Raw genomic sequence first — 72089 nt, forward strand, 5'->3', positions numbered from 1 at the left:
TGCTCCCCAAGACTCCTGTGTGTGTTTCCCAGTTAACACAATCTGTCCTTCCTCTCCACGTTCCTCCTGCAGGAAAACAATAGAAGCAGCCGTTAAACACTGACCCCCGCGGGCACACACGATCTGCAGCCAGTCCCCTAGCCACCAGGCCTGAAGGCGCCTGTAAACAGGTGTTCGCAGAAACGCCTGCATCCATACACACACACCCACACACACACATATCTGCAAATAGGGAGAAGAGGGACAGCACTACCAAAAATACATAAAATAAAAGATAAGTCCATAACTGCTCAGGGACCCTGGGTCGCTCAGACCCAGGACCCTGACATGTACAACTGTAACTACTACAGAAAAATTCTCATATAGATATTTATTCCATTAGCTTGAAAACTCCGCAATATGTCAAACATTGAGACAACACAGTACTGTGACTTAATCGATATCCTAGTGGACTGTGTTGCATCATGAACCCCTGTTGAACAAGACTTCTACACCTGATTCGTGGCCTTTTCCACTGGACATCTCAGTGTAAAGGACAGGCAAAACCTGCTGCTTTAACAGGGACCTTTAATTGCCAAATTCTGAATAGTTCAATCTTGAATAATTTCCAAATTTCAAGAAATTTCCCTCAGGACCTCAGGACATATCGCACTGTAATGGCGATCTGAAGTCATTCCTCTTCAGATAAGTGGTTCGTTGACTCATGAGGCAGCTCTCTGGGGACGATCTCTCAGTTCAACAAGCAGTGAGTACAGTGACGGTAAATTATGTTATGTTTGCAAGGATTTTTAAGCACACTGACTTCAAAGGTCCTTTGCAGTGCAAAGGTTTGATCTAACCTGACAGCACTAAATCTGAAGTCTGTCATTGAATTACAAACCAAGAAGCACCAATTTTTTATACAGCTTCACAACGCATGTGGACCTGCTCCCACTCCACCTGTCTTAGCTGAGCCTGGTCCTGGCAAGGGCTTAAATGTTTGATTTATGAGTCAGGGTGCGAGCTAATCAATATCTATGTAGTACAGCACAATCTCTTTATCACTTCCCTTCCCCTTAGTTTCTTTCAGAGCAAGCCTGCTCTTTAGCAATCAATAATTCTTTGAATCTGCCTTCTCATTAATATGGAATACAAAGTTTGTGCTTGCGGTTTGTTTTCCTTCCACTGAGGTCTAATAGGTGTCATCATTGAATCAGCAGAGTGTGTTTAGCACCCTTTCCATTTAGAGTGACCCAATAACTGTGCACAGCTTCCATTAAAAAATCATCTAATTTCAAAAGGCTATATATTTTAAAGCAATAGACATCGAAACTTGAGGTTTATTTTAAAATACATTGTTAAATATAAAGCTTTGCAAACAAAACTTACAATGTTAACAAGATATGATAGTCAGTGGATGGACGTCTGGAGCCACTCTACCCACTGCTGTTGTTATGCTACCTTCTGGAAACGTAAAAAATCCCAAATCCACTGTTTCTAACAGTACGTGTTTCGATTGTTAACGGTGAACAGCTGTGGAATTAAAGCATGCTGAAAACTGGACTATTCTTTTTGATACACCCTGTATACTGCTGCTTGTTTACATGTGTGGTTAAAGTTTGTCCACTTCTGATCTGGTCGCCTTAGACACATGTTAGAACAAGATATGTGTTGCGCTAGCATTTTTTGCATGTTACATGTACTATGTGCACCAGCTCGTGCCCATTCTTTGTTTTTATTGGCCGCACAAATGTATGGCACAGTCCGCTTCCCACACACCATGCTTCTTCAACATATTGGCAAACTGTTCGTGCACAGCTCAAGCCATTGAAAATAATGGGTTTCAGATCCCAGCTGTGTCGCTGCCACTCAGGAGTCTGTGAGAGTTTTATTCCAGGATATCACTGGTCGTAAGACCATTACAGCAGTCAGCTTTGTATCTCTCTTTCACAACGGTCATTTTTCATGTGGGACAGCCTGCAATTCCACAGAGTACCGTACATGCAGCTTTAATAAGGTCCAAGTCATTCAAGAATCATAAAATCAAATCTTAATATAATAATAAAAGAAATAGTTGAGTACATCCTGCACTCTCATTAAATACTGTATCATAATTCATACTGTAAGATTTATCCATCAGACAGAAGCCACAAAACTGCTACTGCATATTTCCTTCAGCAGAATCATTTAAACACTTTTTAAAAATAATTCTAAGAAAAGCACCAACATAGGCTTCAAGCTACTGAGTTGAAAGTCATTCACTCAGTAGTTTTTCCCTTTTACTGTCCACTTTGGTCAGCCTTTTACCATCTTGAACTTTCACCTCACGTCAACATAATCTTACTGCACCGCCATTGTCTCCTGTCATTTCAGTGGAATTGTCTCACTTGATATGCACTGCCTGTCCAGAAACCATTCCACAGTTAACTTTCTGGCCACTAACTATTGGTCTGTGAAATGAATGGCTCGAGGAGCCTGAGTTGAGCCTGCCCGCCCGCACTCAGACGTGCCATCAGCCCAAACATGAGTGACCCACTTCGCTGGGTATAGAGAAGGCCTGAAGCAGACCTCAGCATATTTATAGCTTACATTAACAGTAGGCATACAGCATCAGCATGTATGCAATGTGCTGTGTCACTGAAGTATTTCTTTCGGTATCCCTGAACTCTGCCAATGCTTTAATATGTCGGTCACATCTCCTAAAAATATCCCCCCTCTACTCTTTCTCACTGTCTGTGTTTCTCAGTAGACTCCTTTTACACAGAACAAGTCCTTGTCTTTAGGGAACACGGCAGTAAAGGGGTGTTACCAAAGAATTCTATTAGAAGCGGGTGTAACCCACAGCGATATGAACCGTGTTCTCAGTTCTCTCTGGTTTAAGCAGGAGGAAAAACAGCCGTCTCTGCTGCTTCATCTTGCAGTAACCTGCCTTTTTTTTTTTTTTTTGGCAATTTGGCTCTTAGAAGGTAACTTACAAAGGGTGGACAAGGGGTAAGTACTGACTTAAAAAATGAGAAACTTACTTGAAAGCAAATCCTCTCATGGTAATATGTTTCTGAAGTCAGTACAGACAGTTCAATGCTTTCAGAAACATTCAGTGTTAGAAAATAATTAGAAGAAGTATGTGGTCAAAGTTTGTATGAATCCTGAACAATGTGAAGGAGTGTGAAACTGTACAAGCTTTCTTTATCTTACTGTATCCACACATGGACATCCAGAGTTTGGCCACTAAACATGTTTTAAATGTACTATTATCCTCCCTTTGATGACAACTTCAAATGCTTTTATTTCAAACTTTTTTCCTGTCACTGACCTGAGTTCTCCTTGAGTCACCAGGAGAGGTATCCATACTGTAAAAAGAGGAGAAACTCAGGAGTGAGACTGGGGGGAAAAAAAGGTTTGCATCTTTCTTGTGCTGATAGCTGATTGTCTCAAAGTCAACCCAAAAGTGTAATTTAAATAATATCTGAAGTGTCTGAAATGTTTGCAGATGAGTCGGAACACAAGTCAGCACAAGCTACTGGCGATGGCAGGAGTATGCTAGTGGCCAAAGTTAACACAAGGAGTTTTTTTGTGCAGCGCTGTGCTAGCAACTGCCCACAAACACTTTCTGCCCGGTCGCGGAATACACAATTTCCACCGAGATTGGTGGTTACCAAGAAGTCACTGAGTGGTCTGTAGGCCTGCCTGAATCCAGTTTTTTTTTATAGGATTGTTACGGCCCTAGCAGGGCCTCTCTCTCTCCTGAGGGTGCCTGTGTGGGCGTGTCCCACTACCTCCTGCCTGAGGTGCCACCTTTCCCTCCTGTACAGCTGACTCCCATCAGCAATTAAGGGTATTTAAGCCCAGAGCAGGGTGAGCTCTGGGCCAGAGTGCCATTTTGTGTGGGCCCAGCTAGTGAGCTGAGTGTCTTGTGGGGTTCCCAGCTAGTGAGCTGAGTGTCTTGTGGGGTTCCCAGCTAGTGAGCTGAGTGTCTTGTGGGGTTCCCAGCTAGTGAGCTGAGTGTCTTGTGGGGTTCCCAGCTAGTGAGCTGAGTGTCTTGTGGGGTTCCCAGCTAGTGAGCTGAGTGTCTTGTGGGGTTCCCAGCTAGTGAGCTGAGTGTCTTGTGGTTCCCAGCTAGTGAGCTGTGTATTGTGGTTCCCAGCTAGTGAGCTGCGCTTTCCTTTTGACTTTTTGCCTTACTGACCGACGCCTGAGTTTTGTTTGTTGGTGTTTTATGGTGATAACGGCTTGTCCGTCTCCTTTAGTTGAATTACTTCAATAAAACTGTTTTATTTAACTGTTTTGCCTCCCTGACTCCTTTTTCTGACCCGGTCACTTTTGTTACTTCCCCCTCCCCGCCTAGACCCCTCAGGGGAACGTAACAAGGATCTTCACACTTCACCTTTAGCATTTTCAAAATACATTTTCTGTCCTGTTGTGTTCATATTACCCTGAAAATACCTAGCTACTAGCTATTGTTAGTAACCAGCAACAGCTGCTAGGTCCAAAGTCTTCCTGGTATTCAGAATTTAGTCTTTAAGTGCTGTTTATTTGTTACTTTTTAAGAACTACCTCACCATACTATCTTTACATGCCAACAGGCTAGCTAACTAGTCCTAAATACTTGTTTCATGGAAGCATGTACAGTGTTTGGGTAACCACAGAGGAGACATTAGTATCTCAGAAGGTGGAGCAGATCCACTGCTCATTGAAAGATTGGTGGTTTGATCCCAGGCTGCTACAGTCTACATGTCAAAAAACGTCTTGGGTGAGATACTGAACCCTGAGTTTCTTTGAGTGCTCAAATACAGTAGAAAAGTGCTAAATAACAGCCAGTCTGTATATGCTTCGCTGTTAACATCTGGGAGAACGGCTACACTGAAAAAAATGTAGTGTTTTTTACAGTGAATTGTGCCTTTTTTCCTTTATGGAAAATGGGACGCTGAAATGGAAAATTACGTCATACTCAAGAGATTTTCACAACACACGCCCAATTTGCTCTCCCCAGTTTCCTTTTTGCTGCTTCATTTCTCTTTATTTATTATTTGCACCTATGACTTCATAAAGCTTTCAGTGGCCTCATGCTTGCCATTCAGACACAGGACGGTCTCACTGGACCTTCAGCTAAACTGTGACTGCAGTGTAAACTGAGGCAGGGATCTGGAGTTGTTGCTCTCTTTTTAGCTGTGTTAAAAACTGGCCGCTGGTAGGCCCCACCCTTATATCAGGCCATATCTTGTGGCTGCCAGAGTGAGATATTTCCCCAGTTGACGTGTAGTCAGATGTTTTGGGTTGGGTCACTTGGACTTTATTATGTCTGATTTGCTCCAATCCACACATGTGCAAGCTGTTTTCAGTTACATGTTGTGTTTCAATGGCAGAAATCTTACAGACACCTCTCACCACAACCAAGTGGTGCACAGAAGAAAATGCATTTACATAAAACTCTGGCTGTTTTTGTGTTGAAAACTGAGAGAAAATGCAAGCGTCTCCTCCTGTAATGATGACGTCAGAAAAGGACCTTTATTTGATATTGGATGGGCACTGTTTGCTGCAAGCCACTATGCATACCATTGACTGCTAAACTGTTCCCTGAAGGAAGGATATAAGCTTTTTAAAGTAAACAAGACATAACAGCCTAAATTGTCTATGCAGCCAGTAGCCGTGTGCTGCATCATGCACACTGCAAAAGCCTCCCACACACTGTGCAGCACATTTCTGCGTTCTCCAAACACCCGCAGCCTCAGGCATGTGCACTGCTAACGGCAGGAGCAGACCATCCGCACTGCAGTCGAGCCTAAAGATACAACAATACCTCCTTTCTTCTTTGTGGCAGTAAATGTGAAGTAGTATTTGTTTTCCATGGAAGAAATACATGATGATATTCTCCAGTATATTTGTAGTGTTCCTCCATCATGGATACTGTGTTCTGATAAACAAGGAAAAACTGGAAAATTCTCATTTAATGTGTATATAAGCAACCACTTTTGACCAATAACATTATGTCTTTCAATGATGTTTCACATCAAACTCAATGTAAATAAAAAAAATCATGTATTTCGAAAGACGCTCTACTACCAAAGCAGGTAACTTACAGCAGGTAGGACTGCTAGTTTTTGGCCTAAAGTGTTAAGACACCCAATTGTCAGGTTTCAGGATGTCACTCCCGACAATGAGTGACAGATCGCATTGAGCAAGATGTCTGGGTCTCTGGGCTGTGGTGCTGAGCTGTGACATCTTTTCTCTGTCACTCTCAGACAACAGCAGGCTGCTGGCCTGACTCATACTCAGTAAGATCCAAAATGGCAGCAATACAATCCTCAGTCTTTCTGCCAGGACTGCAGAACGAGTAAGAGGACCACTGCCAGGCAGCTGGCCGTTTGTCTTGATCCCTTGAATGGGCCCTTCTGGTCTGTTAACACTGGCAGATGGTTTTGGTCATATATAGGCTACACATTATGTTCAGACTGCCACACATTAACATTGCGCAGGTGCCCATCAGCTCACCAAATCAGCTCTGACCTGTTAGGCCATGGACATGGCATCTCTGGGGCTGCCCCGTGGTGTCTAGCAATAAGAGGTTCTGTGGGTTGCAGACTGGGGACTTTGTCTCTATATGTGGAGATTGTATGTAAATGTAAAACATAGCAAGGCAGATTCAGTTGATTAAAGGGAATCATATAATGATATTAATTTAATTTGTGAATGGGGAACTGATCTACAAATCTCAACAGTCAACTTTACCATCACTGATCAGGACAACTCTAATCTAGACAAAACATTTAAGTGGTTTAAAGGTGTTATTTTAATATTTAAGGATTTATTTCAAATATATCTAATAGATGAAGCAGGTTCAGTATTCTCTCTAAGGATACATTAAAACTGAAGACTGGAATATCCAGGGATCAAACTACTGACCTTCCAATTGATAGAAAACCTGCTTGACCAGGACTTTTTTTATTCACTGACCTCTGATTTTTCTCATAGTGCTCCTTTAATTATTTTGAGCTGCTTATATATAAGCTGTGTCTAAGCAGACTTTCCTCTCTTGGCATCTCTGACACACCCCTAGCTTGGTGCCAATCATATCTCCATGACCGCTCCCAGTTTATTCAACTTAAATTATTTTGCTCTTGTCTATTCTCAGTCACTTCTGGTGTACCCCAAGATTCAGTCTTAGGCCCTCTTCTCTTCATAATTTACATCCTCCCTCTTGGTACCATTTTCCACAAATTGGATCTTCACTTTCACTGTTTTGCTGATGACACCCGGTTATATCTCTCCTGCAGGCCTGATTTTTCCCTCCCAACTTCTTCCCTTACAGAATGCCTATCTGAATTAAAATCCTAGTTCAGCTCTAATTTTCTTAAGCTCAATGAGGATAAAACTGAAATCTCCTTATTGGAACTAAATACAAACTTTTGAAGGCAAATCTTTTCTCACTCACTATTGATAACTCCACAGTTTTCCCTTCACTTCAGGTTAAGAGCCTAGGTATCATCTTACCTAGACAGTTCACTATCCTATAAATTGCACATCAATAATCTCACTGCCTATTTCCATCTACGCAGCATTAACAGATTACGTCCTCCTCTTTCCACCCAGTCTACATCTATTCTTGCTTTCAGTTGCTCTGCTCCCAGACTGTGGAACTCTCTACCCCCAGATATAAGAAACATTGGTTCTCTCCTCCAGCTTAAATGTAACTCAAAACTCATCTGTTCAAATCTGCATATTCACTGTGAAAACACTGTTTGTTAATTTTATCTTGCACTTTGTTTCTATTGTTCTTCATTTTGTCATCTCTATTATTATTTTATTGTTAAGTGTCCTTGGGTGTCACCAAAGGTGCCTTTTAATTAAAATTAAAATTTATTATTATTATTATTATTATTATTATTTAAAAAAAATTATCTGCTGAAACATCCGTTCATGATTATTGCAGATACAATCTCCCAACATTTACTCTAGTCTCCTATCTGACCCATCCTCGCCGCCTCTCCTCCAGCTCTGTCCTTCTGCTTCGTTTTCTTGATTTTCTGAGTTTGAACTTTCCTTGACTCTTATTTCGACATCCTTCTTCAGAGGAAGTTCACAAGAGGCCAGCGGCTCAGTGAAACAACTCCACCTCCTGTCCTTCATGCAATTTACAGCTTTCAGCTCAGTCCTGTGCTAAGCTGCTGAACACACAGCCACATTTAAACAGTTTCATTCAGATGCAGTTGATCGAATCACTGATTTGACTGTGTCAAAGTTAACGAGTCAACATAATCTACATTTTACTGGCTCACACTCATCGTTTTCTAAAGATGTGAATGTTTGCCATGAAGCATACAGTATTCTGTCACAGACCCACTGCTCTGCTAGCCATGATGAGTTCAAAAAGAAGGCAGCCATGTGACAGTTGACGTGATGGATTAAAGCCTAGGGCGTACGACATAAACACAGACACAGTGTCCACTGCTCTGAATCATTTATATTATGAGCTCTAATGTGTGTCGTTTTGTGTTGACACACATGATGTCTACGACAATGTGTGCGTGTGTGCATGTGTGTCAGGGAACAAACTAAAAGTCAAAAGAAGCCTGAGGATGAGACAGAGGGGGCAGCGGTTGCCAGAAAAGAGGTCTCTTAAGAAAAAAACACAGACTCTAGTGACTGCACGGCTTCAGCCAGATGACCAAGCTGCTCTCAAGTATAATAGGAAGATGTGCCCTAGGTTGAGTAAGCATTTACATATATACAACAACAACAGTAACTTCATATTTTAATTTGTGCTGTCAGCGTTAATCTCGTTAAAATGACGTTAACGACATAACCACATTAACGTGGCAAATCTCCATGAGATTAACGCTGACACCACTAATTTTAATTTGACATTTTTCTTTTCCTGATACAAAATATTAAATTGTCTGTACATCTATATCTATATCTCTTACCTAACTCCTCCTAGACACATTAATTAATCTGGAGGAAGTACATTATATTAACTGCCTGGGGTACCAGGATAATACACATCGTTAAAGCTTATGGGAATTATTTTTAGAACACTCATATCCTAATTAGCTGATCTCAAAACATACATGTACACTGTTCACAATACGTGTACGTTACATGTATGTGTATATTGTTCACATTATGTATATGCTGTTTTTTGTAAATAAAACAGTTTTTAGTGCAGTGGCACTTTGGGATTTAATGAACATAAAAATAATAACATGATAACATTAACATACATGTCTGAGTTTCCATACATGAGCAAAGTGGACAAGCACTGTAGGCCTAGCAATAAAATATCCATAGGATAGGTTTTTGCGAGTAATTAAATATATTTACAGGAGCAACAAGACCTTTACCTGAAATTAGGTAAATACTGACAACATCCTGCTTGTTTTTCAATGCAAGCTGTACTAATGTAATGCCTTAGCATCATGTATACATTTTAGCATGTATTTTCTTCTTCTATCAAAAAATGTGTCGTATTTATTGACCTCTGGCCTCCACCAAATGTTCCACTGTGCGGTCCAGCCCACATTTAGCTCTGTCTCATGCTGACAGCCAGTATCAGGCATGAAATGGTTGTTGGGCAAGACAGTCTCAGCTTCTTTTAACTTGATGGAACTAAACTTGATTCAACACTTCTCTGACGATGGCTGTGAAATATTTACAGCAGGGCACAAACTGGGGAGGGCTCGGGAAAGCGAGGGGCAGAGGCATGAGTTTAAAGTTGCAGACTCAGTATCTGCTTTGAGTGTCTGACCATGGGGAGTACTTAAATTAGTCTCTTCCCTTTACCCACAGGCTGGCACTGACAAGGACGTGCAAGGTAAGAAGTCAGCTGCACGTAGCCGCCATTAGCTTACCATCAGCTGCTATCATATTTTGTCACTTTTCATCACTATGCCTGCCTAGAAACCATTCTTTCTTGGCAGATGATAATTTGCCATAACTAAGTCTTTGCCTGAAGAATAATAATCTAAGTCTGTGTGACAGAATGGAGCCGTGGCTGAGAAAGAGCTCTACTTTGAGCGTAACAACATTACTTAAATTCCTTCTGACTCTGTGTGCTACAAGAAGACCATTATCACAGCACTTTTTGGCCAATCTCCACATTGTGAACAAAGCTTCTATGGAGTTGGGAGGGACACAGAAGTAAAAAGAGTGTATACATTATAAAAGCACATCCAGCCCTGATATGAAGCAGTGAACATCTGACACTAAGTGAAATATATGAGTGATGTTAGTGTTTGAGATATAAATAAACAGACAGATGCATACAAAAAATCAACCCTAATTATGTTAAAGGAGAAAATTGGAACTTCCTGTTATTTACTCACATGTTGTTTCCAGGGAAATAAATAAATCATAAAGAGAAAAGAGAAAAGAAATCAACGATTTTAAAGGCTTTTTTTAATCTCTGTTTTTGTTTCTTGTATATTTTCTAGATAAGATATGGCCTATATTTATACTCAGCACTATGCAGAGGTCTTGCACCATCACTGGGAGGAGACACAATACCCTTAGAGTATTACAAGCTAATGTATGCCTAGACCAGTGGTGTCAAACATAAGGGCCAGGGGCCAGAATCTTTGGCTCCAATCAGGCCCATTGGACGGCTTTTCTTAAGTTTTACAGCTTTTCCCACTGATAAACTCCTCTTCTATGGTATTCATAGGACACTAAATAGGTATAAATAAGCAAGTACACTAAAACAATAAAATAACAGAAAGTTCCTGTTTTTTCACTATCTAAAATCTACACTATCTACTGAAGAAATGTATGATTTATCTGTGGATTATGGGATTATAATTACAGGGTAGAGAAATATTCCTATAATTTTAAACATTTATTTCCTATAATTTAAGCCCATCTTTATCGTGTGCAGAAACTGAGCTGTATTGTTGAAATGTTGTTCTTTTTTATTAAAAAAAAACAAAAATAATAAATGTGTAGTTGTTCTTTACACTGACTAAAAGTGGACTTTCACTGGCCTGAACCAGTGGCCCACAGTGTAAAATAATTTGACGTCCCTGGCTTAGATGAACGGGAAGTTCTGTTCCAGAGTAGGAGGAAGGAAAATCTGTGCAGATCCATCTGCTGTGATGACCCCTTGGGAAGGCCGCAGTCAAAGTACCTCAATTCTCTATTTAACTGAGCTCATCCCTTAGTAAACGTATTTAAGAACTACAAGATACTATGTTTGAGCTAAGTTGTTTTTCATGTAACAATACTTTATTTATCCCAACCATTGGAATAAATAAAGTATTTCTTCTCCTTGTTCTTCTTCTTCTTATTATTATTATATTATGAAAAGGGGTGTTGCTATCGCTCCTTCAGTTGTTGTGAGAGCAAATTTGTGAACTGTCAAAACTCGTCTGCGCACGTCATCCTGAAACCTCCACACTCTTTTTATGCGCGTCTAATCTTGTGAGTGAGCAGTGTAATGATAAATGGAAAACTGTTAGCAGTGTTGGGCACATGTTCATTATATCACTTTGTCTCAGTAATAACTGTGTCTATTAATATAGATAGTGCACAAATGACATCCTTAATGAAGACATTGTCAGTCAGGTGATTTGTGTTCATTAACATCAAATAGAAAAGCAAGTAAAAACACTCTGTGCGTACACTGCACTGAAAATACAGTTATTTCCATGTCTATGTTTTCTTTCTCAGGGAACAAACTGCCTGTGGGTCCCTTTTCTGTACTAATGGCGCAAAGGATGTTGAATGAAGGTGGGCAAGATGGCCGATCAGGTGAGACACAGGAATGGACTATCGATGATGGAATTTTGTGAATGCTAATGAAGTGTGCATGACAAAAATGTTTACCAGTGAAAATGCCAACTGTACAAGTTGATAAACCTAAATTTTGGCAAAAGGCTATCCTCAGTTATTTGTATTTCCCTCTTCGTCCTTCCCTTGGAAATGATGACCTCTTTATTTAATGTTGCTCCGTCCAAGTTCAGCCCCCAGGATACGACTTAATGAAGGGACTGCAGTGAAAGGCCTGGGAACAATGTTATATTTAGCCTTCTTGTTATTTCTGTTGGTTAATTTTTAATGCCCACTGGAGGGCTGTGTGTAGAGAATAAGCGTGCTACATTTTGCTCATTGTGCCCCTATAATTTCTGTTGTGCCGGCTCACATTAGTAACACAAAAGCTCTGTTTCATGACCTGGCATTGACCTTAGTACTTTCTCACTTTTTGTTAACACCCAGGCCTATGAAACATTTAAAAGCAGTTTTGTTAGGAAAAATAAAGGTCTCACATAGTCTGTGAATGACTTGAAATTAGATCAATATGAATCATTAATTATAACTGGGCCTTTTGATTTGCCTCACTGTAAGCATTTTACTTTGTCTTTTGTGACTGCAGTCCTGGGAATGTTGGAGGTGCAGGTAGAGCGGGACCCCAAGACAGGTGCCACCATCGTTAGGTCAGTGGCTCCTGTGTCCACACCAGCTGGTGCTCCAAAGGCTACCACTGTCTTTGACGACGGCAGGAGGAGCATCCACACTATCAGTGGGTCAGCAGATCAACCCTCGTCAAAAGAGCTCGGGCAGATCTTGAGTGTCATCGATGGGGTCGGGATGAAAGTGCTGCTGAATGAAGTCACAGTCACACCAACCAAGACAGAGACAGTAGAAGCTAGCAAAGGCTCAGAGAAAAAAGGCCTGTCGCTTCATACCCATCCCAGCACATCAAAGGAAGACTACAGGCCATTCGGCGGCTCTAGAAGCGATGATTTAGAAGTTGAGCTGAGCAGTGAGAAGTGTGTTGTAAATGTGGGAAACACAGATGATAAAAACACGATGGCAGTGAGAGACACTTTGGAAAAAGTAGATATTGTGGAGAATCAGATGTTGGAGGAAAGTCCTGTCACACTTGTGTTCTTGGGATACGCTGATGCTACAACAGACCAGAGTCAGAGCCAAGAGGAGCAGGAAGGCATGATCACTGTGGAACGAGTGATAATCACGGAGGATGGAGAAGAGCATGTCTTAGGACCTGAAATGCCTCCTCCACTTTATTCACCATTAGACCAGGTAGCAGAGCAAGGCACCGGGAAAGAGTCCAAAGATGAAGCAGTTCAGGTTATTCCCTCGGGTGGAAACGGAGCTGGAATCGATGTGCAGGCAGAGGAAGGTGATAAAGAGTCACATAATACATCTCCACCAGGCATAACAGAGGGAAAAGGCAGTTCTACGCACAGGAGCTGCCGGTGTTGCTCTGTCATGTAAGAAATGGTTGAAGAAAGACTCCCTGTATACCATGTATACACTGCTTCCTTTATATGTTGCTTTATATGAGTGGGTTTAATAGCATACTAAACCATCACCCACCATTTCACCTCCCCTTGATAATAAAAGTGGCACTTATATATTTGTGCAGCTTCTACAAAGCTGAGAACTAAAGTCCACTTCCACCCCCTACTGGACAGAAATAAGAACTTCAAGCAAGCAAGCTTATCCAAGAGAAAAACTCCACACTAAATGTTTAGCCATGGTTCCTGTAGAAATGGGGTGGGGAAATTACTCCATCCTTTAGCATGCACATCTTAATGCTTATGGTGTCCCTCACTGTTTCTGGTATGAAAAATACCCTGCAACTGAGGCCTGAGATTTTGAGTGTTTCTGTGTTTTGATGCATCACCTTTACACGTTGAGTTTCTTAAGACGGATTCAGATTCACCATTTCTGTGTAAAAATCCAAACATTAACATTTTGAGAAATTATCTCATTCTTGCTCAGAGTTACATGAGAAACATTACACTTTTTTAATGTCTGTGCAGTCACTGTGAAACTAAAACCAGCATCTGGTTACTGCTGCGCTCGGGCTGCAGATAACCTCGCTGACATGGCAACAAGACATTTTTATCTCTCAGTTTCAAACACTGATTAGGTGTTAATTAGAAGTTCTGGCTGGCAGATTTTTTTTTTTAAACTTCCTGGCAGTTTGGCTTGTTGGTTTCACGTTCATGCCAAGTTAAGAAAATTGGTTTGTAGAATTTGTCTAATATTTTTCTGAGGCACTGATCGTCTCATCTAATTCTTGGGGAAAGAAAGTAAATAGTATACCGCCCACCATCTTGAACTATGCCTTCACTATTTTAGAACTGATATATACATTAAAAATACTTCTAGAATTGTTTGAAACACTTTAAAACCACATTGGCAATACAAGAAGAACAACATGTTCTTCTTGTATATTCACTGTAGAAAATCTGGAAATCACTGTCTTTATCTGACCTTTGTTTGATTTTTTTTTCTCACTGAATTTAGCTATAACACTGATTTATGGCAGTGGATGTTAAACAGGATATGTTGTAATATGACAGATTCCAGTTGGTGTAGTGATCGAGTTTTACAATTAGATTTGAGATGTACTCACAATTTCACACTAAAGCAGTAAACATGCAGACCTCCCATATTTGCTTCTGTATCATACACCGAAATGCATTTTTTTAAAATGGAGATTTTCCAGCGCAGTTTTGTGACTTTTAAAATCACGACTTTAAATTGTGAATTTTAATTCACGTGACATCTTTGTATTTCTAAAATTTCCTTTATTTAAGGTGTTTACGTGTGTAAAAACAGTAATTACACCAACAACAAATACTGACCACTGCTGTAGTACAATTAACCAGGTGTAAAGTTGCAGAAAAATACTTTAATTAGTTCGATTATTGTGTAATTTAATGTAAAAATCTTGTACATTTGATGCATATTTAACAGGATAAAATATGGCAGCATACTTTCATTTATATGTTCAAAAAATGTCAAAATCAAGTTTATAAACTAGCAAATGGGTTTATCATTATGAAAATATCCAGTTAATTTGAGACTATTATGTTACATAAGCTGTTAAATGTAACTTTACATCAAAATGTTGAATAAACAACAGATCTTCACATTTAAAGAAGGTAAGCCCACATATGAAATGATTGGATTTATCTTTATTTAACACCATAAAATATAATTCCCCATTGTAATATACTGTTAATTTATGATCATAGTAAGTTTAATATGATTCTTTATAAATAACTTCACATTCAAATATGAAATATTTCACAGAAGTTTACTGTAAAAAAAAAGTGTGCACTAATTACATTGCTGGATTTAACTTAGAAAAATCCATTTTAAAATGGTTAACCTTGATTATGATATTATTATTATAGTTAAAACAAGCTGCTGTCATATGTAATATGTTTCTTACCACATGAAATTAATGGATGGACATTTTTAAAATATGCTGTTAATTAAAGATCACATTTAAAAAAACGCATTAAACCTTTATTTTAATAAGGTTATCAGAGTAACAGTATTTTGCCTGCAGCATTGTGGTCAAATGACGAATCATGAAATGATGAGTTTGCTTTATAATGCCATCATCAAACCATTAGGAACCTGGTGCAAAAATCACACACATACAAAAAAGACCTACTTGTACACTCCTAAACTATCGTGATGAATCAGATGAATGTTTCAGTCCCATGAATCAGATCTCGTTCAAATACAGACGAGGTTGGAAGGAACTGATGAACAGTTGAAGAACAGTAGAAATTTGCAAAGAGTGTGTTTATGATAATACATTTGCATTTGGAGCCTGTTGCTACATATTGATATGAGGGTGAATTGAAAAAAAAAACCCACATAAATTTGTATGGATCCATAGTCAATGGTATGCTTCGATGTCAATAACCTGGTAGCCCTGTTTTTTAGTGAATGACAGTTTAAATGGTGATAATAAAAAAAAAACCCTTTTGCAAATGTCTACATAATCAACCAACCTACAGGCTGCAAGCACATGTGAAAGAGTGCATAAATTTCATGCAAGGACCCATCCTTTCTTTGTACGACAATGAAACACCAGCATAAACTGCATCCTCCAAAACTGGCAGATGTTCAGTCAGTAGTAGGATGCAAACATCAACACAACACCACCAGAAGATTGTGATGTGGCCATAACCAATGGTCTGACCCACAGATAATATGAAGTACTCTGCTGCCAAAGAAGAACTTCACTACACATAAGTAAGACAGGGAATCATTAACTGTTAGCCACAGACTGTAGGGTCAGTGGGTCTGACTGTATTTCAATGTTGAATCCCGACCTTCATATCCCCTGTGGACCTTGATATCCCTGCTTGTTCAACAACAAGAAACCAAAAACTGTATCATGCATGAACTCAAAATGAGGTAAATATGACACTGCTGATAGAAATTTCTCATTCCTGTCCCATAATGCACTGGGAAATCAGAGGGAAAAGGCCAATACAGAACTTGCTGGAGAATCATCAGAATTTTACATTTTCTTTAACATCAAGTAATCTAGTAGAAGTGGTCTGTAAATGAATGGTTATCTTAAAAAAAAAAAAACACCTGTAAACAGCTCAATCAGGAAAAACAGGGACTCCAAGTCTGACATTACAAAGATTCAATTTATGAGGCCCCCTTTAATCTGATGCATGTGCTTTAACTCAGAGAACCAAAATCGGCTGTGTTAGCTTAGCTTAGCTTTACCAGCAATTTGTACTGGAATGGGAGAAATTCCTTCATGTGTTCAGCCATGGAGTAACAACCACCGGGACAGATCGTAAATAATATGGGGTCACCTTAATGGGTTCCTGAATGAAAGAAGAAATTTCATTCACGTAGACACCTTTTCTGATTTTATTAAAGAAATGGAGGGCAAATGCAAGCTACCTGAGGGAAAAAAGAGCTGGAGTACGAAAACGAAAATATTGAAGCAACAGAAGGCAGATGTGACTAAAGTTAATGATGCACACATCCAAGTTGAAGTACTCAAGGAGCAGAAGGAATTTGAGAGTAAGAAACATCTGGAAGAGATAAGAACTGGAGCAGAAATACAAAGATCTGGAGGAGAAGGATAAACTTCTGCAGAAAAAACATCAGCTCCAGGAGAAATGTATGCAGCCTTAAAAGCCGGAGAACATAAAAAGTCAGTATGCACAGCTGGAGGAAAAAAATAAACAGCTGGAGCTCGAACACCAAATAATGGAGAAAAAGATCCATCTGGAAGTATCAGAACTGGAAACAAAGTTAAAAGATGCACACATGATCATTGAAATAGAGGATGATTGCAAGAAAAATCTGGAAAACTGGAGGAAATGCTGAAATATTCAAAGAAAAGAACTGGAAAATGAGCGCAAAGAAATGGAGATCAAAAAGTTTGAGTTGGGTTGGCGATGTGTCAGGTTCTTTAATCAACTCCCCAGCTTGAATAATTCTGTTGGGTTATAGTTTGGGTAGCTTTGATCAAATATTAGTTCAAACTTTTACTATCATCCTCCATCTATCAGCCACATCTTGCTAGCGCTGGTTCATGTTATAGCAGTCTTCATATAAAAATGTGTTAAACAAAAAGAAAGAAAAATGCTGTTGCTAGATAGCCAAGCTACATTCACTACATAATGACATTTGGGGAAAGCACTGCTTTCATCTAATTCTTGTATTTACAGCATTAAAGTAGTCTTTAGCAGTTTTATCAACTAAATAAACACTGCATATCTGTGAACTAATCATAAGTTATCTACAGTATTTTTGCAAGAAGCAAAATGTTTCTGTTTAAAAAATGACTTTTTTGATGTTAATTCATCAAAGTTGTGTAAAAATCACATGAAGCATTCTGTTACATTACATACATTGGGGGAGTGGGGGGTTGCTGTGTAGGACCAACGACAGTATTTACCAAGAGTCAGACTCCATATTTTCACTTTGCAGCAGGTCATTCAGCTCTTTGGGCTCACTCACTGCAGGTCATTTGAACTGTGTGCTGCTGCTTAAAGATGCGGATTTTGTTTGTTCACATGACATAGAGTAGAGAAGGGCACATGAGCTAAGAAGATGAGCTGGATCATTCATATTTCCATTGAGGTTAGTACTATCACGCACAGGGGAAGACCACAGCACTGCAATCAGGTGAGTCTCTTCTTTTAAAATGCCTGTGTGATGCAAAAATCTTTGTACTTGTTCGGTTTGATTATCTGTCTCAATTTCTTTCTTTGATAAAGTGACAGGTTTCGATAGTAGATCTTTAGATAGATAGATAGATAGATAGATAGATAGATAGATAGATAGATAGATAGATAGATAGATAGATAGATAGATAGATAGATAGATAGATAGATAGATAGATAGATAGATAGATAGATAGATAGATAGATAGATAGATAGATAGATAGATAGATAAAGCTGAAGTCATATTATCACAGCACAAATATGAGTAAGAACAGCTGACTGTGTGTGAGTGTATCCATACTACAGGAATAACTACCAATCATATAGTGGATAATGGAATTACAAAATTCCATATAATGTTACACAGTCACTTAAGGAGAAGGAGGTATTTTAAAGAACTACAAATAACTACAATATTCAGACTATTATAATATTTAAAAGATCTCCAAAACTCTTCACAGCAACGATAGAAAGGAAAGTGTTCCTCTAAAGCACGGTGGAATAAATAGGTTAAGCTCATTAAGGTGCATTAATATGTCCTGTTGCTTGAGCTTTATAAACAGCGTGGTGTTACTGCTGTTGATAATCCTTAACTGCAGTGTGGCTGGCATTAAGCCCCTGAATACAGGTGTAAATATAGACTCTTAGATTTAAAACCTGCAGCTCAATAAACCAGATTATGCCAGGACATACATTTCCATATCTAAGCATGTCTTAAAAGAATTATTAAATAATTATACAAATTATTGTGTGATGTTCAGAGTAAATGTACAATACGTGTTTAAATAGCTGTTGAGGTTCTATTTGCAAACATCTCACAGTACTTGTCAGAAATTAGCTTGATGAGTTCAGACAGAATGAAGATAAATCAGAATTTAAGGCAGACTTGCATTATGATGACATTACTTTTTTTCCTTTGTCAGAAGAAACGTCTGTACTTGACCTGAATAGGAGAGAAAAGCTACCAAAACACAAAGTAATTTAAAAACAAAAACAGAAAAAAACAGGAAGTATAAATGAATGGATGGACGGATAAACGTATTTCTATTTTTGGTCCATTTTAAGCCTGCTGTTGTTGTGATCCCGACCAGATCAGCAGCTAAACAAATCCTACATTTTGAGATTTTTGGTCATATATCAAAACTAAGAAGACACAGTTTAGTTAATTTCACCAGGAATTTGTTATGAACATCGACCACCTAAGTAGTGCTTACTTGAAAAGGTTTTAATAGTACCCCATAGTCCTTTTATATAAAATAAAAAGGGTTTCATTTTCAGTGTGTGAAACTCTGTCATCCTTTACTCATTATTGTCAAAGCCAAACTTGCACTTTTCACTGCCTTCGTTGCTACACATCTTAAAATTTTTGTGTTTTTTTTCTTTTGTTTTGTTTTGGGGTTTTTTGCAATAATTGGTGCACAACCGCAGACAATATGGCAACACAGGGCACTTGTGTGGATGAGTCCTAATGTATAGCTTTATCCTGAGGTCTGTATTATCAGGTTCCTTGTATCAAAATCTAATTTAAGAACTTTAAGGTTCAGTTACTGTACTGTTACTAGACAAAAAGAAATGCTATACTGCACTGTAAAAAGAAAGAAAGAAAGAAAAACTGCACAAAGATCACATCACACACTGGTAATTTTCTGCTAGTACACTGTTTTTAACAGATAATGCACTAGAGGTTTCTGTAAATAGTAAAATTAGACAATGCATTGTACAATAATACCGTATCGTTGCCAAATGTCGCAGATATAATGTTAACTAAAAAGGCATTTTCTTAGCCTTTTCTTAGTTTCTTTCTTTCTTATAGTTTCTAACAGCAGTAATAATAATAATAACAATTACTAGCACTGACGCTTATAAGCCTCAATGACACTCGTGTCTCTTATTTAAATTTTATTAAAAGGCAACGCAGACAGAACACCACAAACTGCTTCAAAGACGTTTCAACATGGAAGCAAGAGGTCCTAGACGCAGCCCTCAAATTCTACTTTCTGATGATGACAGTGGTCTGTGGATGAAGATGGATTCAAACCATGTGAGCAACCACACAGAGAATTTTTCAGCGACCTCTGAAGACAAAATCACAACGATCTCTGCTGCTCCCACTGCTATAATGAGGTACTACAGTGTGATGGATGATGAAGGTGCAGATGATGTCTTCATCCCTCAACCACCTCCTCCACCTCGCACGGCTACATCGCTGCCAGCAGAGAAAAGCACAGGTGCAACAGCAAGTAAGTCTGGTGTGACCCTTTCAGTTGACGCAACAGAGGCTGAAGCTAATCCAAGAGGCTTAGACTTGTCTCATAGTGAGGAGCAGTTAATGGTAGCACGAAACGAGCTGGATGAAGAGGTGACTGCAAGTGCAGTGCAGTTGTCTATGGCCAACATATCCAATGAACAAGACTCCTCTCCACCAACTTATCAAGAACAACAATCCATGGATGTGACTGGTTGTCTGATGGAAACTGGTTATGATACAGATCGAAGACCTTACGGGAATAACGCAACAGAGAATGACAAACCAGAGGACATTGTAATTATAAGTGAAGAACAGGGAAACTGCTGGGAAGCCAATACGGAGGAAGACAGTTACCCAAAACAAACACATTCAAACCACAGAGAAGACTCTGAGAATCAGATCCATTTAGACAAAGACGGAGACAAAATAAAACACAAGGACATTGGTGATTTTGATGAAACAGACTTAAAACTATTAAGAGAAAGTATAGCTATCGAGAGTGTGGAGGCAAATTCCGATGATGATTTCAAGCTCTGTAAATGCAACCAAAACAGGACCGATACAGCAACCAGTCAGGCACAGGCTGCTGACTTCCAAACAGATACGGACAAAGACAATGAAGAGCATGATGACCGTACATCTTTGGATTATAACCTCATAAAGTGTGACTGTGTGAGGAAAGAAAGCGGCAGCACAGAAATGCAAGTGCTATCCAGTTCCAAAGGTTCTGAAGAAAGAGAGACAATGGGGGAGCAAGAGGATGGAAGCAGGAAAATATCTACTGATATCCAACAAGGTGAGCAACTGCTTCATCGTCTGCAGCTGGTACAGCTACGACATGATGTGAAAATGTCAGAGAACGCTGATACCCAACAGCAGGCTGTCATGATGGATGAAAAAAAGGGCATGTTTGGGACTGAAACAGAGAATATACCTAGTGAAGAAGAGAGGGAAGAAGGCAGATTCGAAACTCTTAAGGAAGATGAAGAAAAGGTGAGCCTGATGGAAAAGGAAAATAATGAGGACAAAGACATTCAAACAAGAGCAAGGACATCTTCATCCACAATTCCAGGAGAGTCAGAAGAAGACCAGAGGGTTGTCAGAATAGATCCGAGTGACTCTAATGACAATCAGAGTGATAGCTGGGAGCCTACAGATTTGACTCCCAGTAATCCTCATGAAACTTCTAATGAAATTCCATTTCTTTCCACTGGACACCGATTTTCAGCTGCTGAAACCTACATGGAGAGGCAGCTCCATGAGGCAGCCCAGGGGAAGCAGAAGCTGCAGAGAGCTGGAGGTGTTTTCAATCTTGCAGAAAATCCAGATGTGCTGGAGATTCCCTTTAAAACAGATATCTCTCTTGAGTCACTCACTACCAAGGTAGGTACAAGCCAATGCAACGAGTGGCAATTCTCTGAACAGAAGATGCTCAAAGAGATAAGTCAGGATATTCAGAGAGAACTAGTGCTGGTCAATCAAGGTAAAATCCCAGGGGGGTACAGCAAAGGAGAGATCCGCCAGTTAAAAGAGACAAAACTGCTGTTTGAAGCCTTCCAGCAGGACAATCCGGAGGGTCCAACAAGACACCGTAAATCCCCCACAACTCTGAGGAAAGGTCACATTTACCCTTCAGTGCTAGAGCGCACACGTAGCCTTGAGATGTTTTCCCTCAAAACTTGTCCTGTTTCCAGAGCACATTCCCTCAGGCTGTACCAATCTGCAAATCTTGAGAAGGAAAAAAGTCCTGACAGCATCAGATCAAAGAGCCCAACTGGAGGGTCACGAGACAAAACTCGCTTATCCCCTTACCCAAAACAAGACAAAAACATTCGCCTGTACAGAAGCATGGACTCTATAAGCAATGACTTCTCTACGTTAGCTGTGGAGGGTAAAGCAAAGGCAGCAAATGCAAACAAAGAGTCTTCAATCCTCAAGCAAAACCCATTCTTCAAATTGCGCCCAGCCCTGGCTCTACAACCAGAGGTAGAGAAGGACATCCGAGAAGCCAAAGAAAGAGAAGAGGAGCTGCGCAAGCAGAGACGCAGTCTGTATGGAGAGAAGAGACAGAATAGTGAAGATGAACAAAAGTCACAAACACTCCCAACAGGTTAGTCTGCACCTGTTTAACATCAGTTTTATACTACTTAGCAAAGTTCTTAACCTCCTAAGACCTGAACTTTCATGGCATGCATTTTTAATTTCTTTATGCTATTTGGGCTGATTGGGACCTGATAATTGTAAAAACAAAGAATTACCATATTTTCTTTTACCTGATTTTTGTTTCTGAGAAAAATGACATTCACATATGAGGACATTTGTTTTAAATTTCGATAGAATAGTGGCAGTATAATGTCCTCGTAAGTGGATATCAGGCCCTTGTAGAGCAAAATTTTGTATTTTAGTCTAGACATATATGGACGCCAAGTCCTAGGAGGTTAAGGACAGCTTTTTATACTATTTACTGAGGAACATTACTATATAATATAATTTTGGCATGATTTGACTTTTACTCGACTAAAGAATACTCCAAAGTTTTCACAGAAAAATATACTTTTTACTTGACTACAACTATTTGACATGTGAGTGCCTTCCATCAGTGATAAGCAATTGCATGAGCTCTAACCTAATTTGCTCATTTAGCTAAACATTGCTGACAATGTGAAGCATAAGATCTCTAAAATCCCATCAAGGGAAAACAAGAGCCAATTCAGTCTTTATTCATCCCACATGCCTTTTGACACTTAGTCTGAACACTTTAATGAATGCTTCTCAACATTAGCATCACATAGTTTTATCCCAGACATGTTATCAACAACTCACTGTCATTCCTGTCACTGATGGTTAAGGGCACATCATGCTGTCAGCTGTCTGATCTAAACGTTGGCTGAGGGAGAACATGAATGGCACTACCTGGAAAATTCTAGTTTGGTTATAGCCTGGTGCAAATAAAAATCAGTTCAGCCCGCTGAAATACCTATTTGAAAGAACTATATGAAGTGTAGCTTGTGTGCATTTTTTTCTCCTGTTGCATGAGAACTCAGAAATCAAGGGAGTGTGTCAATAAGTATCACCATGTTAGAATTTAGTCATCAGCAGCTGTTGTTGAAGATTGAGTTGATTCCAGGTCATGCTGACAAAGCTACAAATGTCAGTAATATGTGGAAGCAAGAAAGAGTCATTCCTAAGGTCAAAGAAGCTGTTTTGTGTTACCCTGAACATTTACAAGAGGAAACTTTGTACTTGTTTAACCCAGATACACTGATAAAGCCCGACAAGCAAAAAATTTCACGCTGAAAATATTAACGTGATTTGAAAAATAATACAAAATAAGCCTAGAATCCTTTACGTGCATATCAAAAACAAAGGTTTGTGAAACATTTTTGAAAGAATCTGTCGTTCTAAAGTGCTCACTTCCCTCCTAGATATGTAAGTGGTATCATTGCAATGTACAAGCGTCCAGCTGAATTTGTGATTGCTACACATATAGTATGCTAAATGAATGACACCGAAGTTGCGTGTGTCTGGGAAAGCATTGGTATCTTTACTATTTGCTGAGCCATTTAGAAGGCATGGAAATAAAGAAGCTCAATTACTTACTGTCATTACAATAGAACTGTGTAGATTCTCAGAACTACCCTAAAACTTCTAAAATCAGTCTAAGCAGTAGAGAGCTGCTAATCTTACCAAATATAGTAGCTTAGCTACTGAGCTACTTAGTTGTTCTTTTTCTCTTTCTGTCCTACAGACAGCAGGAAACAGTCACGGGGGAAACTGGAGCGGGTTTGGCCACCTCCTTCTAAAAAGGACCAGATAAAACTGGAGCAGATAGAGGTGATTCACCTGCAACAAGCCTTAATTCTACATTTACTGTTTTCTTCATTGTTCTGTAAAACTATTGGATGTATTGCTAAACACTGGCAAGAACAGAGGATTATAAAAAGGTCCTGTTTTGTGTATTGCACTGAATTCCATACAGAAGCATTGAAAAGAGTTGCTACAGAGCTCAGAATTTCAAATTTTGTAATACTAAACAAATACTAAACAAATAAAAGAAAAACATTAAGTTTAAAGTATCCTCTTTGTTGTAGAAATGCTTGGATAAGTATAATTGATTGTGAATTGAGAAAGCAGGAGCTAATCTCTCACTCTAAATCCAGGTTGTTTTTGTTTTTCTTCGTCTTATCTCACAGCAGGAGCCAAAAGTTCACCGAGCAGGAGGACAGAAAGCTTCTCTCTGGCAACGCTGGGAGTCCGGCCTGATCAATGGGAAGCCGTCAAAAGAAAAGAAGTGATGTTATATGTCCTGGTTCTTGAACACTACAAACAGAATATCACCAGCACTAGACTTATAGTCAAAATAACCCAAATTGTTATGCTAGTCCCAGCTTCAATACTTCCTCGCTCTTTTAACTCTGCTTTGTATCTGTGACAAATATGCTTTTTTGTATCTTTATTATTATTTTAAAAAAAAAATAACAATACCAGTCCATAGATTATGTTAGGAAAAACTCTTGGACCAAAACAGCCACTGTTCCAGCTGGTCCAGGAAATGACTTTGTTAGAATGCTGGCTAGCATTAGCAGCTACTTCCTGAGAACCCTGGCTAGCATTAGCAGCAGCTTCCTGCTCTGTCAGATTTAGAAAGGTTTACACTTTCAGTTGACAGTTCAACAAAAGAAGGGTCCAATCTTATGGAACAACATGGTTTATACTTTTTTTTAAAAAAAATAAATATTGTACCATAAACACAACTGTCAGTTATGTAGACAACACTATAAAACTATTTAAGCTAGCCTACTTGTATGGGGGAAAAAAACTCACAAAATATCCTTTGTGAATGTAGCATGCCTAAATCTTCAAGGGTTAACTTAGCAAGAACAAGCAATATGAATAAGAATTAAATGATGGGATGTATGGGATATATTCTTGACAATATTAATAAAAGACCAAGCTGCTTCACACTTTTTTTTAGCTTTGGTGAGCCTCTTGGTTTATGAAAGTCTATTTCCAAAATGCCTCTAAGCAGGTTTCATAGGTTGGATGCACTGGTTCTGGCTGCTCCAGTCACTGTACAATGTCTGAAGGGACTCTTTACTAAGCCACTCTTACTCTTGGATTTACTCTGAGGCCACACAGAGGAGATTACACTGATCACAGCTGCTTTTTTCTGTATAGCTTGATGTATCATTTGTGGGTTTTGTTGCATATTTTCTAACAAGCCTAAAGATCATCCAAAGACCAGAAAATCCTAAATGGAGAATAATGATTATTCAAAATAAATTTATACCACTTAATCCATTGAACTGGAATGTTTTGATGCCCTCTAGAGGTTGTTTCATCTTGGAGTTGATTCCAAATTCAAGCTGGTTAAATAGAATTAAAGAGAATAGAATCAAAGAAGATAAACTTAACAAAGGCTTTATTGATTGGCCTGCAGTCACGTTTACAAGGGAGCACCTGGTTTCTAATCTCTACAGAGACAGAAGTACACAGCTTAGCCTGTCTAAGTACCATCTGCCACCCCCACTGAGTCTGCCAAAAGAGGAAAGACTTTCACTCTGCCCTTCCTGGCTTGGATATCCCAGTGTTAATTGGCTACCACTGTCATCATCCTATGAGCAATAAGCAGTGCCAAGGCCAAGGTATCAGTGGTTTGCATTTTAACATAGATACATGTTTAATGTATCTATGTTAAAATGCAAACCAACATTTTTGGATGTTATAGATGTTTAATCTATAACATCCAAAAATGTTGGCCTTTGAAAGTGTTTACACATGCATGAAGCCCGCCTTTATCTGGTTGGGTCTGGATCTGTAAGAGCGAGTGGCTGTACTTGTTTGTCAATGGCACCATTTGACACAAATATTTAGGACACTTCTCAAACTGAAACCTTTTGCTTTATGCAGTATTTAAATGTACTTATTAGTAATTACACATTTTCCTTTTCCAAGACCTCTGGGTGTGCTCACATGTAGCGCATGTCCTGGGAATAAATTGCAATGTTTGGGTGTGATGTATGGAAATATGGGGACATTTTGAGTTGTTAGTCTGTTTTTGAGCTTATGTTAGACGTGATGTCTAATGTAAAAAAAATAAAATAAAATACACTCATCTGCCAATCCATTAGGTACCTATTTTACAGCTTGTTAACACAAATATATAATCAGCCAAATACATGACAGAAACTCCATGCACTTAGGGATAGTGAAGATAAATTTCAATATGAGCATCTAAATGGGGAAGAAAAAAGGTGATTTCAGTAACTTTAAACAGCATGGCTGTTGGTGTCAGATGGGCTGATGTGAGTGTTTAGAAACTTCGGATTTATTTAGATTTTCCCACACAATCAGTTTTTACAGAGGATGGTTAAAAAAAAACAGATCTCTGGGTGAAAATACCTTGTAGATACCAGAGATCAGAGGAGAAACAGAGGAGAAGCTGGAAGGCAACAGTATCTCATATAACCATGCACTGCAACAAAGATATGGAGAAGAACATCATGAATGCACAACACATCAAACCTTGAAGCAGATGGGCTACAGCAGCAAAAGACCAAACGAAGTCCTATCAGGTAAGAACATGAAACTGAGGCTACAATTCATACGAGCTTACCAAAATTGGAAAATATAAGATTCAAAAAACATTGCCTGATCTCATGAGGCTGCATTTCTGCATAACATTCAGATGGTAGGGTCAGAATTTGGTGTAGACAACATGAGAGCATGGATCCATCCTGTCTCGTATCAACAGTTCCACAGCTGCTGGTGGGTATATTTTCTTATCAGCTCATCAGCCCTTAAGTACCAACTGAGCCACAGCCTACACGAATACTGTTGCTGACTATGTCCATTGCTTTATGATCACCGTGTATCCATATGTTGGTCGCTGCTTCCAGCAGGATAACACCTCAAACTGGTTTCTTGTACAAGACAGTGAGTTCACGATACTTAAATGGTGTTCAGTCACATCTCAATCCAGCAGAGCATCTTTGGGATGTGGTGATGCGCATCATGGATGCGCTGCTGACAAATCTGCAGCAACTTTATGATGCTGTCATGTCAATGTGGACTAGGACTCTCTGAGGAATGTTTCCAGCACCTTGTTGAATCCATGCCATGAAGAATTAAGGCAACTCTAATAGCAACGTGTATCTCATAAAGTGGCCGGAGAGTGAATATTTCAAATGTATCACTCCAGAGAGTGATCCGTACAGCAGAACGCTGCTGCAGGATTGCTCTCCCCCCGCTTCAGGACACCTACACCAGGAGATGCCGGACTAGAGCAGCGCAGATACTGAAGGACCCGTCCCATCCTGGCAACAAATTGTTCCAACTTCTGCAATCTGGTAGAAGGTTCCACATCATCCGGGCAAGGACAGAGAGACTCAAGAGGAGCTTCTATCCCCAAGCCATCCGGGCCCTAAACACACACACCCGCCCTCTCACATCATCTATAATTGACTGAGACAGGACTCTTCCAGACACTCTAAACCAAGGCACAATGTACATTTCAATTCCTTTAACTTTAAATATGTTTATATTGTCTATTCTGTAAAATAGTCAGATGTCTATTCATATTAATGTACAGAATTCACCCACTTGCTGCTACTACTGCACATTCACCCAATGTACATACTATATATATATATATATATATATATATATATATATATATATATATATATATATATATATATATAATGTTCTTCCTCTACACCCCCCCCCCATTTTTGCACATGTCGAGGAGCGTGTCAGGCTACATTTCACTGTGTGTTACACTTGTATAACTATGCACGTGACAAGTAAAGAACCTTGAACTTTGAACCTATTTGAGTATTTTCTTTAGTATTTGGGTGAGTTTTTTGTGTGGAGATGTAAAAATACACTTATTATTTTATTGTTTTATATTAAAAGGCAGTCACATGCTCACACTGGTCATTAATTAATTTACACTCAATGTGGATGTAAATATGCATTATTACAAAAGCCTGAAGAGGGCAGTAAAACCTTAATAATATTAGGCTGTATTTCAAGCCATCTAACTGAAATAACCTTATATGTCAGAACTTTAGCCTACAGTGTAAGTCAGTGGTCTCCAACCTTTTTTGCGCCACGGACCTTTTTATGCCCGACAATATTTTTACGGACCGGCCTTTAAGGTGTCGCGGATAAATGCAACAAAATAAAACTAGTACTGGTACCAAAAAAAAGGAGATTTATTCATAACACACGTGAAAAGACCCAGGAAAGCCGAGTTAACAATCAAAACGATAACAAAATAACGCTGAAGACCGATAAAACCCCTGAAAACCATACATTTCACACCTGAGCCTCAACTCTTGCGGCCCGGTACCAAACGACTCACGGACCGGTACCGGTCCGAGGCCCAGGGGTTGGGGACCGCTGGTGTAAGTAATGACTCAAATCAAGTGTAAACATGGTTAGGCTATTTACCTGTACTTAAAATAACAATGAAACAACAACAACTTTGACTTGTCTCCAGTGACACAGTAAGACCCTCATCCCTGACCCAAAACCCATAAGATGCCTCCAGGCTGACGTCTCCAGTTTGTTTCAGTTTGTTTCTTATACAGGGGATGAAATCACTTCAATGGAAGGCATATGCTGAGAAAGTACAGTTGTTATGTAACCTCGGTAATTTATCCAATGATGAGTCACTTGCTTGACAGAACTAGAGCCACCAGCTTTCATGCAGTATCAAATTTATCTACAGTACGTTGAATAAAAAGTTGCTTAATGGAACATCTGCGTCATTTTTTTTTCTTTTGCAAAAGCATGTGGGTGGTAATTTCTTCAGATGTTTGGCTAACACTGTGAGTCATTCATGAGGGCTGTCATGTTCAGAACGCAGTCGGGCCACGTTGTTCTAAAAAAAGAAACAAACTCTGCACCCCGTGAAAAACAACACGTCAGACGATTAATCTCCCTGTAATGTTATCTGTTTCTGAAGAACACCTAAATCTTTCTGTTCTAAGAAACACTGCGGCAGTGGAATAAACTTTCCCTGAAAAGGAAGATTTAAGAGGGAAACTAATCTGTTGAGGTTGACACATGACGTTCCCACATCTCTTGGGAACCACAACAGAATTTTCATTGCTTCTTTCAGTGTATCTGTGTAAATCCACAAACCTCTGCCAGGAAGCAGATTAAAAAAAAGGAAAAAAAAGTTGGCAGTTTAAGAAGAAATGCCATACAGAGAGATGGGGGGGCTAAATGAACACACTCGATTCTATTATTGTATCCCACTCTAGCTGGAGTGCACGAATGCCAAGAGCTCTGATAGAGGAGAACAGTGACGACTGTGACATCACTGCTCCTTCAGCGCTGTGAGACGGGGCTCTGCACCAGCAGCAGCAACCTAAGGCGATGGACAGATGATGGATGACTCATTCTCCGCCACCCACACCACTTCCAGTCGTCAAGAAACTCTCACCGGGCTCCACACGGTGATCTGGTCACCCCGAGGGGAAGGATAGACAAGTAGTTGTGATGTTCAAGTAAGAAAGAAAGTTACCGCATTTTATTCCCCAGATGATGGCGATATAAATAAGGTTTTTAAAAACAAATGCACGCAATGAGTCAGCTCTTAAGACATCCTAATACATTTGAAAGTGAGTATACATAAAAAGTGCTCTGTAAAAGGGCAATAATCAGTCTGTTAAAGGTATTGAATTTGTTTCTTGAATATGATGTTTAAATGTAATGGATAATTAGTGGAAAAGAAAACTAGAAATAACAGGTGAATGAGTAAAACCGTTCTTATTGTACAGTTATGGTTGCAGTCTGTCTCATGACCTTCATACCCTTTTGTATTCAATTAATTTAACAAAAAACGAACACAGTCATAGATGATGGTGACTAATATTGTGATTGCTTTTGTTTATTTTTTCAAGTTTTTATTAGATATAGAAAAGCTCTGACAGTTCATTTGTTTTTAGACAAAAAAAAGTCTTATTTCTTTATATTTTCTTCCAATTAGCCAGACGTTATTGTAATTTTTAATTGGTCTTCAGCAATAGATCTCCACACATTTACACTTATTTGCTGAATTTACACTGATTATTAGTCCCGTACTTACACCTAAACATTGGTTTAAGCAGTGTTTTTTGTTAGTTAAGCCACTTCACACTGACCTATGAATCATTCAAGCAAAGAAAACCTCCCAACTTAGTGTTATGACTACATATAACAGGTACATTAGCAAGGAACCAGTTTTGAATTTGCATCTTTGAACTCTTTGTCGCAAAAAAGTCTTGCAAAAACACATAAGTGTACCTGTTTCATTAGCTGAATCTATGAAAAATGGCAAAGATAACACAGTTTAGTATAAATCAAAGAGCTATTTGACTAAAAGCTCTTTGATTCCCAAAGAGTTATTTGTCAAAACCTTGGCATATCTGCATGGTGTGCATTGTACATCAAAAAACAAGTGGAGGACAAAAGAAGAACTGAAAGGCTTCACAAAAACAGAACATCTACAGCAGATGAACGGTATCTGAAAGTTGTGTTCTTAAGAAACAGGAAGAAATCCAGTAAAGACCTGACACAGGACCTGAGAGATGAATCTGGCTGTTCACTGAAGCCTCATCAGAAATGCTCTCAGTGGAAGCAAGGCTGCCAAGACATCATTTGTAAGGAAGGAAGGAAACAGCATGAAAGGGATGGGGTATTTCAGATTATATAAGAACTGGACTGAAAATCAGTATGACAGGTCATATGAAGTTGTGAATCCAAAGTTGAAATTTTGGCTTCAAATTATTGTGAATAGAGCAAGGAGGTCAGGAGAGATGTCATGGTCCGTGGTCTTGTGTGTGGAATGTGTGATGCGCGGGTAGCCGCACCCCCAGGCTGGGCTATCACCGGCACACCTGCTCTCCATCGGGCTGATTACCTGAAGAGCTACTTAACCCGCCGCTGACGGATGCTCCACGCCAGTCCGTTAATCACCTCTCTGTGGTTTCGATTGGGCGTTCAGCATCTGCCACCTGCCTGTCCTCCTGCTCAATTGGATCACCCGGTACATCATCTGGCCCATCCACTACCTCCACGGATTTCCTTCTCACGGACTTCCCTCCCGAGCTCCCACGATCCCGCTCTAATCGTAAGCCAACTGGTCTAACTCAGTTTTGATGTGTTTCCTCCGCTTCCCGGCTCCCTAGTAATCTTCTCCCCTTTCTGTTGCAGCCTCCCTCGGTCCTGATTCCGGCTTCCTCGCGTCATTGTTTCCCCGGGTTTTTTAGTTCCTCGTTTTGCTCCTTTGGTTTTCCCGGGTCGCCTTTTGTTGTTATAATAAATTGTCATTTTCTGCTAGCGCTTGAGTCTGCGTTTGGATCCTTTTGTGCACGCGCGCTGCGGCACATGACAAGAGAGCTACAGCAGAGAGTGTGTACAGTCATCTTTAAAACACGGTGGAGGCTCTGTCATGATTTGGGGCGACATTTTAGCCAGTGGTGTTGGAGATCTTGTCAAAATTGATGGAATTATGAACGCAGAAAATTTAGATTCACCATACAATACCATCTGGAAAGCATCTAATTGGTCTTCTTTTTACAGTGAACTTAACAAGGGAGATTGTGGCTCAAGAGTTGGGAGTTCGCCTTGTAATCGGAAGGTTGCCGGTTCGAGCCTCGGCTTGGACAGTCTCGGTCATTGTGTCCTTGGGCAAGACACTTCACCCGTTGTCTACTGGTGGTGGTCAGAGGGCCCGGTCGCGCCAGTGGTCGGCAGCCTCGCCTCTGTCAGTGCGCCCCAGGGTGGCTGTGGCTACAATGTAGCTTGCCATCACCTGTGTGTGTGAATGTGTGGATGACTGAACGTGTAAAGCGCTTTGGGGTCCTTAGGCACTAGTAAAGCGCTATACAAATACAGGCCATCTACTTAACAAGAAAGCTGCCTAAGAGAGCCACTTTGTTCTTCAACACCACTTGTTGAAGAACAAAGGTTGTTCAACAAAATATTTTGCCTTACATATTGTATTTCCATGTTTGTTTGCACATGTTTCAATAAATCACTGCACCTATTTCCCATTTTCCTAGAAAAATATGAAGAAATAAGGTGTGGCTCAGGACTTGCACTGTACTGTATTGTATGAACCAACAAGTGATGCAACAACTGAGCACACCTTTCATAAATGTGCTGATATTTTTAACTATATGTGCACCAGACTTTGTTTCTATGACACATTTGTTCATCAAATGGAGTTATGGCGATGGCATATAGTTAGCATGGTCACACCTTAAACTTTTTCCTTCTTTAAAAAGTCTGTTTTGGATCAATTCTCTCCTGCCAAACTTCTTAGTCATCTTTTCATTCAGTACATGGGTACACAAACTTGTTTTCATGGTGCCATCTATAAATGTCATCTCCCCCACAGCTTCTGTGCTCGTGTAGCTCCATATCAGCACACTGCCCCCTCCATGCTACATGGTCGGCGCTATACGTAGTTACTTAATTAGTCGTGACCAGATCCTCACCATCCCTGATTCAAACTATTACCAAGTAATGCCATGTAATATTCACGGGGCTGTTCTTGTTCTTTGGCAAAGTCTCCTCTCAGCAGTTTTGTGAGCACTGGTTTTCTTCTTGGAGAGCATCTGCTGAGGTTGACTTCATGTAAAGTGACTGTCTGAGCAGTCAGTTTCCACATGCAATCCTTGGGCCAAGTCAGAAGCACTTACTGTTTTGTTGCAAGGTTACATAAACAGCAAACTGTGTGGGTGTTAGTTTTCAGGACAGCCACTGTTCCTTCTGTTGGTAGTATGGCTGTGTTAGTGCTTCCTCTCATATGAAGTCCCACTGGTTTCTTTTTCAAGTAATGGCAAGTCCTTACTACTTGGAGCCATATTGCATAACTCACAAGCCAATGCCAAAATTTTAAAGACCTGTAGTGCAGCGGTCCCCAACCCCCGGGCCTCGGGCCGGTACCGGTCCGTGAGTCGTTTGGTATCGGGCCACAAGAGTAGAGGTGTGAAATGTATGGTTTTCAGGGTTTTTATCAGTTTTCAGCGTTATTTTGTTATCGTTTTTATCATTAACTTGGTTTTCCTGGGTCTTTTCACGTGTGTTTTGGTACCGGTACTAGTTTTTTTTTTTTGTATTTATCCGCGACACCTTAAAGGCCAGTCCATGAAAATATTGTCGGGCATAAACCGGTCCATGGTGCAAAAAAGGTTGGGGACCGCTGCTGTAGTGTTCACAGCTTCTTTCCTAGTGAGACTTAAACACATGATGACGTTACATGTTTACCAAACCCATTTGAAATGGCACATCAAATACAATACATGTGGAACATGAGTTCAGGGGATGAAGACTGCTTGACTTCATCTGTGGGATTATGTATGAGAGTGATGTATAGAAGCAACTGCCCATTGTGCGCTTATGTAAAGTATGCATATTTCATCACGTCTTCTCTTTCCACTAAGAAACATGTTCGGGCTATTTGACGTCTTCTTGAATTACTGACGTGAAATGAATGAATAAACACTGGGTGGCAGGGATCATGAGGTAAGGACAGAATAAACAGACCTCAGATGGCCCTGCTCAGTCGAGCCATTGTCCTCAACAAACCCCTCTATTCGCTTTCACTTTCCCCCTCCTCCTCGCCCTCGCTCTTTCTGTTTGCACAATAACAACTCAACTGTCTAATTCCATTATCCCACATTACAACAGTCAACAATAATATAACGAAGCGATGCACCATGAGACGATGAGTGTGTTTGTTAAAGGCGTCAGTTACTCTTGTATTGCATTGTACTCGTCTGTCTGCTTGGAGAAACATTTGCTTTTCTGAAAAGCAGAAATATGCCGCTCTTTGGCATATTTAAGTAAGCAAATCAAGTGTTTGTGTGTATAATTTGCACTTATCTGTTCTGTTTGTTTAGTTGTGGGTTAACTGCAAAACAGTAAAAATAAATCAGTATAATATATTTTAAAGTGAATGAACATTTCCTTTTTTAGAAACAAACAGTTACAGAGACTTTATTCTGAATTTTACAAGTGCATTGTGCAATTTTTCATTGTTATCGTTAGGAAAACAGTATTTGAAGTAACTACCGGTTAATCTTTGTCCCATTCGGCTGCCATAAACTAATGCCAATTACTTCTTAAAGCATCATAAACTAGATAAGTAACATTAGGCAACATTTTACAATAGCTCCTCTGTAACTTTCCATTTGAAGGTAGCCTTTGCACACAGCACTTATCCTTTTAGATGAAAGTATAATTGATGGTTTCAGAAAGTGTTCGACCAGTGACAAGGACAATTATTACATGTAATTATATGGCTGCTTGTGCAATGAGTGTGGCTTAGTGTGAGAAAGACACACGTTCTTTACTGTGAGTGTTCATAAGTAAATGGACAGCCTCCCTAAGGCTGCAGAGATTTCAACAATTACTGGGAAGCAAATCCTTTCACACAGCTAGGTTTTCATCTTTGAACTATTCCTTCCATCTCTGAGCCGCTGCCTGGGTTTGTTGGCTTTGAGCATCAAGGGAGCAGTTCAGTCTGGGTTAAGCCTTTTCAGCCAACTGTTCAAAGCCCTTTTTACACGCTTTGCCTGACTAGACGCTTCTCCTGCTGAACTGCCTCCTATTCCATTTTAGGATTTATAGGAATCCCGATCCTCTCGTTCGACTATCTAGAAAATCCACCCCCTGTATGGGATTAGGATTCGGTCTGTATTACATAAAATTGAAGATTACATCCTTGGTAAATGTTAAACCCAAAAAGGGGTCCTCCCGTGAGACAACAATAGCACTGTGGTACAGGCCGTTGTGGATATAGGATCATAACAAAAATACTTTCCGAGTTCAACAGGATTTGTAAACTGAATAGAAGTCAGACACATGCGGCCTGCAAAAAGATTTTTAACAAATTCCCTCCTTTGCCTCTTAAAAATGAATGAAAAAAAAAATCTAATGAGCTGAAAAGTAGACCTACTGTGATCAGCTCCAGCTGCAATTAAATTGTTTTTGGATTGAGTAGATTTGCATGATTCACAGCCCCCCCCCCCCCCCAACAAAAAGACAACCAAACAAAAACAACCCCTCAGTTCCCCCCTCTGTCTAAAACAAGCCAAGCTGCTCGTAAACAGAAGGTTTGAAGAGCAGGCGGGAGGGGCGGCTGTGCTCCCAGCCAGCGCTGTGTGCTGGAGATGCCCAAATTAATGATCTCGTCTCACTTCAAACAGATCCAAGTAAAACAATTTACTCTGAGCATTTACAGCAAGTGTAATAGAAAGCAGCAGTGCACTCAACTCCAAATGTTAAACATGTATCAGGGGTTTAGTCTTGACAAATTAGAAAACAAACAAAATAGGGACACTCACTGATAAGTGTACGTCACAGTAGTTATAGTTGGAAAGGACGGATGTGTTTCAATACATATATAAATAGCTATATAGATAGATGTAGACATAGATAGTTAGTGAGTGCCTGTATTTAGTTTGTTTTAATGACATCTGTTGATTACTTTCACATACATAAACCTCATTATTTAATAAACAAATTAATAACCTGTTAAATTATATTAATTTATAAAGTCTATCCAGCATATTTCAAGTATAAGAAGTATAAGGATCCATCCACTTTCTACTGCTTGTCAAGGTCCAGGTTGTGGAAGTTGTGGAAGTAGGAACTTCCCAGACCTTTTTCCTCCCGATGTGTATAGCACATCTAAATAAATTTCCTGTGGTGGGAAACTATTTTGTGCACAGATGTATAGCACATCTGTGCCAATTCACCTGTCTTTCTCCTGCCCAGTTCCCATCACTTGTCACCTCCCCAAGCTGGGCACCTGTTTTCAGCTGAAAACCACGGCTTCTTTTTTGTGTGTCACACTGTAATATTTACAAGCACTGAAAATGAGATATAAGAGTGGCGCAAAAAGGATTTCATAGCCTTGGTTGGTTACAGGAGGATGAGACTGTGCAAGATCCACTTCTTGTTATGAAAGGTAATGATTTTCTCATGTAATGTATTCTGTTTCTTCTTTAAAACAATATCAGAGGTTAAAGCAATCAGGATGAAGGCTCGAAAACTCCTCTTGTCTTAATGTGGTCAAAGCTTCCGTATCATAGCGTGCTTACTTGAAAAGAGTAAAAAATGACCAGTTGTCATGTTTGACATTAAAAATCCTTCATTTCTGAATGTGCCGAACCTTTTTTCTTTTTTTTCCTGCTTTGTGAAACTATCAGGTTAGGCTGGGCTAACAAAGTTTGCACTCCAACAATTTTCAGCAAGCTACCCTAGATAGCAATTTGTTGGCAGAACATATCAGTTAGTCCTACAATGTAATAAGTAACCGTTTAATGTACACTTTCAGTCTAGATATGGTACAGTCTGCCTGATGTAATCATTTGATTAAATAAAGCACCCAACATCCAGCTCAGTTTAAGGTTTGATGTAGATGAGCTGTTTATTTGATGTGAAAGAATTTTTTGACAGCAGTGCTTGAGGTTACTGATGGCATAATGATGCACTGAACAATCAGTTCACCTAGAGTTACTGGAAAAGTCTGTGTCTCTGTTTCTGCATAAAAATGATCTAAAAACTTGTTGTGGAGCTGGTTTAGTTCACTGGGTTGAGCAGGCAACCCACACAACTAACACAGAGCAGAGGTTCAAATCTACCCTGAGGCTGTTTACTGCATTTTCTCTGGTCTTTCTCTATACTCATCTATTGGGGGGATTTCTTAAAAGTCCAATTAAAGTAATAAAACAAAAAAATTATCTTTGGTTGTTGTTTTATCCAGGAAAAAGACTGAATAATACACATTTGTGAGGTAAAGAATCAATAAAAGTCGTTGCTGATTTGATCTCCTGCATTAAATGTGATCTGCTGCAATAAAACTGACTATCATTGGCCCTGATTTATCATGCTAAGTATGACTTGATTTGGAGGTTTGGATGTTTAGGTTTTCTTACATGAACGACTCACCTCAAGTCCTTGGCTCATCAGCTGGAACCGGTTTGGAGAGGCCTTAGCTGCTTAGAAGTTACTGTGGGATCTTTGTATGATTGTAACAACTCTTGCTATTGGATTTTTGTTGGTCAACCACATCTGGGGAGGGTAACAGTCTCTTCCCTCCATTTGTACACAAATCTATGAACACGGACTCTTGCAAACTCTTGGGAGACAGATAACAGCTCCTTTTCAAAGGTCCTTAAAAAATGACATCATTCTAAAAGTATGTTTTTACATCAGACTTTGAATGAGCCTTGTCCTATAAATAAAGTTTTTTTAAAAAGTCAAAATATGAGAACCAGAGAAGAGCAGTTCTAAAGTTTAATTAATCCTCTTAAATCTAAGTCAACCCTAACCCTCATCTGTGATGACCTTAACCCTAACACTGTGAGAATGTGTCCTTTCTCTAATTATTTAGATGATTCTCCAAATTCTTGGAAAATAAAATGATTTAAACCTAAATCTAAATGTTCTACTTTCCAAGCCAGAGTTCAGGTTAGCGACAGGAGCCAGGGTTTGGGTCATCACCAGTGATGACTTAGACCTCAGAGGGTTAACCTAAAAAATTTTCACCACTGGGTGTCACTAGTGGTTAAAAGTCAGTTAACTGCCCACTGCAGTTAATTGAGTTTTGTTTTACCGCTCCCAATTCAACTCCATAATCCTAGCTATAGTGGCTACTGTACGGCAAACAGTTATCCCATAATAACTCCGGCCGGCATGTTTCTACTACTGTTTGATCAGGATCTGCCCCAGAGTTTTTGTCCTATATGTGGCAGGCTGTCAGTCTACTGTTTACCTCTGCTGCCAATGCTGGGTGAGAAGCGTCCAGCTTTACTTACTCCTGAAGAGACTGCAAAACTCTGTGAAGGGAGTTTGATACGAGTCAATGAGTCAGAGAAGCTCACTTCTCTGCTAAATTAAAGCTCTAATGCTAAAGCCACACAGAGGTAAGTTGTTGAAGATAATCAGAACTGTCAGTAGTGCTGCTGTTTTTGCCACTGTTAGCTGATGTTATGTATTATGGTAATATGGTTTATAACCAGCTCCTATTGTTTTGCTGGCTCTTGTCAGCTGTCCAGAGACATGAGGGTCACATGTCAAGTCTGCTGACACTAAGTAATTGCAACAATATTGGGAATAAATAAGCATTTTTATGTGTTAAAGCCCTGACTTCAGTTCGGGAGATGGGGCTTTCGACGAGAAGGAAGACGATGACATTTCATCCAAATGCCAATCACGTTGTCTCTTTCCTTCATGTTTTGACTTCATTGGTGAAGTGGACCCCTTCTCAGACAATAAAACATAAGTATGATCCTCCATATCTTGAGTTTATAGGTGCAGGCACAAATTAAAATGTCCCAGAACACCTATGATTTCTCTTCTCCTCCACCTTTGACGTTTTGTGGCAAGATAGTGGCTAAGTATGGAATGCCAGGACTGCCAAAATAATTTAACTAAATACACCTTTAAAAATTAATTAAATGTGTCAATAATTAATTAAAATTGGAATTAATTAATTAAATACATATTTAATTAATTAATTATTGACACATTTAATTCATTATTTAATGGTTTATTTAATTAATTCACTTTGGCAGTCCTGGCATTCCATAGTTACATATGTAAAACGCCATTACTTGGAAGGGAGAGCTCCATCACAGCCACTATATTTAAATATGGTGGGGAAACATGGCGGCTTCCACAAACCGAAAACCTACTCCTGTGTGATTATAATGCACTAATTATAAGTTTACGAGAATGGATCAGTTTGTTTGAAGATGTAATTACACACTATTTTTTTTGTTCTTTTGAATAACCTCATCACTGATTACACAGAGGTATGTGACTGGCACACTGTGTGGGACTACTATTGATGAATTAAGACTTAGAACAAATGCAAATAATGGGTAAAAAGTAAAAATGCTACTTTAATGGTTCCAATCAAAGCACATAATTATCGTTTAATAACTGAAAATATCTATGAAGGTACAGCTTTAAATATTTCATAATCAAATTCCAATCATAAGGAGTGATTAAAAACAAACACTGGGCAGATACATGAGAGCCTGGCCAGTATAAACAGATGTTGCAACACTGTGTTGCATGTCTACTTGGGATCTAATCTGTGAAATCAACACCCATTTGTCATGTGGCTTAAAGGGTTTAGATTCTATTATTTCTAGCATGTAATGTCATTGAGAAGAGTTTTTGGAGGGTGGAAAGGTTAGCAAATTAACAAATAGTGACTCACCACAAACAGCTTCATCTGCCATCTGCTCATATACATGCGGTTAATACAGGCAGCATTCATTTGGATGGGGCTATCGAGGGCTGTTTTGATGACTGAAGTTCAAGAATACCAAAGCTTTGCCAAGGCAGCCTTGAGTGAACCTGAGCACTAAGGACACTGTGCCACTGTCATTCTGCAATGAGCTAGGTGGAAACTGGGCCATCTTTATCTGGACTGCCCTCTGATTATGAAGAGATTATGCAACCGCACAGCATGCTTTACATAACTGGTTATAGCACTCATATAGTCTTTGGTCCCGAAAAGGAATAATTATTCACCCAAGTCACCTGCCCCCGTGACATCTAAACAAATATGTCATTCACTTCTAACACCTATTTCCTTCAACCACATTAACTTTCAGCCACGTTGCGACTGTGATGCAGACGGGTAGCTGAGAGAAAAGGACATTTACAATTCATTTACAATTACATGGAAAAGCAAATGTCTGGTAACCATGTGACTCTCCAAATCTCTCCGTAATACTGTGTGCAAACGTTTTAAAAAAGTTTTACAGCTCCGTCCACACTCCAGGGGAACAAAAGAGGATCAAACAAGGGGAGGGGGTGAAAGTTTTGCATGATTCATGTTGCTGAACGTTTACGTCCTTCTCTTTTTCTCTTGCCAGATTCATTTCTGCCATTTAAGGTTAAATGTTTAAAAAAAATGTGCTTAAAGGTCATGCAGTTGCATCACAAAGCTAGCTATTCAGCTAAGAACTCTTGTTAAGTCTAATTGTTGAATGCTGTCATTATGTTCTTAAATTTGCAGTCTTGGGGTCCGTTCTTCGTACCTCGCTAAGTAAGTTAGCTGGATTTGATTGTTGACGATTTTGCGTGATCTTGGATCGTTCGGTTCTCCAAAGCTCATCCGGGACTTGCTGTCATAGCAACAGATCCGTAAGCGTAAACCTGCTCGGGAGCAGGCTTACTTTATGTAAACAGGATTAGATCGCGGCCACTCAGGTATGTCCGCTTCACTTATACGAAAGCAACAGCGATATTTTACCACTGTTTTACCATAAATAAATATTATCAATGTAACTAAAGTTAATGCAGTATTTGATCCTTTTATTGATTTCATACAGATACATACAGGTCATTTCCTAAAAAAAGGGAAATGTAGGGGAGACCGGGGATAGTTGTAACATTTTTGACATTTCTGTCTGTAAATTGGAGCTCGTTTAAGGTAGTGGATTCAAAATGTAATGCAAAGTATTTACATGTCTCTGCTATTAAATAGTGCAGCTATTTTCTCTGCAGCACAATTACTGGGGTGAAATGTAACACAATGAAATAAGGGTACTGACAAAATATTAACATGTAATCTTTGTTTATTCAACACATGAATGCACTTAGAGCCATTTATGTAGCTGTGTGTGTGTGTGACAGAATGCAGAAATCTAGCTTTTGAACATATTCCAACCCCCCAAAAAAGACAAATTATGGAATTTTCTGCAACTGAATATTTCATTCATTTTGGTTGGTCTTCCTTGAGTTTGGCCTCATTGGCTCAGTGGGCATTATAACCTACAGCTCTTGCACCAATTTTGAACATAACAATGAAGCTGAAAAAATGTAGTTGTTCACCAGCATCGCAATTCCATTACTTTTTATCATGGCTTACCTTGGTGTGGTTTGCAAAGTGCTTCAGAAAGATGAGGAAATCTGTTTCTTGCACCCATCCTGATTTATTTCCACTACCAGTACTTCCTACTGGTCCATCTCTGACACAGTGGTCTGCATAATGTATGTGTGGGGAACACAAACAGTGAAGTAATTGTGTTGCCAATGGCATTAACCGCATATACAAAAGCGACCAGTGAACCTCTCTCTGCTGATGTCGTTGCCCCAACTTGTTTAATATAAGTTAAAGTAATAGTGTGGTAAGTTGCAACATCTGCATTATTGTTACAACTAACCCAGACTGTTGCTGTTACAACTGACCCAGACTCCTATAGCCATGAACTAGCTAACATTACAGCCAACGGCTAAAGCATTAGCACTAAAGACCTGCGCAGAATATATCCCCATAGACATACAAATAACATAATTTAAATTTGATGGGTTTAACTGCAAAGCAGATAATGCTATTAAACATTGAAATAAAGTAGAAAAACTTACTTTTTGGCATACAAATTACTTTTTTTCATGTTAAATTGTCTGTGTTTGACAAAATGTGCTGATTTTTCACATGTGATAGCAGAACTGAATTGGGCATGCACAGGATGAGTCACATCATTTGAAACTTAGCCCTGATTGGAGAAATTGGAAGTGTTACAACTGACCCACATTACAACTATCCCCGGTCTCCCCTACTATTAATCATTCTATTTCATGTATTTGATTATTTCAGATGTAATTCATATTTTAGAGTAGTAATTGTAAATTACTTCGTGTAATCAAGATGAGAGACCACGGCTATAAAAGCGAAGGTGGATTTGGGAAGTCTGTCGCAGCCATGTCCTGTCCGTATACACGAGCCACCCATTGCGGAAGGTGCAAGATTGATAAGGAGAGTTTTCAGAATTCAGCGTATATTGCGGGATAGACAGGATCCTTTAGCTCAGCGCGACAGTGTGCTCATAGAGAGATATCGATTTTCCCGTGAGGGTATTATTTACTTAACCAACTTGTTGACGAGGGGGTGCAGGACCACCACCTGTCTTTGTTTGCTCTGCCCTTTTCTTGGTTGCTGTTATAAACAAACAGATTATTTCAGGGTCTCTTTCCAAGAGACTAAAAGCAATATAAGTGATAAATATTACCATTCTGTAGAATATTCTTATATTTCACTTTTACTTGTTCCCATGTTCTAGTGGGTCCTGTCGTGGCTCTAATGTGAAAGAGGATATAATGTAATATAATATAATATAATATAATATAATATAATATAATATAATATAATATAATATAATATAATATAATATAACATAATATAATATAGTGTAATATAATAAATTTACCCTACTGCCTACTGGTGTTAGCCAGAGGGGCCGATGGCGCGATATGGCAGCCTCGCTTCTGTCAGTCTGCCGCAGGGCAGCTGTGGCTACAACCGTAGCTGCCTCCACCAGTGTATGAATGTGAGAGTGAATGAATAGTGGTATTGTAAAGCGCTTTGGGTGCCTTGAAAAGCGCTATATAAATCCAATCCATTATTATTATTATTATTAAATTACTTACGAGTTTAATTTGTCAGCAACTTTCTGCCAGCCCTCTCTCCTTGCTTTTGCAGCCTTTGCAGTGTTCCCTTGCGTTTTAATTAAACTCTGAAACTCCTGAAATCCCTCAATCAAGAGTTCTTGCTCTGCTGCCAAAAAATACAGAGCGCGCTCCTTCGACATTTTCGCCGACCAATCAAAGGGTTGCCGATCAATGTTTCTACTATCGATGCGTAGCCCCTGTTAAGCCACCCAGTTATCTCACATTACTTCATCCAGCTATACTAATCGTCAACAACAGGTGTGTTCGGAGAACCGGAATAGCGAGCTCAAAGTTAGCGCGATGATTTGATCTTGGATGTGTCATTTGATCTTGGATGTAGTAAGCGAGGTACGAAGAACGGACCCTTGGTTCAAGCAGTAGGATCAACACATTCCTTTGATCCTGAGCACCTCTCCAGCCACTCTGTGCTGGGGGAGGTTTTATTGCAGAAACATGCTATCTGAAAGATCTGTTTCTTGTGCTGTTGCTTCCTGCTTTTATGACTTTGGGCTGGAGACAGGTTAGCATGAGCTCCAGGAGCTGGTTCTTGACCAAAGACTTCCCTTGCTAGCAAGTAAAAGATGTTCGTCTTGTTTATGTTGTTAACGAGAATAAGTTTCTAAACTAGCGGGGCTTGTGGAAACACAGACCCAACAACTCTCTTTGAAAGCTGTGTCTAAATGTCTCCAAATAAGCATTGTGTTATTGATTTGCCTGCTAACAGATCTCACAGCAGTCCGTCGGCAGCTAAACACCGTGACTGTCATTAATTGCTGTTTACTCACCACCCTTTTTATTTCAGAATGACTTGGTGGAGGATGTTGGGGGAGGATGCTATCTGGGAAAAGACTCTGGTCCTGTTGCTTGTTTGTATTTCAGTGAAAATGGGAGAGCACTGGTTTATACAGTGCTGTGGCTCCTCTGAATGGTGGGTCAATCAAGGAAACCAGTCATTTGTCATTATTCTATCACATGGAGTCTGACTCTTCACACCTCTTTGGCACTACGGGATAAAGCTCAACACTCAGACAGATCTGGGAGGACATTTTTGCACTCTCCCTGCATCGCTTTGGTCGATGGCAGGTCATAGGAAAGAGGCCTTCTGGTAACTGTTCTGTTTGCTTGATTACATGTCGAAACATCCTTTTAAAAATAAACGCTGGCTCGGTTTGTCATTCCTTCTGCAGCTGCCTTTTTGATTAATCCCCTCACATTCTCCCGAGACATGTCCCCGCTAATAAATGTAATTTGTTTTATGAGCATTTCATAAGTCTCCACCCCCACTTCTCCCCAAGTCCTAACCCCCCACTCCCCTACCCCTCCCCAAACGGTCAGAAGTGGTTGCTTTGGTAACAGCGTGACGTATTTAAGAGCCCAAGAATAGAAGCATGAGGAGGAAAGCGGGTCTGAGGCTCTTGGCTCCAGCCTCACAATAAGTCTGAATGCCATTCCAAATGTTTCCCTCTAATTTGTGTCAAAGGCCAACATTTAAATGATGCTGACATTTTTGTGTGATTACGGAGCCGGCAGGAAGTTCTGTGCCGACACCGTCGTTGGTGAGGTTACCTGCTCGTGGTTTCCCTGGTGAGAAAAAAACAAATAAACACCCCACCTGGCTGGTTGAGTACACTAAGGTCATCGATTGATGCAGTAATCCGACTGAAGCATTTGGATGGGCAGCATACAAACAGAGGCAGTGACAACAACTTATCAATAAACATATACCCGCATGGGCACACGTCTGCTTGTTATGAAACAGCCCCCCAAGTCAAACAAAATGAGTCACAGCCTATTTATAGCCGCTGCGATACATCTCTCATGTGTATGAGCCTTGGATGGAGGCTACGTGTCCTGGTATAGACAAGCTGTTACATAAACATGTTTCTGCATACATGTCTCGAGGGATTGATGATTCACAACATGAGCATGGCTCTCGTTTTAACTGCATTTTTCTTAGTCATCAGCCGAACCATAAATAATTACCAGCAAGGCTAAATTTGGAGGTAGGATGTAGGAATTGTTTTACTCACTCGTCTTTATATAAAGCTGAAGAAAATGTTCTTTCAGCAAAAACTGAACATTTTGAGAACCAAACTAACATATTCATACTGATATTAATGAAGCACAAACTGTATATAAAAGATGGGTGTGGGCTCTGTGACTTCACTCTTTTGTTTGTGGAGTACTATTGACATCTCAGGGTTTTTTGTTTTTGTTTTCTTTCTGTTTTTATCAGCAAGTGACCACATTTGGAAGAGAGTGGAGTGCATCACACTCGGCGAGTGTTTCCTGGCAATCACTAGCATGAAATTGGTCCAAAGGAAGTATACAGGAGCATGTCGAAAGCCTCCCTGCATTGATTTGATCATTAGTAGGCTCCCATGGCTGCCAGTGGTTTGCACAATAGACACAACTTGCCAGCAAACTATATGCAGCAATCTCCAGCAACCAGGTTGCTAGACAGGAAATATACATCTCTAATTAACAACCCGAGGTTGCCAGGGGTTTCTGGCTGGTCTCTAGACCTGTATCACTAAGGTCTTAAACAAGGAGCATCTGCAGACACAGATGTGGAAACATATAAATAAATAATTACTTATTACAGCGGTCTCCAACATTTTTGGCGCCACGGACCGGTTTATGTCTGACAATATTTTCACAGACCGGCCTTTAAGGTGTTACGGATAAATACAACAAAATAAAACTAGTACTGGTACCAAAAAGAAGAAGATCTTTTCATAACACACGGGAAAAGGCCCAGAGAAACCGAGTTAATGATAAAAACGATTAAAAAAAATAACAATAAAACCCCTGAAAACCATACATTTCACACCCGAGCCTCAACTCTCGCGGCCCAGTCCGTGGCCCGGATTATATGTATTATAATACATATATCATGAGAATTTCACTTGCCAAAAACACCGGAGTGCAGACTTCTTGTACTGTTTGCTAGTACAAGTATCCACAAATATTCATGTTTGTTTAATTTGCTCGGAATTCCTCCAGTCTAAGATAACTGGCTGCTGCTTGCTACCAATCTTGTCCTGCTTCACATTTTTCTCAAAGAGTAATTTCTCTGAGGGCAGTGTTCCAGACACTTTCGGTTTGGCAGTCATCGTAAAAGGAGGCACAGGATGTGTCACAAAAGGAGCAAGTATATAACAGTGTGTGTGCAATTCTAGGAAGAGCCTAAAGTTAGTGAGAAAACGAGAGAGGGGAATCAGCAAAGCTGGAAGTCGATTATAAAACTCCATTTAAGCAGCAGGCATATTTGTTAATATTCAATATTACAGCAATGTAGGCTGTTTTTATCTTTCATAATACCAAGTGACTAGCACAGTGTGTATCACATTAGATAACATTATACAGCAGGTGAAATGAGGCCAAGTTCGTGTCATCAGGCGATACTGTGGCGCTGCAAAGCGATGTTGTGCAAAGCCATAATAAAGCAGGTTGTTCTTAAAGATCAGAGAGGACACAGAAACAGAAGATGTGTATGGGGACAAAATGAGCATGCTAAACAGGAGAAGGGATCAGATAAAGGGCCTCTGACAGGTGACGCTCACTGAACGTGGTCAGCGGCGAGATGGCTTTCAAAATGACCTTCTCGTTGTAACAGCTAAGTGTGTCAGCGGAGTGACGGCCCCCTCCCATTCCTGTCCTCCTCGCTGGACTATCCCCGAGGTTACATGCAGAGTGTATTTAAAGCTCGTCCCGAGCACTTCCAGCAGTGCACCTTACATAACCCTCAGCCTTCAGCCGTCATCTTTGACTAACGCCTCCCGGCTCATCTGTCTGACTCCCAGTGGCTGTTTTTGTGAAGCCGGTCAGCTGGTGTAAACAACCTTGCTGTGAGTCTCATCTGTGCCACCCACTTTGAAAGAACAGGGAACAGATATTTATGTCCTTCCTGCTTCCCACCGCTGCAGATAGATTCCAACCCAGAGCAAGCGAATTATGAGGAAATCCAGTGAAATATGACTCAAACGCAGTTTCAGAGTTTGTGTTTTGTCTACCAGCTTCTTCTTCAAACTTTTGTTCTACTGTTAACACTTAGCAATGTTCTGCTACTGTACGTGTTGTGTAATTTCTTAATAATTACACACTGTGAGGTGCTTTTTGTCACACTAAATACAGGGGAAACAGAGGGTGAAAGCAGTTCCTCTTTTCAAGAAAAATTTCTGTGAAATAAACTCGTGGATGACTTGACTTGAATGTCAGAGATAAATTTAAACTGAAGTATATTTTCAAGAAGAGTTGCAAATAATCTGTATTTACAATATTCTCCTGAGACCTCATCCTCTGTAATGGACATTTGGTTTTGGTCTATATCTTTTGAATTATTTGAGCTACCCTACTAAGTCCTGATGTGCTAAATAGAGGACATCCTGGCCTTCCCAATGATATCTCATGTGCCTGGGTGGCCTCTTTTAGCTCCAAAGAGGCAGAAAATCACACAAAAAAAGTTCAACTAGATGCTACTTTTTTGGTGTATCTATTGAGCCACTAAGTAAAAAAGTCATAAAAGTGTGAATTTTACTCAGAAAAGTGTCTTGTTTTTGTTACACACATTGTTTAAAACTCAAAGATATCCAATAACAACTGACAATCATAACAAGTGTTTATGTGTGGAAAAATGGAAACTGACTGCCAAACGCAATCAAGAAATTGCACTATAAAGATTTATTAATGCAAACTTGCTGGTCTGTAGAAAAAGTTCACGTTTATGCACGTTCAACCGACCTGCTGTACCAGTAAAAAGACTGTTCAGATGGTATGGGTTTCCAGAGCAACTCCTCTCGGTGTAATGTGTAGGTGAACCTGTACTCTTGTCCATATAGTGCAATTGTTTTTCCACATTTTGTCCATGCAGTATAAATAATAACTATAATTAGAGATTCTTTGTAACTTTGAAACAATGAGAATTTAATTCTTTTTGCTCTTCTTAAAACCACAGGTACACACAGGAACAGATGTTGAGCACACATGTTAGCTTCTCAGCATGTTTCCACATGTTGACAAGCTAACGAAGCGTTGTAATGGAGGAATAGCAGAGCACTTCAGCCTCCTGCTCTGAGGGCTCTAAAGATGTCACACATTAAAAGTGAAACACGTAATCACATATGCACATATTACAATCTTAAAACGCAGCAGATAGCATTGGGAGATAAGTGATGCTAAAGGTTACAAAATGCTCAAATTGCTGTGCAATATGGAGTTTTATTATTTGATGCTAATGATCATAAATATCTAAGAAGGCTAAATTAAGATAAAAGTAAGACAAAAACAATCATACGAATGCAATAATTATTGTAAAAATGTCTTACATCTGGCAACACCGCACAGCTTAGTTACTGTTGCTTATCTATCACTGTTGGTTTTCCAGAAAGGTCTTATTATAAACAGAGAAGCTACATTAATACAATACACCGACTGCATTACTCATCAGTCACTTGGATGCTTCACTGTAAGTTTGAAAAGTGTGACTGTTAAATGAGAAGCATGCTAATTAAAACCGAGAAAGAACATTTTGACTGGGATTTTTCAGAAGCTGTCAGTTATCAGTGCCAGCTGCTACGCATCTCATCACCATATGATATTTACACTCACCAGTCACTTTGTAAAGTTCAGCTGCTTGTTATCTAATCAGCCAGGAGCAGCATGCTAGTGAGTTTAGGTATGTACAGGGAGTGCAGAATTATTAGGCAAATGAGTATTTTGTCCACATCATCCTCTTCATGCATGTTGTCTTACTCCAAGCTGTATAGGCTCGAAAGCCTACTACCAATTAAGCATATTAGGTGATGTGCATCTCTGTAATGAGAAGGGGTGTGGTCTAATGACATCAACACCCTATATCAGGTGTGCATAATTATTAGGCAACGTCCTTTCCTTTGGCAAAATGGGTCAAAAGAAGGACTTGACAGGCTCAGAAAAGTCAAAAATAGTGAGATATCTTGCAGAGGGATGCAGCAGTCTCAAAATTGCAAAGCTTCTGAAGCGTGATCATCGAACAATCAAGCGTTTCATTCAAAATAGTCAACAGGGTCGCAAGAAGCGTGTGGAAAAACCAAGGCGCAAAATAACTGCCCATGAACTGAGAAAAGTCAAGCGTGCAGCTGCCAAGATGCCACTTGCCACCAGTTTGGCCATATTTCAGAGCTGCAACATCACTGGAGTGCCCAAAAGCACAAGGTGTGCAATACTCAGAGACATGGCCAAGGTAAGAAAGGCTGAAAGACGACCACCACTGAACAAGACACACAAGCTGAAACGTCAAGACTGGGCCAAGAAACATCTCAAGACTGATTTTTCTAAGGTTTTATGGACTGATGAAATGAGAGTGAGTCTTGATGGGCCAGATGGATGGGCCCGTGGCTGGATTGGTAAAGGGCAGAGAGCTCCAGTCCGACTCAGACGCCAGCAAGGTGGAGGTGGAGTACTGGTTTGGGCTGGTATCATCAAAGATGAGCTTGTGGGGCCTTTTCGGGTTGAGGATGGAGTCAAGCTCAACTCCCAGTCCTACTGCCAGTTTCTGGAAGACACCTTCTTCAAGCAGTGGTACAGGAAGAAGTCTGCATCCTTCAAGAAAAACATGATTTTCATGCAGGACAATGCTCCATCACACGCGTCCAAGTACTCCACAGCGTGGAAAGGTGACTATATTGGTCGCTGATTTGTTTTTGTTTTGTTTTTGAATGTCAGAAATGTATATTTGTGAATGTGGAGATGTTATATTTGTTTCACTGGTAAAAATAATTGAAAGGGGTATATATTTGTTTTTTGTTAAGTTGCCTAATAATTATGCACAGTAATAGTCACCTGCACACACAGATATCCCCCTAAAATAGCTAAAACTAACAACAAACTAAAAACTACTTCCAAAAACATTCAGCTTTGATATTAATGAGTTTTTTGGGTTCATTGAGAACATGGTTGTTGTTCAATAATAAAATTATTCCTCAAAAATACAACTTGCCTAATAATTCTGCACTCCCTGTATATATGGTCAAGATGACCTTCTGAAATTCATACCAAGCATCCATCAACATGGAGAACAAAGATCATCTGCAGCAATTATTTGATGCTATTTTGTCATTAAGGAACAAAATCTCTGAGGAATGTTTCCAGCATTTTGTTGAGTCCATGCTACAAATAAATAAAGCAATAATGAAGGCAAAACGGGGTCCAAACCACTATTATCAAGGTGCACCTAACAGAGTGGCCACTGAGTTTATATAAATACACAACCTGGAGAAACTTTAGTCATTTCTAAACTTCACATTTATTATTCTTGTCCTTCCTCTGTGCACTCTGGGATTAGAATTAAGCTCTTGTTATTTTTCTTCTATTCTTATAATACGGCACATAATTTTCACTCCATCAAATGAAAGCCCTGGAAATATTCACGTTCCCCCCGAGACATGAGATGTTTTCCAGTTGAGACAGCATGCTCTGTTTGCAGAGTTATCTGCCCTCTTTCCCCCTGCAGGTCAAAGCTACAAGGTGAGCTGTTCCATAAGAGCCTTTAATAGCATGTTAAGAATTCAGCACGAACTGGTTGAACTCATGTGCCTCCACCTCTCTTAACATTGTTTTCTTTCAACACCGACTACAAGGGTTCTGACTTGCCAGTTGGATCATTTTGAGGAAATGAAAGATAATTAAAACAGTCAACTGTTTGTATAAAATGTCTTGCATCTTGTGCGAACAGCTTACCAAACAAATTATCATGGGGAAGTCATTTTGTAACATATTTTTGTCAAATTTGCTGTTGCTAGGGGTCACACTGTGGTTACATGTTTTTTTGTTTCTTTTTTTTTGTTCACTTCCACAGAAACCTAAAGCAGACAACCTTCTCGAGAAAATGTGTTGACATATTTCAAAAGCTTAACTGTGAACTGTGCATGGCACAACTCACTTCCTGTTGCACAGATCAAACACGAATGTGAGAATGACCTTTTATTGAATAAGTGCTATTTTTAAATACAAAATAAAACTTTCTCAATTAAATCTCTCCAACGATTTTAAATATTTCAAACTGTGCGCAAACTGATCATTTAAAATAATGATCTTTTTAAAAAATGGCTACGACAAAGTCAGTGGTGAAAGATCATTTCCAGTTTATACGTTAAATGAAGGACGGCCTTCTGACCAAAGGCTCCATTTATGCACTTACAGACTTTTTTGACTATCAAGTTGAATAATAATCATAATATTCTTCCTCTCACCTGCCTTTATAATTGACTTTTTCTACCTAAGAACCTTCCCGACACTCTGAATTATGAGACCCACGGGTGTTAGCAGCTCATAAAGCCTGCTCGCTGCTACTGTAATTTCCCCTGTCAATTATTTCCAAATGTACCTAAATGGTGTGCTCCAATAAAAACAGCTATGAACACGGTGTTTTTTCTTGCTTGTGCCAACTATTGTGCAATTTTATAAAGTTTAAGGAGTAAGGTGTGCAGATAGGATGCACACACTGTTGCAAAGTATCCACAATGCATACTGTAAAAGCAGAATCAGGCTAGTGTTACACTCAGTCATGTTTCTAAGCTGCCATTGCATGAACACACTGTTGTTAACCATAAGTGGCGATGATCTATGTTGTTTACCCAAACTGATGTCACACGAAAAACCAGAACAAAAAAAAGCTTTACTCTGACAGAACTGAGATCAAACTGACCGGTTAATGCTTAAGCAGGGCTACTTGCTCAAGTCTATAATGTAAGATCACACATCTAAGGAACTTAATGTATCTTTGCTGTTTGTTTTAGTTAAAAAAAAACACTACGATGAGCCAACACTGAACCCCTACTACAGAGCAATGCTGTTACTGATGTGATGTTTAAACTCACAGTAATGCTGTTGGTTCATGTGGTTACTTATTTTGCATTTTTCATTAGAAAGTTTCATTATATTGAAAAATAAACACATAAACTGCTGTAACGCCTTTTAACTCTTCATCATGTTAAACCAGTGCTGACACAACACTGGTGTTTGCTGAAAGGCTGACACCAGTGTACCACCGATATAGTATCTGTGCATTCCTGTGTGATGGCCACGTAATCATAGTTCCAACCAGAGTGTGTTATGTGTCTGACATATCATAGCTGTCACTTCGATTAATAGTTGAATATATGTTTACTTGATTTGACTCACTGTTGCTCTTGTTTTTGCATAGTTATTTGCTGATACTTGATTTCCTGTATGTGGCTCTGGTTCCTCTTTGTTCTCTGTTTGTTTGGATGGTTTTGTTTTGTTTGAGCACTTAGTTCACTATGTTTTCTTTGTTATCTTGCTCAGTCATTGTTCCTTAAAGGTACAGTAGGTAATTTTTTTAGGTTATTTATCAGAATCCAAAAATGTTCTACTCATAAACATACACCGAATAGCGTGTAATTACATCTTCCAACAAACTGATGCGTTCTCATAAACTTAGAATGAAACCATTACAAATATATAGGAGCCTTTATGGAAGCCACCATGTTACTGTGGTGTCTTAAATACAGTGGCCAAGATGGACATCGACATTCCACCTGATGGTGTTTTCTTTATCTAATGACCACATGTTTGTGAGGGATACATAGTAAGTCTTATAAACATGTATATTTTCATCATCTATTCCTCATTGTGTCTCCCTCCTCCTCTACCACCTCATCTTCTTCCTCCTCACCTCAAGTCTCATCTCCTGAACTGAAGTCAAGGCTCTAACACGAGAAAAGATGCATAAACATGCTTTTTTCATTCCCAATACTGTCGCAATTACTTATTGTCAGCAGATTAGATACACCATCCTCCCGTATCCAGACAGCTGACAGCAGGCCCACTACAAGCTAACATTATGCCAGCTAATGTTGGGCTTGAGTTTCCAAAAAATTACACTTTCTCGCTGATCAACAGTTTAAATTCCCACATCGTATGAGAGTTCACTAAAGGTCCTAAAGATCCAAACAGTGTTAGATCCATTTCAAAGCAGCTAACAGCAGCTAATAACAGCACTTACTGACAGAAAACTTTAGGATATCCTCAGCAACTCACCTCAGTATCGCTGGCATCAGACAGAAGTGAACTTCACTGATTTATTGACTCGCATAAGACTCCTTTCACAAAGTTTTACAGCCTCCTGCAGATAAACAGCAGATCTACAGCCAACACTCACTACTGGGGAACAGCGGTCAGAGTTGTTTGTCCTACAGGAGCCACTGTAGCTACGATTATACATTTAGAGGGGTAAGAAAACAAAACTTAACTGAATGCAAATTATTGATGTCTACAGGTGAGATTTTAGACACTGTAACTTTTAAGTTTATTCAGTTCACTTGACCACTTTCAAGGGCCCGTCACTTTTAAAGGCCTGCTCTCCTCCTTCCTGCCTTTTTAGCTTTGTGCTAAGCTAACCACCTGCATGCAAACCCACTTCCAAAAGTTGGATGCACCAACCATTTTCACTGCAATGCATGGAGGCCAGATTAGCACCAAAACTTTTTCAAGTTAGCCATGGTTTTATCATGTACACAAAGGGAGGCTTAGCATTCCCTTGCTCTTTCCACAAAAAACACATATGTACAAACCCTGAATATATCAGTTAACGCCCCCCCACTAACCCTCATGCTGACTTTTGAACTGTGTGCTGATAACAAGCTGAACAGTTCCTCTACTCTTTAGGACATGGTAACCATGTCTTTGTTCTTTTTGTTTTGCATTTTATCTCACTCCATCTTACGTTTAGCCCAAGAGAAGACAGCAACCTCTTTGGACTTTGTCTCCCTCGGATGTGGCCTTTTCCGGTTGTTTATTGCCTTTGTCCCAAATTTTGCGAAATGCATTCTTGGCATTCAGTTCACACAGAACAAAGTTAGCTATATCACCTTCAATTAAATATAGCCTTTTTGGAGACAAGCTTGTATCTCTCAGCGGGAAAGCAGAATAGCTGCAATATGTGCACTTCCTGTGATAAAAATCTTTTCACTGAATCCTCACAAACGTATTCTAAAACAGAACTGTCATTAGCATCACAAATACCTATTTAATTTGCTAAGTATTGATGCAAAACTTAGAAAATTTAAAAAGTGCATTTTCTAAAATGCAGCTTTTACTGTAGGTGGAAAAGTCCACATGAACAAAGTCTTGTTTTGAGCACCTATGCTATAACTGGCCTCTATCGGGAACCGAAGGTGGTCAAACAGTAAAGAGCAAGCGGCTCAAAGTGTATCGCACTGTCAAAATGAGCGTGTTTGCACAGAGGGTTTACATTTATGATATGATGGTGTGCATGCAGTTCATTGTCGCTTGTGCACATGCAGTGTTCACCATGAAAACTGGGGTCAGATGAGGTTTTGTGCCCCAGCTGTCACACTCAGCACACAAAGCCACGTGTTCCCTGCCACAAACATACAGGAATAAGTACCTGTATCAACAAACGTACAGTCTGAATCAAAGGCACTTCAAATGGACTAATGACACTCTGGGTTAACAATGTGTAATATGATGTACAGTGTCCAAGATGCTACTCTAAGATCGAACACCCTCAACTTCAGCAACAGTTAAAGCATTGTTAAAACCAACAGACAACATTTAAACTTCCCAGTTCTAAAAATGTTCTTTATTTCAAAATGACGCACTAAATATCATTTTGTATACCAGACGATGACATTTTGGCCGTACACACCAAATTTTTTATTCTATAAACTATTTTGAAAACATTATTTACGGATCCTGTAGTTTCTTAGAAAGAAACTCGGACTACATTCTAACTAAAGTTCCTGGTAGTATTGTGCAATGTTGCTCTAACTATACTGAAATCTGCTTGTGACATACATTACTAGAGGAACCTGCTAAACCTGTACACAGGCCTTTGACACATAATGGGGAACAAAGACAAAAAGACGTTGTGTGAATTTGTTCACGGGTCCCTCGTACGACATTCGAAACTTGAAGCATTTGCTTATTTGTTGCAAAGACAAAAAAAAAGTTATGGATAACTTCTGCTTTTTGTTTAAAAGGAAAATGGATGATTTTGTAATAATGACTATCAAACATTCAGCAGTGGGTTTGCAAAGAAAAAAAAGAGGAAATAACAAAAATGTTCGCAAAACTCAAGGGTTCATATAAATGTTGCAAACAACTGCGATGCAAAAAGAAGTCACATGCAATGCAAAATTATGCTGTTAAACTCCTGCTTACTTTACCTATGTAGAAGGTGTGCACAGTTCACCTCCATGTTCTCTGCATACAGTATCCCTACACTGTGATAACTGCCATTGACTTTGTGCCAACTGCATTAAAAACTGCATTAGAAACATACAAAGATAAACTAAAAGGCTGCAGGTCATGTAATTGAACTTCAACACTGCACTCCTCCTGCATGACACGTCCTGATATTAAGCTTGTAGGGTGTAGCCTTGCCAAAATAATTTGCAGTTACTGATGCTGAAACACAGTGAAACACCAGGAAGGGTTAGGACAGCTTAGAGTTATTTAAGAACATAATACCAGGTTCTTTTTACTTCCCCATTATTGCAAAACCTGTTCGGTTTTTATTATTATACGTTATGCTTTTGCCATTATCTAGTATTGCAGATTATTTATTTGTTGCTCTATTCAATTCAGCTTTATTTATAAAGCGTCAAATCACAACAAAAGTCGCCTCAAGGCACTTTATATTGTAAGGTGAAGACCCTACAATAATATATAGAAAACCCCAACAATCACATGACACCCTCACACAGGCAAGCACTTGGTGACAGTGGGAAGGAAAAAGTCCATTTTACCAGGAAGAAACCTCCATGACAGTGGAGCCATTACAATCAAGTGTATTAAAGTATAGTTACATAAGGAAAGATATTTCTATATTGTGCTATGTGCTAAGCTGGAGCACGGGAGAATCTGCAGTTCTCCTGACAATTAGTAAAACTCTCGAAGCTGATCAAGAACGTTACATGCTGTATTAGAGCTACTAAAGAGGACCCGGGGTTCAAGAGTGCTCCAGCAGGGTGTTATATAAAAACTGTAATCACACTTCACACTTCTAAAAAAAAAAAATGCTCCATAGCCTGTGATTGATATAAGGGGTTATATGCTTTTCTTGTAAGACTGACTCACAGCCGGTGTCTCATTATGCTCCAGAGAAAGGCAGAGCGAGAGAGAGAGAAAGGCGCAATATTACCTAATTGTTATGGGAAGATTATCCTCTCAGAGAAGGCGGGGCGAGGGAGGTCAGATGATGGTGGTGGTGATGATGATGGTGTCTGAACCGCCGTGTTATGCGAACGGTCGATGAGAGCGCTCCTTTGGATGGTGGGAGGGGTGACGGGGGAGGGGGGCGGTCTCACTCAGGAACACACACACAAACAGGGGCCCATCTGGTTCAAGTGAGGATAGGGACCGTCCTGAGCTGAACTCGACGTTACAAATAGGAGCTGCGGCATTCCAAGTGGAGCAGAGTGGAGGTGCGCTACACCGATGATAATATTGGATAACAGAGGCGAGTGAAGCCGCGGTTTGTGGACACCACAGAGGAAGGAAAAGCGCGTTCTTCCTGAACAGGACCAAAAACACGTTTGGAAACGCCGAGAGCGGCCATGCGCACCCGCGGAGGAAACTCCTCATTCCACTGAGGTACAATTATTATCATTTTGTAAACAGAGTTTCCTTACAGTGATCTGATCAGCCTACTATAACACCAATAAATTAAAAATGTATTTTTGTGTTTAAACACCTGGGTGTCCTTTTCTGCGGGACTGTGATTTTTACTCCCTCGCTAATGTTCACTTTATGTTTTATGTATTTCATAAAAATCGTCGCACTTTTGACTTTTTCAAAAGCACCTACGGCTGCCTCAAACTGCGCTCATGATGAAGAAAAATGAAGAAGATGAGTAGGGTCATGGCAGATGATTTAAAAAAAAAAGAAAAGCAGCCGGTCAGGGATCAGCATGTCGGTGTCAGACATGTGGGTCAGCGATGATGGAGCGAGTGGAGACGGACACACCGGAAACCGGTCGTGAATCCGTTGATTAGGGGTTCCGATAGAATTTGCAGAAGAAGGACAAACTTGAAGTACTAAATGTAAATGTAGGTTAGACTGTGATCGGGTCACCTTGTTATCTAGATGTATTTTTACATGTACTTCTTATTTACTGCCTTATACTCGGAGTACTGCCAAAAAATGTGTGGTGTGACTGACAGTTTGGAGTTTCCAGCACTCTCCTGTCTCACACTGAGTGAGTGAGGGCTTGCAAGGTTATATGGAAGTTGCTCCAGTTTTATTGGAGAGCCGTAATGGAGTTACATAATATTGTGTTGTAATAGCTCTTGCGTAACCACTAAATCCCTCTTCCCTTGTCCTCTCTCTCAAATTGATCACCAGGAGGCGCTGTTGCTACATTCCCGTCAGACGTCCAACAGAGTTCAGTGAGCCCTCAGCACCACACAGTGGCACTTGACGTTCATCGCCAGCCGGGATTTAATCATCCAACTACCCAGATGTTTGAGGAGGACTCCCAGGAGATGGGGGGCCAAGAAGACGTCAGAGTGCTCCGTGCCGTGGAATCACCCACAGCAGTGGCTTCTGCTGGAGGGGGAGCGGGAGGAGCTTTGTCTTTCACAGATGAAGCTGTGTCCATCCTGACTTCCAGCAGCCTGCTGGCGCGCTCGTTGCTGGGCCGCACCTCAGCCGTCAAACGCAAAGAGAGCCCTTCCTCCAGTGCCCGCCGCAAGCGCGAGTTCATACCTCACGAGAAGAAGGACGACAGCTACTGGGACAAGAGGAGGAAGAACAACGAGGCGGCTAAGCGCTCACGAGAGAAGCGGCGCGTGAACGACATGGTCCTGGAGAGCCGTGTGCTGGCTCTGCTGGAGGAAAACGCGCGACTCCGAGCAGAGCTGTTGGCACTCAAGTTCCGCTTTGGCCTGGTTAAAGACCCCTCCAACGCCCCAATACTGCCCCTCACTACAGCTCCCCAGCACACCCCTCAACCCTTGACTCCTCAATATTACCTCCAAAGGGGGGACGGAGGCCTCCAAGGCTCCTCAGCACCACATCCCAACAACCAAGCAGGCCAGATGAGCAGCAGGGGCTCCAGGGATGCTGGGAACATGTCAGAAGACTCGGGCTTCTCTACGCCAGGTGGGTCCAGTGTGGGCAGTCCGATTTTCTTTGAAGACCGCCTTAGCGACCATGGGAAATTATCCCCACACCGGGGTGAGGAGCTGGGGTATGACCTCCACCATTCGCCTACAGATCCCCACCACGCTGCAGGACTAACTGGGGGGAAGATGGATCACGCAGAGGCGATGAAAAACCTTCCTCACAAATTGCGTTTCAAGATCCCCGGAAGCAACGACGGAACCGATGCCCAGGGAGACGGTGGCGTCGCCAGACGCAGCCCCACGCTATCTACTGCAGGCCGGGAAGCTCCAAGAGAGAAAGGACTGAGCGGAGGCAGCGAGGCAGGAGCAGGCCCAGCATGTGCCAGCTCCTGGATCCAGCACATCGAGGGGGAGGAAAGCAGGAGGGGGCGACACTCCCCTCAATACAGTGCTCCGACATCCAACTACAGCCTCCAGCCCCCTCCTGCTCAAGTGCAACCTGAGGTCCAGTACCAGCACGAGAACACTTACCTGAAGTGTCAGCTAAACTCTCTCAGCGAGGAGGTGGCTCAGCTGAAAAAGCTTTTCACAGAGCAGCTCATGGCCAAAACCAACTGAGGACAGATGCTGTGAGCCAGTCAGCATTTGCCGGCGTCTAGACTTTTAAGGGCAAAGTTTACTTTAAGAAAGCCAAAAAGGACTTTTAAGTCTAGCTCATCATGTGTTGTTTTTATCTCAAGTATTGTATTGTATTATAATAAATGTCTTTAAAGCTCATCTCATAAACCTGCTGTCTATAACAAACACTCAGTCTGAGCAATCTATGTTCCCCCAGACAGGGAGTCTTAACTGTATTGGTGTTAAGTGGATAATAGCTTCTTTATTACATACACTGTGACAACTAAAAACATGCAGCACAAAGCTGTTTACATCACATCATCACAGCACAAACCTCACACTGCTCGGCGATGCCAGATTAAAATGCGGCTGGAAGTCGGCCAGCAGGTCGTTGCCACACTGAGATGCGGGAAGTTGCAGTCCGGTAATTAAAGCGGTATGACTTACTGCACAAACAGTTTCCCGCCGCTGAGATGGGTCTGCAAAAAACCCGCAAACACAGGCAGAGACAGACAGTAAACACACACAGAGGTGAGGTTAATAGCCATCAAAACCTCCCCGGGTCTCGGGGAGGGCGGGGTGTTACTTGTTACTCTGGTGTTGTTGTGTGTCTTTTGGGAACCACACTGTAACTTCTGCTCTGTTTTAGTGTTTCACACCTACTACTGATCTTTCTAATGATAAATGATAAAATAGTAATGTCTCTCTGTGCGTTTTCATATTCAAAAATAAAAGAAACGTTTGATGGATCCAGCATCACGGTGGCGAGTCAATCATTGCTCATTGGTATTATAAATGGTTATCAAACTTAAAAAACTTAACACAGCCTCTTTTGGGGCTGGAAATTCTTTCCCAGACAGTGAATTGCAGAAAAAAAGGAAGAATGCGAACGGGAATGAGAGAAGGGTCGACTGAAGAGAAGAGGAGTTTCTCTCCCACAGTCCCTGCAGGCGGCAAGATGGGCTGACAGCCAGGCAGACAGAGACAGTGGGCGAGCCCGCTGTTACTCAACAGTTCTGTTACAGACCTTGGAAAACACAAGAGCTCAAAGATAACAGCTGGAAATATAAGTGACAGGAGAGAATTCAAGTCATGAAGAAGGGTTAACATGAATATAGTGAGGTCATGTGCACCCCGAAGGCCACCAGAAGACCTTGACAACCTTTTGCACAGTCCTCAACAAGGAAGGAATGCACTGCCGTTCATTTCCTTCATCCACTTCATGTAATACTATGAAACAGCAGTGAAGAACATCTTAGCTTTCCTACTCAAATGCATGTAAATGGTAGATGGACTACTTCTCATAAAGGGCTTTTGTACTCTACATGCTTCATTCGCCTATTCACACACATTCTTATGAGCACTTTTTTTCTGTCAGTGCTTCCTGTCTAAGATTCACACGCTGTAAATGACCTGCTCTGCTTCCTTGAGCCACAAGGAGAAACACGACCTCACTGATGGTTATGCGGCATAAATCACCACCCCACACAAGCACAGACATTATGTACAAGTATATGTGTGTTATCATACATTTGCTAGCAGTCAACAAAAATGCCTGTCGCTCAGTAGCTACCCCAGACTGTCACCTTGTGCTCGGTCTGGAAAAATAATAACGAATCATGCCTCGTTGGCGTCAGCAGAGGGCAGCAAAGACAATCTCTTCACTGTGTGCCCTCACCGTTAACCCAAATCTTGTTAATCCTACTGTGGATGGCTGCAGTTTTCATTGTTCCTGTACATGTTGGAAGCTAGTTCACATGGTGATGCACAAGAGTTAAAGCCAACTAATGTATCAGAAGAAACGTGCAGAAAGCTGAGCCTTCAATTAGTGTCTTATTATTATTTTGTTATGAGTAGTAAACTGCTTATTCAGCTTGTCGTGTGTCACTGTGATTATTTGCACTCACAATCATGAGGCAACAATTTCGAGTAAAATGCAGCTAAAGTATATAAACATCAAAGGTTTATTTGGTTGAATATTTGATCATTAAGGTGTAAACTGAATAAACACCAATAAAGTACATTTCATTTAACTGGATTCCAATAACTGGATGTTTTACATTGTAATTATGTAACCAAATTACATGGAAAAGTGACATGAAATCAAATGACATAAAATCAGCGTAACTGTTTTTTCTTATTGCAAAACAAAGACTTGTGAAAGCTTTTAAATACACTAGAAAGCAGCTGAGAGACACACACACACAAAGATCCGCCCTGCAATAAGATGAGCTGTCTATAAGCCTCTGAAATGTCGAAATACAAACACTGGATTAGAATAGATTTGATTAGTAAAACAGGCTGAGAGTAAAGTGAAGAAAGCCTGCGGTGAAACTGAAAGGGAACAAGGTAGAGGCAGTTGCTGCAGGTGTGGTGAGGGGAGAAAGGGAGTCTGCTTTAATGGATCCACTGCAACATGCTGCCGTTCCACGATCATCCTCACCCACATCCATGCACCCATACACCCCCCCCTCCCCTCCCCACACACACAACCCCCTCTTTCTGCTCCCCTCTTTTTTTCTAGTGAAAGGATAAAGCCTGTTGCTAGGCAGACAGTGCGACAGTTGCCATGGGAACGCTTGCAGACATAGCTAGAAGGGGTCGGGTTGGGGTGGGGATAAGGATGGGGTGCAAGGGGGGAAGAAAGAGGGAGTGATGCGCAGACAGACAGAGAGAGAGAGTGAGTCTGTGTGTGGTTTGAATGGGGGAGGGGGACCCAAGTTCACGGCCGGTGCCTCTGCTCGCGTCGTGATGTTTGTCTCCTCCGGCTGAAGAAGGAGATAAAGCGAAAGAATGGTGATTCATACATGTTGAAAATGATGCTTCTCATTAGGGGGTTACCCTCTGATGATGCGTTGGAACAAAGACAAGGCGGTGTGGCAGCTTCACAAATCTGAAAACATGTGGGTAAAAGAAAAAGGATCTCAGCATCTAATGCAAAAAGTTGCAGCAATTTAGGTGGTGTGTTTTTATCAAACTAGAGCTCAGAGGGAAAAAAGGAATTCCTCATTTAAAAGGTGAAAAGTCGTACACATGCTTCAAGCCAGGGGAGGAAAAAAGAGATGGCCTAATTGCGATTACTGACACGTATTTAACTTGCAATTCTTAAAGTAATACGCTGGAATTTCCTCATGTTTTAGTGAAAGAGGATCAATTTCTCATTGTGAACACTCACACAAACCATTCTTTTTCTTTCTTTTTCTTTTTTTGACACTGACATAAAAAAGAAGAGCGCAGCCTTGAAGATAAAAGGAGATAATGAACACATCCGCAGCAGAAGTCAGCCTTTAAGGCAGCCGTTCAGGCAATCTTTTGCCAATTTAAATCACTCTGTGGATAATGCACATTTTACCGAGAGCCTGAAGCATCACTGTGTCTGCAGCAGGGCTATCTCACACAGAGGCGCTCCGGTGATGATCCAAACTGCATTCAAAGGGTACATCACCAGGCTTTTACGCCCAGATTACCACATACATGCTTATTTTCAATTTGTAACTTTTTTTTTTTTTTTAATGGGCAAAACAAAGATGGACGCTGGTAATATATTTCTGCAGAAAAAGAGTGCGGCCCATCTGCACTCCTCACCTGTCACCCAGTGAAAACATCTGCAGAACGATGTAGAGAAACATGCAGCTGCTGTGTTTCCTGAAAGTAGGGGTGATGCACCACAATGGGAAATGTGCTTCTGTTCCTGCGTTTTGTTTTGGGTGGGTTTCAACTTTCAACTAATGCTACTTTTTCAGGTACACCTTGCTATAGTACTGGGATGTAATAGTTGGGTGTTTTCAGAATGGCCTTAATTTTTTGTAGCATAACAATCGGATGAACAGGTATACCTAATAAAGAGGCTAGTGAGTATATTTGTAGTTCTAGCTGGTGGTTTGTTTGTTTGTTTTAAGGTGTTGCAGTGTTTGATATATTGTCTTTGTAAATCACAACTCAATTACATTGCTGATTAGTCCCGTCCAGTACGTTAGTCACACTTCCTGGTGTGAGTCTGTCTCTGATCCAGTCCCCCTGCATGCCACACTGACAGGTATCCATTCAGCCCACTCATAAGCCAAACCAAATGGGCGTTGTTTAAAGTGGAGAAGTAAGATGAACCAAATAGCTTAACTGTTCTCCTCTTTGTTTGAGCCTCCTCCAGACTTTACACCTCTGAGCATGACACACATTCCTGCTTGCGGTGAGGACTAATCAAAATTACACAACATGCTTACAATGAGTCCAGGTGAGCTGGTTTGACTGGATTATTGAGCACAGTCGTTTGGGAACATACTGTACGCGGAGCAGTTCTGCGAATGCAAGAACCGTGACTGCCAGGAAACACCTCCAACATAACAAAACTAAAGATTTTCACTTGCGTTCGTCCACTTGCAACACTGACTAAAATGTCCATGGTTTCCTCTAAAGGTCACGCACAGGTTTGCCCAAAAGTTCTTCCCTGAGTGACAACAAAAGAAGTCAAAACTGCCCCATCAGCGAGGTAGCTGGAGGCCAAAGAGGCAGCACGTGCCGCACACACGTCACGTGTTGCCTGAACTTGAAAAATGAAAGACATTATTTTTATCATTGTTTTTTCCTCAATTAAATCATATTTCCAGTTTGAGTTTGCACCAGCAGACTGGAAATACCTCTGCCTTTTTTACTGAAAGTCAACTTTGACTTATTTTGTGTTGGATTACATTTAAAACGCTATATTCAAATGTGCACTGAGGTAGAAATACACGAGCATGACCTCAAAGTACTGAAGTAAGTTCCTGTGGGAGAAACTGGCACTTGTTTTTTAAGAGATTTTTTAATGTCATGCTGCTTTACCTCTCACATATCTGTTTTTTATGTTAATGTCAGCAAGAACTGCCAAGATTTACACAAGATTAAATAATTAGATATTTCTAAAGCTGACTTATATCATGTATTCATAGCCTCTAAAACACTGGTATCAAACAAAAGGCCTGGGGGTCAAAATGAGCCCGCCAAAAACTCGGCCCACTGGATGGCGTTGGAAAATGTGAGAGAAGACATAACTTTATGTACTTTTAAATGTATTTTAAATGTAAATTTGACAGCTTTTTTTGGCTATGCCCCACCACAGTAATTAAGTAATAACTAAACATTAAATACCAGAGAAGTTCCTGTTTTTTCACCAGTGATTGAAGAAATTTCAGTTTTTCTACACTGGGTACACAAACAAAAAAATGTGAGCTACCACAATTTTTTTCTATAATTTTACACATCAATTTCTTATAATTTAGATTTTCAGATTTTTTTTCACTCACTACAGCACTATTTCTATATCATGTGGGAAATCTAGGACACGCTGTTGGAACTGCACTTCTAGCTTTGGGATTACATGCGTAGGTAAATGTCTTTATGCAGACAGGATGGGAAGATTCACTTAAGATCAAATTTATGTAGTCTTCAATATAAAATGTGTTTCCCTGCTCTAAAGCATCCTACTTGGAAATGGAGTGAAAAGTTGATATAAAATAATACAAAGAGGAAATATTCAAATGTTCAAGAATATTAAATCCAAAAACTGTACTTCTCACAGTTCTTGTGCTTCCCAGTGCTCAGTAAGAAGCCATGTAGGGTACTTTTGCAGATCCCATGTAGGATGGGTGCCCCTTTATTTCCAGTCGTCCTAACTTACATAGTAACTGGAAACTCCTTTTATCCAACCTCCCACACTATTCAAGTTGTTGCGTTATGCCAGGGGTGGGAAACTCCAGGCCTCAAGGGTCAGTGTCCTTCAGGTTTAGATGTGTCCTTGATCCAACACAGCTGATTTAAATGGCTAAATGACCTCCTCAACATGTCTTGAAGTTCTCCAGTGGCCTGGTAATGAACTCATCATTTAATTCAGGTGTGTTGACCCAGGGTGACATCTAAAACCTGCAGGACACCGGCCCTCGAGGCCTGGAGTTGCCCACACCTGTGTTATGCGGTACACGTGTAGTTACGTTTCTCAGGAGGTGCACATCAGGTTACATAGAAGGTTGTGGCGTATGGTTAAAATGGGGCAACAGTGCAAATTACAACGTTAAAGCCAAACTGCCCAGCTGCTGAAGCTTTGGTGTTGTCAGTGTTGTCGGGCTCAGCTGAAATGTCAAATTGATCTTTTCACTTTTAAAAGCAGGTTGACTAGCACACTCAAGAAGCTGCGTGGCAGGCATGTCAAGTTGGGTATCTGCACAGAGGATGCGACTCTGATTTCCCCGGACCAGCCTGTCTGTGTGTGTGTGCTTTTTCAATATCTAGCAATCTCATTATGGGTATCATATGCCCTCATCTGGCTGAAATTGCCTTTGAGCATAGTCCCTCCCCTACTGGACCTGTCTCCTCCCCCTGAACCCCCCCCCCCCCCCCCCCCACTACCCCTGACCCCACCCCACCCCAAACAGGATTTGAAGGCAAGAAGAAAGAGACAGGGAGGGGGCCACATCCGAGAGAGAAACAAAAAAACGTGACTAGGCACCCAAAGCGTCCTGTTATGCAACAACTGACCTACTAACATACATTCAGAGACACACACACACGGAGGGAGAGCGAGAGAGCGAAAGAGAGAGAGAGAGAGAGTTGGAGGGAGGGAGGAATTGGAGCAAACATGACATGAGGAGCGCGCTCAAAACAAGGCACTGTGTTCTCACTCTCGCATATACCTGCACTAATCGGGAGAGCTGGTGTTTTCAAAGTGGCAAACGGCGTGTGTGTGTGACAGAGAGAGGGAGATACTGTAAGGAGAGAGAGACAGAGCCAGCAAAGCGGACTGTTGGGCAGGAGCCGGACTGTGTGTGGATCCTGTCGCTTTTAAAGCAAAAAGGTAAGTTGTTGTTATTGACTGGTGCATACATGCCCAATACATGTATGTGTGTGTGGATCAGAGCATATATATATATATATATTCTTGAGTTGCTTTTTTCCTCTGAGCAGCTGGTCGCCGCGTTTACAATTTGTTTTGGTGCCTGGATGTGTTCGCCTCAATGTCAAGGCGAGGCTGTACCCCGCCTCCTTGAGAGTGTATGGAGCTATATGAGGATCTGTGTCAGAGAGAGGAAGCGGATGGGAGGAAGTCGGTGTGGGGGACCGGGGGGGATCGGGGGGCTTTGCAAAAAGATTATGGGATTCCTTCAGAAAGAAAGAAAAAAAAGGTGCGGCTGCTTGGTGGAAGCAGGGGCAGGTGAGTGCGGACAGCCCGCCGTGGAGCGGAGTTGTAGGCAGGGTCAACGCATCCGCTTCTTAGCGCGCATGCCCAAATTGAATATTCATGGTTTGTTGTGGTGCTTTTAGGAGCCAATCTGCTGTGCTTAACCCGCACACCTGCTTTCGTAACACACGTGGCTCACGTAATTGTTATTTAACCTGAATACATGGTGCAGTTATATCATATTTAATAACAGTTATTATTACCAGACCTATAAATAGGCTGATAATAATAAATATATAGGCTAATACTTGATATTAATGGGAACTCCACCAGCTTATACACCCTTCTTTTTGGTCTTATTATAATAATAATAATAATAATAATAATAATAATAATAATAATAATAATAATAATAATAATAAATTATTATTCACAATAATTATTATTGTTGTTGTTGTTGTTGTTTTTGCAAAAGCTGCGTGAATAAGAGTCGGGTTTACGTGCTGCGGGGCTCTGGAGCAGCTACAAATCTGTCCTCGCTTTCTTTTGGGTTAGTAGGCTAGTCCGTGCAGACAGCTGGAAAAATCCCATGCAGGCTCCGAGGACACACTTCTCTCTGTCACGTGTAGCAGCTCTTTGTAAAGGTTAACGCGGCTGTGCAGCCCTCCTTAACCCTTTAGTGGCCCGTAGGCTCGTATTAGTCTGAAGCAAGCACAATACAAACCGGAGCACACCGACACGCGTGATCGAGGCATGATCGCGTGGATACGCACGGACGCTCGGCTCTGCTTGTCTCTCCTTTGTTTACAACCCCGGCTCGGACTGATGGGAGCCAGCGTGGATCGCGTTTGAGGAATGGTGAAGTTCACGGGCTCCGATGAGTGCAGCCGAGTGCGAGGTGAGGCGCGCGTGTATGTATGTGTGTGTGTGGATCAGAACATCTGGATCAAATGTGGGTCAGATGTTTCTTGGTGTTCCTCAGTAGCTCGGCAGACAGCTACAATAGACGCGTGCTTATTTTTCGTAAATATGGCAGCGCGTGGAAAGCTTGTCGAGTTTCGCTTGGAAGGCGATTTTGAGGCGGTGGGTAAATTTTGCGGCAGAGTTGGGATACACGCTTTTCCTAAGATGACCGAGAATCCGCTGTGCACGAACACGATTTGTTAGACGGTCCAACAAAGGAGGAATGTGGGGGGACATGTTTCTCTGACTGGGCTGCTCACTGGCTCAGATTTATTTATTTCTGGGTCTTCCGTGGGTCCGCCTGGTGTAAATACGCATCAGGATATTATAACGTTGAACATGAGCCGCGCTTCACCGCAGGTCAGCACCGGCTGAAGCCGCAACATTCCTCAACTAGAGCGGGGGCTGAATTCAGGCACTAGTAACTCTACGGCTAGTAACAAGTAACTCTACGGCTTGGGTTTGTTTTGAAAGTCACCTTGGCTTCATCTCCCCAAACAGCTTTGTGCGGTTTACACAGCACGTGGGCATCGTACCCGTTGTTCTCTTCCAGATCTCCGCTCCAGCAGCGTGCGGGTGTTTTTACACACCGCATGGTATAAACAGCAGATTTAGAAAGAGAAACAAAAATGATTTCAGGTTTTTGCTGTGGGTCGGCTTCCCCGTCCTCAGCGGAGCGATGCGTTCCTTAAAGGGATTTCACGCAGTTTGGGGGTCACGCTGTGGCCACAGTGTATATGCGGTGTGTTAAACAAAGGTTCCAGGTTGCATAATAAATTAATTAAATAACAAATGGATTAAAGAAAGGGGCAGATTATGCAATCTGCGGAAGCTCGTAGTCTGCGGCGAAGCAGCGCTGCGCTTTGCTGCGCAGAGGTCGCTGCCAATTGGTTGGCGCACACACTGGGTCTCTATGCCAGCTAAGAATGTAGGTCACATCTGTCCTGGGGTGGGTGGAGAGGAGGGGATGAGGCGCACCACTGCCGCTGACGAGGAAGGCAGAATCAGAACACCACCAAAATAAATCCTCGCCCCGCCGTAACAAAGAAACGAGGCGGTCATGCAGAAATAGAAAAGTGGCACTGCGAGCAGCTTCATTTTAACACGTGTACATTTTTGAAAAGAGGAAGAAAGAAAGAAACAAAAAAAACTTTCATGTCATTCCACGACTATTGCATCATTGCATTGCGCGACTGAGCCAACTCCCTCTTTTAATCTAGTTCTGAAAAAATAAAACAGATAAAACCTTTCTTTATCCAGCCTAAATAGAGTTCATGGTCAGGAGTATGGCGTGGTTTCCATGCTGTCCTACTTTGCGGCCTCTCGGCTTTCTCGGGGTTTCCTGGCACATGTAAGATGATAAAAGATGAGGGTTTGTGCTTTGTTATTGTGCTGCGGTTTGGATCCAGCACAGAGGCGAATTACAGCATTTAGTAGGCCAATGGAGCACATGTGACTGGTGCAACACATGGACTTAGTCCCTCTGCTTTCTTTTTCTTTTTTTCCTTTTGGAGAGAGGCTGAGTATCCAGAGTGATATGGCCTGTGTTCATGGAACAAGCTTACAGAGGACTCTGCCTTGCCTTGATGGCATGCTGTCCAAGCCTTTATATAAAGTTAACACCCCCCCCCCCCCCCCCCCCCCCAAAAAAAAAAAAAAAGACTTGTAGCCCAGTGACACCCCCCCCCCCCCCCCCCCCCCCCTCCCCCCAGGGGCACTGCACCATGTGCCTTAAATTGCATTTTTCCTAAGGGTGAATGGCTGGTTGGGGGGGTTGGACAGCGGTTTCATCATTCGCCTTTTCTCTGAAGCATGTGCACCCCCGACCCATGTGCACACACCCTTCTCCTTTTATGTCAGACCTGCAACCCATTTCCTGAAGTGCTCCACAGAAACACGTGTGCTGGCTTTTGAACTGACTTCACTATTTCCAAAGCTCACTGCCACATTTAGACTCTTGCGGTTCGGCCCCTGTGGTTGTGCGGGCGGGGGCGACTTGGATTCTTTTACCGTGCTATCATTCCACAAGTGCCACAGAAACCTGGCAGTGACTTGTGGAGACTAGATGATAGACTGGAAAGAGCGGTCTAGGTTGAGGAACTGTGTGCAGAGGTTAGGCAGTGTGGTTCAAACGCATGCAAAATGAAACACTTTGCGCTTCGTTCTTGGCGGCGATGCCTTTGTGGGTTTTAAAGCATCTTTGGAGATGTGAAATCTATTGTTTCTTTCTGATGGCGCACACATGAAACGTAACGCAGGCTCAGTAGTGAAAGAAGACCATCAACACCTTCTGCTATGATTCATGCTCATTCACACAGCCTGAATATTTGAAGGTGCAAAAGAGGGAGAGACAAATAAAAAGAAAAAAAAGCACGAACCTCCACTGTGAGTTAATTAAACAGAGGAGTTAATTCATGCGTCTGGCTCGTCCTGACTGTAGGCGAGATGTGGAATAATGTTCACGTGACGTCAGTCGACCCTCCTTTTGTTACGGAACATGGTTTTCTCACCATCTGCTTCGGGTCGTGTCAAGCCACTGGTCCAGAAACATTGAGACAAAGTCCAATATGATTGGCTAACCCCCTTCTTTCTCCCCCTTTTTGTTGCTATGGGTGATCCTTCTTCTGATGCAATACCAACACTGTCGCAATTGCCACTGTTTACCCCCCCCCCCCCCAACACTCACCCACCCCCATCCAGCTACAGTATAATCTCATCTCCATCCCTTTTCTTTGTTTTAACTCTCCCTCACTGATTCCTCTTCGTTTCTTTGTCTTCGCTCCACTTGCTCTCACCTCTGTCTATATTTGCACAATGCTCTCATTTTCCATGCATCCTTCTTTTTTTCTTTTCTTTTTTTGTCTTTCTTTTTTGTCAGCCCCTCCCTTGTCTCTTCACCTCTCCACTGCTGGGCTGACCTATATTCCAGCAGGCCGTACAGTTGGAGGCAGCTAAGACGTATTTACAGAGTGCGGTCGGTCCCCAGTTTGTGGGTCAGTGGGACAGGCTGAGAAACAGTCTCTACCCTCGTTCTTGCGTTGCCGTGCCCAGCAGCCACATGTCGGAGGCTCACGAGGACACCCTTAAACCATTCAGCTGAGACTTTCAAATATGGTGTAACTCTAATGTAGCTTTTATTGGATTACTCTGAAAGACAGTTTCAAAAAGCCAAAACTTGTGGCCCTGTTTTATAGTTAGTCTGGTTTCTTCTGTATATGAGAACTAAAAAAAAAGTGGGCTGAAATCCGTGTTTATTGTGAGGAGTTACGTAACAATATGAAATCCACAGGACAAGCAGAGCACAGTCGCTGCAAATATCTCACTAGATTATGAGATTACAGATTGTCACAGTGTAACAGCAGCGCTTACGCACTTCAACCTGGAAATGCAGATGATTTGCTGCACTTGGGATGAGATTACCATTCCATTTTCTATGCAACTTGATAAGCTTGACCTCCCGAGTTTTTAGGCGCTTTTCCAATTGGACCAGTTCATTTAAGAGCAGGGAGAATTGTTGCTGTCTGACACCTCTGAAAGAACAAGTCATGCAGAAGAACAACAACTGCATGCGCTGCCTAATTATTTTTGCAACAGGAGTCTGTCAGGTCACATTACAAATCACAAAAGTTGTCAGAAATCACAAATCTCAGTGTGGAAATTGGGGGAGTAACAGATCATTACAATTTGCACAAAAAGTCTGTGCCAATCTATCCAGGCAATACTGAGATGCTTAATGGGATAATTGAACCATTTTGATAGCTCTAGAAAATGTAGGAAATGTGGCCTAGCTGTTGAGATACTTAGCTCCAATCCAAAGTTGTGGACCAACAAACCAACTGACTTTGAACACCACCGAGCCTTTAAACAGATGGAAGCATTTAGAAGAATTGCTGATTTGCTTAATTCTGCGTAGCCTCAAAATCAGCAGAATTGTACTACTTTGGTATAAAGGTGCACCTGTTCAGCTAATTACTGAGCGCTGAGGTGTTCCTCGCCATGGTCTGACCACCCTCGCATTTTACCCCCAATCTAACGATTCTGTGTTATCCCAGCCTGTGTTTCTGCTTCCCGCCTCCCTTCTTTCCTGGGGCCACTGACCTATATTTATCAAAGCCCCACCTCCCAGCTGCCCCCCACACCTCCATATCTCTCTTCAGTTTTTTTATCCTTGACCTGCATTAACGATGCCTTTGTCTGCCTTATCTGCTCACTCTGCATCATCGATTTGGCACTGAGTTGTTTCGGAAAAGAATGCTGTCACATTCCTGTGCGGATGAACCAAGGCGGGGGGTAGCAGTGTTCGTGGATGGGGTTTCTCAGTGGAGAGCCAGTCTGGTGTGTGTGTCAGGGAACCCCACGGCTCTGAGACTGACTCACTGTTTGCTCTGTCTGGCCCACATATTCATCTGGCAAAACAAAAAAAGAGCTAATCCTTAAACAGTTTAGTTTTCATGCTCTCAGCATGTCCCAGACTGATGCAATTTCTGTGTTTTTATTTCATGTGTGTGTGCCTGCCTCGATTGCGATATACTTCTATTTAATTTACAAGGCTTTAGTTTTGCCCTCAGCCGCCTACATAAAACCTTATTAGCTCAGACCTTGCGACATTTTAGCATGCAGCGTTGAACAAGTGTGTTTTTTAAATCCTGGGTGTTGAAACAAAACAGGATCATCAGCCTGGCGATGAACCCACTGCTCACATTGCATCACAAAAGTCAACATGACCGGGCCGGGGGTCATAGGTTCCAGACGGATCGGATCAATAGCAAGGCCGAAAGGTCAGACAGTGAGGTCTAGCATCTATTCACTGGTTGCCAGGGGCGACACACTCAGTAAAGGCCAGACATCCCAACAGCAGAGGAAAGCTTTTCTGTTATAGATATGTATTTATTATATTATTTTGCATGCCAAAAGAAGCTGGAAAATGATAAAAAAAAAAAAAGTTCAAATAACTGTAGTTCTGATGTGAGGCTGCAGGATGGAACAGCAGCAGTCAGCAGTGGATTAACAAATGGTTTTTTTTTCTGTTTTTTATCTCTGCAGGCTTTCATCTTGCAGTCAACTGCAGAGAGAACAGAGAAAGACGGAGGGAGGGAGAGCGGCGCTCCCCAAGAGACTGACACGCTGAGGTAGACAGGCCGACCTACATCCTGCTGTTTACGTGGAGATCTGGGACACCTCCTTGCCAGTTTAGCTCCGTGTGCTCTATGCTAAACCTTTAACAACCAACTAAAGCAAGAATTTGGGAAGAAAAAGAGGGAACTAAAGGACTGATCTGAACTGCTTTGGGTCTGTAGTACTCCGAGGAGCTCGGACACTGAATTGATAACCCTTCAAGTGGATAAATGTGGGTTGCTAATGCTGAGCTACAGTTGTTCTTTATCTTTTTGGCTAATTTGGACACTTGACTGTTTACCTGGCATAAGTATACCACATCTACAATAACTAGACCCAGAGCCTTGGGAGACCAGTTGTTTTCATCACTACCCCAACCTCCCCCCACCCCCACCTTTAACCTCTGGCCTAATTCTTCACTCAGTTCACCCAGCAACATTTCAAACTGGCTGCCTCTCGACAAAAATGGAAAATCTAA

At 41.0% G+C, this 72089-nt stretch overlaps 3 protein-coding genes across 9 annotated transcripts in view; all 3 read left to right on the plus strand.

Moving 5' to 3' along the window:
• The first annotated feature begins 2814 nt into the window (after positions 1-2814).
• On the plus strand, positions 2815-26309 carry LOC101469015 (uncharacterized). Of its 6 annotated transcripts, XM_023153192.3 has the most exons (8): positions 2815-2970; positions 3316-3376; positions 9763-9787; positions 11638-11718; positions 12341-17907; positions 19856-22304; positions 23943-24028; positions 24388-26309. In XM_023153192.3, exons 5-8 carry the CDS (start codon positions 17833-17835, stop codon positions 24487-24489), a joined length of 2712 nt encoding a protein of 903 aa, XP_023008960.1. In that variant the 5' UTR covers positions 2815-2970; positions 3316-3376; positions 9763-9787; positions 11638-11718; positions 12341-17832; the 3' UTR covers positions 24490-26309. The 6 variants fall into 6 exon arrangements, with proteins under 6 accessions (XP_023008960.1, XP_023008962.1, XP_023008963.1 ...); XM_023153194.3 differs by lacking the exon at positions 9763-9787; XM_023153195.3 differs by lacking the exon at positions 3316-3376.
• A 29672-nt stretch (positions 26310-55981) lies between these two features.
• On the plus strand, positions 55982-59140 carry nfil3-6 (nuclear factor, interleukin 3 regulated, member 6). The gene is made up of 2 exons (XM_004562906.3): positions 55982-56296; positions 57047-59140. The coding sequence occupies exon 2, from the start codon at positions 57163-57165 to the stop codon at positions 58384-58386; it is 1224 nt and encodes a 407-aa protein (XP_004562963.1). The 5' UTR covers positions 55982-56296; positions 57047-57162; the 3' UTR covers positions 58387-59140.
• Positions 59141-64900: 5760 nt separating this feature from the next.
• The window catches only part of nfil3-2 (nuclear factor, interleukin 3 regulated, member 2), an 11229-nt gene continuing 4040 nt past the window's right edge, over positions 64901-72089 (plus strand). Inside the window, exons 1-2 of one of the 2 annotated variants that reach the window (XM_004562907.5) lie at positions 64901-65209; positions 71540-72089. The exon at positions 71540-72089 is cut by the window's right edge and continues 4040 nt beyond it. In XM_004562907.5, coding sequence (XP_004562964.1) covers positions 72077-72089 — 13 coding nt within the window. In that variant the 5' untranslated portion in view covers positions 64901-65209; positions 71540-72076. Of the gene's footprint in view, positions 65210-66092; positions 66432-71539 lie in introns of those variants that run through there. The other variant, XM_004562908.5, reaches the window with a different exon arrangement.

This window comes from Maylandia zebra, linkage group LG4 (genome assembly GCF_041146795.1).
Source record: "Maylandia zebra isolate NMK-2024a linkage group LG4, Mzebra_GT3a, whole genome shotgun sequence".
NCBI lineage: Eukaryota > Metazoa > Chordata > Actinopteri > Cichliformes > Cichlidae > Maylandia > Maylandia zebra.

What these genes read in the sequence shown, in the direction of transcription:
- nfil3-6 (XM_004562906.3), top strand. Translation starts at nt 57,163, where the DNA reads ATGTTTGAGGAGGACTCCCAGGAGATGGGGGGCCAAGAAGACGTCAGA.
- LOC101469015 (XM_023153192.3), top strand. Translation starts at nt 17,833, where the DNA reads ATGAGCTGGATCATTCATATTTCCATTGAGGTTAGTACTATCACGCAC. An exon ending in GACCACAGCACTGCAATCAG is followed by an intron (nt 17,908 to 19,855) that starts GTGAGTCTCTTC and finishes TTTTATTAAAAG; the next exon opens with GCAACGCAGACAGAACACCA. An exon ending in TAAAACTGGAGCAGATAGAG is followed by an intron (nt 24,029 to 24,387) that starts GTGATTCACCTG and finishes CTTATCTCACAG; the next exon opens with CAGGAGCCAAAAGTTCACCG.